The 72,089-nt window shown below is 41.8% G+C and overlaps 1 long non-coding RNA gene across 1 annotated transcript; it reads left to right on the top strand.

Moving 5' to 3' along the window:
* The first annotated feature begins 21,530 nt into the window (after positions 1 to 21,530).
* LOC108518579 (uncharacterized) lies at positions 21,531 to 63,460 on the top strand. Its single transcript, XR_001882405.1, has 4 exons — positions 21,531 to 21,812; positions 37,243 to 37,357; positions 62,291 to 62,440; positions 63,379 to 63,460. It is a non-coding gene; the product is annotated as an uncharacterized LOC108518579 (long non-coding RNA).
* The last annotated feature ends 8,629 nt before the right edge of the window (positions 63,461 to 72,089 follow it).

The raw sequence follows: 72,089 nt of genomic DNA, 5'->3' as shown, positions 1-72,089 counted from the left end.
TCAGAGCCGATGCCACATAATTTCCACTGTTATATGCCATGATGCTATTTATTTCTTTATTGTTTAAATGTGTGCCACCCTTGCCTTTCCTAACTTGATTGTAAGCTTTTGGAAGGCAACACACCAGCCACTTCTTTTTCTGTAGTGTTCAGCACATATTGGTGCTATACACCTCTGAGGTTTACAGATGTTCTGTGGATTTGTAACCCCACGGCTTAACACAGCTCAGGGATTTGGGCAGTAGCTGCCCATCTTTATTAGTGTGTTTTCAGGTTGCTGATAAAGACATACCCGAGACTGGATAATTCACAAAGAAAAAGAGATTTAGTGGACTCATAGTTGCATATGGCTGGGAGGCCTCACAATCATGGCGGAAGGGGAAAGGCATGTCTTACACGGTGGTGGCAAGAGAGAATGGGAACCAAGTGAAAGAGTTTTCCACTTATAAAACCATCAGATCTCATGAGACTTGTTCATTACCACCATAACAGTATGAGAGAAACTGCCCCCATGATTCAATTATCTCCCACAGGGCCCCTCCCACAACACATGGGATTATGGGAGCTATAATTCAAGATGAGATTTAGGTGGGGACACAGTGAAACCATATCACCATCCTAGGGAGGAGGATGTGGTGAGGGGAGAGGGAGGTCAGGTTTGATTCTCTGGATGCATTTTCCTCTTTCCCCTCTTTTCCTGGAAAGCATTTGGCCTATGGGATCCTTCCTCTCCCTGGAAGTTTGGATGGTTTGGCACTGGATAAAGTGTCCATAAGGACTAGCTAGGCTCTGAGAGTGGCATGGAGGAAGGCAGGGATGAAAATGAAATATACAAGTCATTGGGATCCCTAATGTAGAGCCCGGGGAGACTGTTGTGGTTCCTACAGGGAGGGTGATGTGGGGAAGGGTGAGCTGGAGATGCTGAGGAGGTCCCCAGGTGAGGGAGGCAGCAAAATGCTGAGGCTCCAAGGACCCTCAGCCCTTGGGAAAAATTAGCCACATCGCTCCTGGATGCACAGGTTTTTGCTTAAATGTGCAACTTTGCAAGGTTACATCTTCTTTCTGCACATGGCAGAGAGAGAGAGAGAGAGAGAGGAGAGAAAGCACGCTAGAAGTTGTGTTAATTTCTTGGTGAGGGAGAAAAGCCCAGCTGGATGGAGTGAGTAAGAGACAGAGCTCTAGGGACAGTGATTGTAGGGTAGGGTGGCAGGCTGTGGGGTGGTGGTGGTGGCTCAGAAGCACTTTAGTGGCTGTGTCAAGGAGGGAACCAGTGGGAATGGGGGTCTCTAAGCCCCAGTGGCGGTGGCACTGGGGGAGATAACGGCTTAGCTCTGTGGCACTGGCTGGCTCCAGGAATTGGATCACTCAGCACCAGATGCTGACCCAGAGAGTAGATGAGAGAAAACCATGTGGGGAGTTCTAGGACAGTGGTTTATTTGGCCAGGCTGTGGCTGGCTGATGGGGAAAGCAGACCCTATCGGGAAAAGAGAGGGCAAACATCAGAGGTTTTGGAGCCAGAGGAGTCCGTCTTCTCTTCCTCTTCCCCTCCTCCTCCTCCTCCCCCTCCTCCTCCTCCTCCTCGTCCTTCTCTTCCTCCATGAGAGGAGATCTCACTATGTTGCCCAGGCTGCTCTCAAACTCCTGGGTTCAAGTGATCCTCCCACCTTGGCCTCCCAAAGTGTTGGAATTATAGGCATGAACCACTGCACCTGGCCAGTCCTCTACTTCTTACATGGCTACGCTCATCTGCAAAGTGAATTGCAGAATCCATCAACTTTTGTAGGACAACTTCTTTCAATGCTTTAGGATTATTTCAGGAAGATTGTGCATGAAGGAGAATTCATTTGTGCCCCAGCATAAGCTAAGAAAGGTAGTGCATTACAACCAGAGCATATGAACTGTGAAGCCTTGTAAGATGGCCATAATAGTCACTGCAGGTGCAAGGAATGAGAGAGTACAGGACTCCTCTAAGTTAGCCCCTCTACCCCCAAATTTTCTACTAAACCTCTAGCTCATATTATAATTAGTTGAAATCTTGAAACTGTATGAGACTAGTTATATGATACATATATTTAAGGAGTTTCAAGTTCTTTACTGCCGTTTGTTTTATCCTTCCTAACTCTAAAGGATGGCCAGAGGGCAGAAATAGGATTCCTATTTATGTAAACAGGAAACTATTGGTTAGAGGAGCCAGGAGACTTCTAAGGTACACAGCAAGCTGAGGGTAGAAATAGGAATCTACCTGTATGTGGTCCGTAGTTGTTGGGGATGACAGGAGTCCTCTCCCAGTCTGCAGCCATGGAAACTTCAGTCAAGGTGGGTTTGCTCTTCAGTTCTCAGATTTGCATCTTTTCTTGGTGTGCCTCACAGATAAAGCCTGATATCTGAGGCCACTGGGGGCAATTAACCAGGTACCAGCAACCCAAGATACTCAGAGAAGTTTTGCAGTGGTACAGTGATGTTTGCTTTTGACATTTGCTTCCATTCCCTTCTTTGCTCCTCTCCATCTCTTGGGAGCTTAAGACCTGCCTTCTCAAGGTCTCTGCCTCCTTCTTTATCTTGCTGTCTGGAAGACAGATGCTACCTCTTGGGCCTTGAGGCCAAGACTCCACCTCTGGGAGCAACAAGATAGAAGGAGCCTGGGCTCCTGTCAGTGTGGAGCAACCTGTGATGCTTGGGTCACTTCCCTGGATTTGTAGAAGCCACTGCCATTTTTTTTTTTTGGTTTGTTTGTTGATCACTCCAAGCTAACTCTTAACAAATAGAATGAAACATCACAGGAGCCTGTGTAGATTGATTCTAAACCAGGCCAACTGACATAGGACCCTGGGAGAGCTTCTCTCTGGCTGCCCACCCCTCTGCTTCCATCTCTCCTGCTGCTGTGGCCAGTGGCCAAGACAAGCTTTTCTTCTCAAAGATCAGTTCTTGGTCGAGTTTAGTCATTAAAATTAAAATATACATTGGACCAACCCTCTAATCATCAGTCTGGCACTGATGTTTGTAGAGTCAATAAATATGCTGCCATACTTGTATTTCCTGTTCTCCCTCTCTTGGGTCACTTCTCCGGATTTGTAGATGCCACCGCCATTTGTTTTCTTTTTTTTGCAAGGGTGGAGGTTGTATGTTGATTACCGCAAGCTAACTCCTAACAAATAAAGTGCAATCTCACAGGAGCTCGTGTAGATTGCTTCTAACCCAGGACAACTTACATGGGACCCTGGGAAGGTGCTCTTTCACTATTCCCCAGTGTGTGGTTTCTTCCAGTCTGTGATGCTGATGTGCATGCAAACCCAAAGTGTCTGAAACAGGTCTCAATCAATTTAGAAAGTTTATTTTGCCAAGGTTGAAGACACACCCATGACATAGCCTCAGGAGATCTTGAGAAACTGTGTCTAGGTGGTTGGGACACAGCTTACTTTTATACATTTTAGGGAGACATGAGACATCAATCAATATGTGTAATATGTACATTGATTCAGTCTGTTAAGGTGGCACAACTTGAAGCAGGGGCTTCCAGGTAAATAGAGACAAACAGTTGCATTCTTTTGAGTTTTTGATCGGCCTTTTTTTTTCTTTCTTTCTTTTTTTTTTTTTTTTGAGATGGAGTCTCACTCTGTCACCCAGGCTAGAGTGCAGTGGCACAATCTCGGGTCACTGCAACCTCTACCTCCCGGGTTCAAGTGATTGTCCTGCCTCATCCTCGTGAGTAGCTGGGATTATAGGCGCTTGCCACCACGACCAGCTAATTTTTGTATTTTTGGTAGAGATGGGGTTTCACCATGTTGGCCAGGCTCGACTTGAACTCTTGGCTTCAAGTAATCTACCTGCCTTGGCCTCCCAAAGTGCTGAGATTACAGGCGTGAGCCACTGCACCCGGCTGACCCGCCTTTCACTGAATGAACAATTTAAGTGTCAGGGGTACGTGTAGAGGAATAGTCACTTATGCTTTAGTCCAGCTCAGCGAATCTGCATTTTTACATGAACAATAGGGCAGAGGAGAGCAATCAGATATGCATTTGTCTCAGGTGAGCAGAGGGTTGACTTTCTGTCTGGCACCTGTGAAGATAAACTGTCAATTTACATTGCCAGGGTGAAATTCAGCAGAACTGTTTTAGGGTAAAGATCTTGAGGCCCACAAGGAATTTCCTTGCGGGCAAATTGTGAGCAAGGTATGTCGTTTTAAAAGAAGTCTTTGTAGCTATCTTATTTTGGAATGAAATGGGAGGCAGGTTTGCCTGACGCAGTTCCCAGGTTGACATTTCCCTGTGGCTTAGTGATTTTGGGGTCCCATGATTTATTTTCCTTTCACATGTAGAACCAAGAAAGGGTGTGTATGTGTCAGTTGCATGACTTTATTCCCTGGTTGACCAGTAGGAGAAGAAACAAGTCAACAGCCCCCACAAGTCCAACTCATTCCTTAAGTATCCAAATCAGATTCATCATGTTCGTTCTTCATCCAAAGCACAGATTCCTTGGAACTTTTCTTTTGACCTTCCTCCTCAAGGATGGAGCCAATTAGTCTGCATGTAGAGTGGACTTACACTGCAGTTTTCTTTCTTGGAATGTGCTTTTTTCTTACCCTAATGGAATTGCCAAAAGGAGGGCAGTGAGCTCCCAGGTCAGTTAGCAGTGGACATATGCAGTTCAGCCTTAGTTGGACCCCCTGCTGACTTTTGAGATGACAGATGCAAATTTTATTTATTTTTTATTTTTACTTATATTTTATTTTTGAGATGGAGTCTCGCTCTGTCGCCCAGGCTGAAGTGCAGTGGTGCGATCTCGGCTCCCTGCAAGCTCTGCCTCCCGGGTTCACGCCATTCTCCTGCCTCAGCCTCCTGAGTAGCTGGGACTACAGGCGCCCACCACCACGCCCAGCTAATTCTTTTGTGTTTTTAGTAGAGACTGGGTTTTACCATGTTAGCCAGGATGGTCTTGATCTCTTGACATCGTGATCCTCCCGCCTCGGCCTCCCAAAGTGCTGGGATTACAGGCGTGAGCCACTGCGCCCTGCCGACAGATGCAAATTATTCAATAGTTCTCCTTTTTGTCTTTCTCTTTTTCCCACTCCCTGTCTCTTACTACAAGGTCTGGCTGCTCTGTTTGGTTTCTTCTAAATTTACTAATTTAACCTAATTTATCTCTGCTGGCTATCTTGATGCCATTTTCTCTTCCTACAAAAAGGATTAACTTCTTTTTTTTTTTTTTTTTTTTTTTTTTTTTTTTTTTGGAGACTGAGTCTCGCTCTGTCGCCCAGGCTGCAGTGCAGTGGCCGGATCTCAGCTCACTGCAAGCTCCGCCTCCCGGGTTTACGCCATTCTTCCGCCTCAGCCTCCCGAGTAGCTGGGACTACAGGCGCCTGCCACCTCGCCCGGCTAGTTTTTTTTTTTTTTTTTTTTTTTTTTTGTGGAGACGGGGTTCACCGTGTTAGCCAGGATGGTCTCAATCTCCTGACCTTGTGATCCGCCCGTCTCGGCCTCCCAAAGTGCTGGGATTACAGGCTTGAGCCACCGCGCCCGGCCTAAAAAGGATTAACTTCTAAACTGTCTCTGATTAACACTCATTTTTGGTCTTGAGGCAAGATATGGTTTGGCTTTTGTTCCCATACAAATCTAATCTTGAATTGTTAACTCAGGTATTGAGGGAGGAACCCGGTGGGAGGTGTTGGATCATGGGGGCCGTTTTCCCCAGGCTGTTCTTGTGATAGTGAGTTCTCATGAGATCTGATGGTTTTATAAGCGTTTGGCAAGTTCCTCCTTTGCTTTTCTCTCTGTCTTTCCTGCTGCCTTGTGAAGAAGGTGACTTTTTCCCCTTTTCACCATGAATGTAAGTTTCCTGAGGCCTTCCCAGCCATGTGGAACTGTGAGTCAATTAACCTCATTTGTATATAAGTCACCCAGCCTTGGGTAGTATCTTTATAGCAGTGTGAGAATGGATTAATATAGGGCACCTGCTCTTCCATTTACCCCGCCTCACCCCATTGCTAGCCACCAACCAGAGTTAGGACACCAGTGAGCTTTCAATAGTGTCATTTAAGGGCAATAAAAACAACTTTGAAAAGATCCGTGTCCTTGTTTAAGACTGGGGAGTGCCCAGTAACAACCCTGTCTGTGATTCCTTTCTTTTAAAAGTTTGGGGCCAGGAGCAATGGCTCACACCTGTAATCCCAGCACTTTGGGAGGCTGAGGTGGGCTGATCCCGAGGTCAGGAGTTCAACACCAGCCTGGCCAAGATGGTGAAACCCCATCTCTACTAAAAATACAAAAATTAGCTGGGCGTGGTGGTGGGCACCCGCAATCCCAGCTACTCGGGGGACTGAGGCAGAGAATTGCTTTAACCCGGGAGGCGGAAGTTGCAGTGAGCCAAGATTGTGCCACTGCATTCCAGCCTGGGTGACAGAGCGAGACTCTGTCTCCAAAAAGAAAAAAAGAAAAAAAAGTTTGGATGTCAGAAGAGGAAAAGAGGACAAGGAGAGGGAGCTGCAACTGGAAGCTACAAGAGGCTACCCGGACTCTGAATACTGGTTCTGAAGTTGCATAATGGAATTCATTCCAGGCAAAAGAAAACAAAACTTTATTTTCTCCTCAGTATAACCCATATCCAACTTTATACCATGAAGCTAAGGGCAACTCCAGCTCAGATACTCGACTCACTCTGCAGTGAGTTTCATATTGTGCTTGCCAGGATCTTCATGTTTTTTGTTGGCAAGTGGAATGCATATCCTTACATGCTGAATTATGACTATTTCACCATGGGTTTATTTCTTTTATAATATGTTCAGCAATTTTTGTTGTTGTTGTTGAGATGGAGTCTTGCTCTGTCACCCAGGCTGGAGTGCAGTAGTGCGATAGCTCACTGCAACCTCTGCTGCTCCTGCTCAAGTGATTCTCCTGCCTCATCCTCCTGAGGAGCTGAGATTACAGGCACACGCCATCAGGCCCAGCTAATTTTTGTATTTTTAGTAGAGACAAGATTTTACCATGTTGGCCAGGCTGGTCTTGAACTTCTGACCTCAAGTGATTCACCCACCTCAGTCTCCCAAAATGCTGGGATTACAGGCGTGAGCCACCATGCCCAGCCAATATGTTCATCATTAGAAAGGCTGTTCGTTTACTTTGTGAATTTTTCCATTTTTCCTTATGTTTCTACTCTCAAATTGATTTGCATACAAATTTCAGTGAGGAAATCATTTATGAGAAGATTAATATTATTTGTCAAGATTGATTTATTTGTCCCTGACTGGCCTTTTTTAAGAACATACCTTACCTTCCTTTGTTCTGCCTTTGAATGGTTTGACTGTTTCTGAAACATTCTCTGGGCTGTATCTTTATCCTCATGTCATATATTTGGAGATATTCAGATAGTTGTGTCGTTAATTTTGAATCGTATAGCCATGAGTATGGTGTGATTTCAAATCTGTTCTGTGACTGTTCCAGTGGCTTAGACCAAATCTTCAGTTAAAGACCAAAACCTGGCTAGAATTTTAATCTTTGTCACAAGTCCTGAACTGGATGCTACAAACACTCTCTGAAAGCCCATTGTAAAGCTGCTTTTTAGACAATCACTTTGTTCTAGCTACTGCTTGCCTGGTTTTGAGAACACTTCTGGGTCACCTGCTAAATTGCTGAGACCACAGGAACTTCTTCTCCTGAGTACAAGAGGAGGGCTAAGCACAGGTCCACTTGACTCCAGACTTCTTAATCTCTAAGGTGAGCTGTCATAAAAAATTTTGAACCACGAGAACTTCACAGCAAAAGAAAAACTAACACTAACAATTTCATCAACATAAAGCACTTCAAACTTACTTCCAATCTATGTGATTAAACTGTTGCTAACAGGTGTGAATGTACTATTACATGTTCTGATATTTTTATTAAGACTCTTATTCCAAGTTATTTGTGTCAACATTACATTCATATCCTTGATATTCATATAATTCATCTAACATCATACAATTCATATAATGTGGTTTTACTGATAGGCCATGATGTTTCTTGTAATTCATTTGTTGTTGTGTATTCATTATGTCTTATTTCCAATTAATAGAATTCTTGGCTTTAGCAACAAAACCCACAAAATGATCATTTGGCCTCAAGCCACAAGCTGAGAATTACTTAATGGCTTAGCTTTGACTTGAGAAAGGGTCTTGTGGGCCTGAAATCCTTTTTCCAAGCTAGATACATGTTAGTAAGCAGTTTAAAGGCAGCCATAACAAAATTAAAAACAAAACAACAAAACAAAGAATATACAAATAACAAATAGAATCTCTTACTTTAACACAAAGTGACCAAATATTATTTGTATTTATTATTTTACATTCCAACCTAGTATTTGTACATATCCATACAATGTACACATTTTACAACTTGTAATTACATTGTACGTGCAATTTACAACCTGCTTTTTTTCATTTTACATGAAGCCACACATAGAGGCTGTAAAATCATTATTTTAAGTGGCCGAATAATATAACAGTAAGAAGCTATTGCAAATAAAGCTCTGGTCTACTTTCCTATTTGTATCATTTAAAAAATTCTGTTGCATTATTTCTTGGAGTCAGGATCAAACAGTAACGTATTTCGTGATACCTAAACAGATTATAATGTTGCTTCCCAATATATAATGATGAGTTTAGCAAATATCAATATACAAAGTATGATCGGGCAGGGTGGCTCACACCTGTAATCCCAGCACTTTGGGAGGCCGAGGCAGGTGGATCACTTGGGGTCAGGAGTTTGAGACTAGTCTGGCCAACGTGGTAAAACCCTGACTCACTAAAAGTACAAACATTAGCTGGGCTTGTTGGCAGGTGCCTGCAATTCCAATTATGTAGGAGGCTGAGGCAGGAGAATCGCTTGAACCTGGAAGGTGGACGTTGTAGTGAGCTGAGATACTGCACTCCAGCCTGGGTGACAGAGCGAGACTCCATCTCAAAAGAAAAAAAAAATGTGTATATATACACACATATATACATGTATACGTGTGTATGTGTGTGTACATATACGTGTGTATATACGTGTGTATATACGTGTGTATATACACACGTATATACGTGTGTATATACACACGTATATGTACACACACATACACACAAAGTATGAGTTTAATCAATTTTTTAACAATTTTGATAGCACTAGATGTTACCATCAAAACATATTCTGGAGCTTGCATGCTGGCAGGGGCCTGTAGTCCCAGCTACTGGGGAGCCTGAGGCAGGAGGATTGCTTGAGCCCAGGAGTTGGAAGCTACAGTGTGCTGTGATTGCACCTGTGAATAGCCACTGCACTCCAGCCTGGGCAACATAGAGCTCTCATCAGTAAAAAACAAACAATCCCCCAAACCCTCCAAAACTAAAACAACATTTTCTAGGGTTAGCTTAATAGTTGTAAAATAACCCTGCTCCATGATCAAACATGGATATTATTGCTATTGGATAGTGAATAAATGACCCATGGCTGCCTTAATCTTGTATTCAGTTGGAATAATTTGTGAAAAGAACAGCTTGCCTTTCTCTGTGTGGCCTAGACCGGTAATGGTAATCCGAAAAAACATTAAGATGCTACAAGATGAACAATCCACTGTTTAGCAGAGTATCTTCATATTATTTTTATTTGGCTTGTGGGGTTGTGGAGGGAGTCAAGGCCTCTGACTGAACACTAGAGGGTACTCCTGGCTACCGAATAGCTCTGCCCTTTCTTCCCATTCATGTTTCCTTAGTATTGTCTTGGGGAAACTGGCGGTGACACCAATGCACGTGGCTTAATACATGCTGCTTGATTGACTTTTTCGCATGATAGTTTCAGGCGATCTGAAATGCAAAGGGATGTTTAGCCGTTGGAGACTCATGTTCCCTTTCCTTTTCTTCCAGTGATGCACTACTTGGATGTTTTCAGCAACAAAAACATCAAAAGAGTTTTCAGTGGCGGATAGCCTGATGCTTACATAGAACCTCAGGCTGCTGTCTATGGAGGATTATGTGCAGCAAACCGAGGCAGCAAGGATTGCTTAAGGGCACAGGAGCTGAGCCGCAGGCCTTGGCATTTGGGGATCTTAATGCTTTTGTGGAATGGAATAGAGGCTGGGACGGGAAGGGATCAAAAGGAGGTCGAGGAGGCCAGGCAGGTATAGTCATATTGGCTTCTGGGAGAGATGGAAAGCAAAGGAGTAGGAAGCAGTCTTGATCCCCCAGAGCCAAGACTGACCATCGGAAGAGAGAAGGCAACGTGGCCCTGCTAAATAATTAGAACAAGAGTTTGTCCTAATTCTAGGTAGCCCGTTTTTCTGAGGAGCTCAGAAGATACTATCTCATTAGCCCTGAAAGTCAGGATAACTGACAGTTAACCTAACAGGATAACTTCCTCTGGTGCCATTTTGTCCCCTGAGTAGGACATCAAGTTCCCAACAGCGGAGGGTCATGAGGCTGCACAGTAGCAGGCACCGTGTTTATGTCTCATGCAGTGAGTTGACTGTGGTGGTGTGGGGTCTTTCTTGGTCTGTCTGTGGGCTGAGAGGCTCAAGAGCACCACCCTCCCATAAACTCAGGTCTTCCCCAGAGCCTTGAACCCCTTTCAGTGTTCGGTCTGAATTTCGCTTGCATCTATCTTAAAACAAATTCAGGTTTTTCCGACATTAAAAACAAACAAAATCCCTTCAATCGCTCTCCCCTCCACCTCCCATACCCTGGAGCTAACTTTCTGTCTTTATCGTTCTCCCCAACATCAAGGAAGATGGAGCTTTATAACATTAAGAGATTTGAAACAATGATTGCCCTAGCTGTTGACATGAACTGTGGTTTAGTTTTGCAAAAGTTGTGCTCAAAACATTGAAAACAGCATTTGAAAACTGTTTAATTACATATAAAAATTCTCTAGATAAAAGTTCAGTGAAACAATCAGGAATAAACCTGCATATAAAGTGTGATTCCAATTAAAAAACCTAAACCTCCCTAATATATGCAGAGAAAAAATGTCTGGAGGGAACTATCCCAACATGTTCATAGTGTTTATCTCTGGGGGTGGGAGGATGGGAAATGTAAGGTTTCTTTATACTTCCTTAAAACATTTTGCAATAAATTGCTATGAGTTTTTGTAATCAGAAAAAGACTGTATTGTTATGAAGCTGTCTTATCTTGTCCACTTCCTCCCATTGACTACGTCCTTAACTAACCCTTGCATTTCACTTCCCATTGCCACGTCTCTGCAGAAATGGTTCTCTCCAGGGTCACAAATGGTCACCTGCTTATTTAATGTAGTGTGTGTGTGTGTGTGTTTTTTTTTCCTCCCTCAACTTCACCCTATCCCATTGAAGATCATTTCTACCTTCTTTACTGTCTTCTAAACATTCCCAGCCGGGTGGCACATGGAGCTAATTTTCACAATGTTCAAAATAGAACAAATACTCTTTATTTACCTATCTCAGTCTCTCCTGTTCTCCTTCTCAACCCAAATATCCTTCTCATTTTAAACTTTCTGGCCTGGCGTGGTGGCTCATGCCTGTAATGCCAGCACTTTGGGAGGCAGAGGTGGGCAGTTCACCTGAGATCAGGAGTTTGAGACCAGCCTGGCCAACATAGTGAAACCCTGTCCCTACCAAAAATACAAAGGAATTAGCCAGCCATGGTGGCGCGTACCTGTAATCCCAGCTACTCGGGAGGCTGAGGCAGGAGAATCACTTGAACCCGGGAGGTGGAGGTTGCAGTGAGCTGAGATTGCGCCACTGCCCTCCAGCCTGGGTGACAGAGCGAGACTCCCTCTCAAAGAAAATAAATAAAATAAAATAAATAAAATTTCTTTTTTTTTTTTTTGAGACGGAGTCTCAGCTCTGTCGCCGGGCCTGGAGTGCAGTGGCCGGATCTCAGCTCACTGCAAGCTTCCGCCTCCGGGTTTACGCGCCATTCTCCTGCCTCAGCCTCCGGCAGTAGAGCTGGACTACAGGCGCCCGCCACTCGCCCAGCTAGTTTTTTGTATTTTTTTAGTAGAGACCAGGCGTTTCACCGTGTTAGCCCAGGGATGGGGTCTCGACTCTCTGACCTCGTGACCTCGCGCGCCCGGTGCTCGGCCGTCCCAAAGTGCCGCGGATTAACAAACTTGACGGGATTACAGGCTTGAGCCACCGCGCCCGACCATAAAATTTCTAATGATGTCATTACCTTGTATCCATAGACCTGGACCTGAAGTAGCAGGCCGAGTCTGACACCTCCCTCTTCCCTGTTTTCTTCCCCATCCACTCATTTGCCAAGTCCTCTGAATTCTACTTCTGTACTTTCTCTTTCATCCAACCCCCCGTTGTTTGTTCTCACTGTGTCTCTTCTAGCTCAGAAACTTCCTGTCTGATCTCTGGATCGTGCTGAGTATCCTAACAGTTTTCTTTGCCTTTAGTCTTTTGCTTGCACCAATCATCACTCCACCCACTACAGAGGACCACAGCCCGGCTCTGAGTGGGCTTCTACTCTGTGCAGACATCTCCATGGTCCTCATGGCCTGCTAAACCCCGAACAGGTTTCTTACGTTTTCCTAGGCCTAACTATCTCTTTCAGTTTTGTTTCCTGCTATCTCCAATCCAAGCCTGTCGGCCTAAGCAGAGTACACACTGTTACCCTGAGAACAAATGTGAACCTGAAACAGCCGTTTCTTCAAGATGGATCCTGAGTGGCTAACTGGATCTATTTGTTTATGTGTTTATTTATTTATTTATTTAAAGGAGTTTTGCTACACTGCCTAAGCTGGTCTTGAACTCCTGAGCTGAGGGGGTCTTCCCACCTCGGTCTTCCAAAGTGCTGGGAGTTCAAGCATGAGCCACTTTGCCCATGCCTATTTTAAAAAGAGTCAGGCAGCCATTTGCTGACTACAGGTCATATGTGTACACTGAGTTCCTCAAAAACCCACATCCCTACTTAACTTTAGGACTTTCAGAGTTCACTTGAATCAATCAATCAGAGCTCACCTGCCTTGGCCATTCGGGGCTTAGCTTTATCAACCTATCAGGATTCAGCTGTATCTACCAATCAGAACTCATGTGTTGACCAATCAGAACTAAGCAAGTTTGAATCCTTCATTTGCATAAGTAGACCTGATTGGGAACCTGGGTGAGAAATTTGGCTGTAAAACCTGAACTCTCTGCAGGGTGTTGTGGCTCCCGCCTGTAATCCCAGGACTTTGGGAGGCCGAGGTGGGTGGATTACCTGAGGTCAGGAGTTCGAGACCAACCTGGCCAACATGGTGAAACCCAGTCTCTACCAATAACACAAAAATTAGCTGGGTGCGGTGGTGGGTGCCTGTAATCCCAGCTACTCGGGAGGCTGAGGCAGGAGAATTGCTGGAGTCTGGGAGGCAGAGGTCGCGGTGAACCTGGGTGACAGAGTGAGACTATGTCTCAAAAAACAAAACAAAACAAAAACAAAAACAAAAAAACCCAAAAACAAAAACAAAACAAAACAAAACCCTCAACTCTCCCTTTGTTCTCTGGGTCACACCTTCACTTTAAATGGAAGGCTATGTCTCTCCTTTGCACACTATTCAATGGAATAAAATCTTTTTCCTTCAAATTCCTTTTCAGAGAACTTCTGTTAAAAATCCAAACATTCTCTACCAAATGCTTGCTTTCTTGTGCCATTCAGAGAATCACAGATTCAGAGGGGACCAGGCTTAACATGTTTAATTCCTTCTATCATTCTTTCTTGTCCAATGTCTTTTGAGTAAACTCCAGCTTGTTCATGACCCTTTAAAATCTGGTTCCTAGAACTAATTTCAGCATTCTGAGTTCAACATACTTTTGTCTGGGAAGGGCATTGGAGATGAAGAGTTGATGCTGGAAAGGGAGACTGTTTATTCACAGACACTTCCATTTGGCACCGAAGTAGCTCCCCTGACAGACAGTATGGGACTCTGACCCCCCATAGAGGCACAAGGATATAAAAACACGTCTAATAGTCTGATGTGGCTCAGACGAGAATAAGGTCTCTGAGAGGAACTCACTGTACGGACAAGAAGAGATGACCTCAAGCCACCCTCAGCATTGGGTCCACAGGCTTGGAGGGGTAGATAATACTGGTTATAGAATTCATCAGGACCTAGCCAGGCTGGGGTAGGTGGAGATGGTGGTGTGAGGCTGGTGATTCTGATTATGTGGATGTGAATTACATGAAGGTTAACATTTGAAGACATTGGCATCTTTGCTGTAGGATATCGCATGCATAGGGAGGGAGTATTTTCTGTTATATTTCGTTAAACAGGTCACAGCACCATAAAAATGAGAGACTGGCTGTGGTGGAAATTTCCTTTGCAATTAGTACTGAAGTCATTGGTTATAGAATCTTGGCTCTTGGATTGAGTATAAAATTTCCCATCCTCTCTTCAAGAAGTGAGAAGAGGCCAGGTGTGGTGGCTCATGCCTGTAATCCCAGCACTTTGAGTGGCTGAAACAGGAGGATCACTTGAGCCCAAGAGTTCAAGACCAGCTTGGGCGACATGATGAGACTCAGTCTCTACAAAAAATTAAAAAATTAGGCCAGGTGCAGTGGTTCACACCTGTAACCCCAGTACTTTGGAAGGCTGAGGTGGGCGGATCACTTGAGGTCAGGCGTTCAAGACCAGCCTGGCCAACATGGTGAAATCCCGTCTCTACTAAAAATACAAATATAAAAATTAGCAGAGTGTTGTGGCACATGCCTGTAATTCCAGCTACTCGTGAGTCTGAGGCGGGAGAATTGCCGAACCCAGGAGGCGGAGGTTGCAGTGAGCCAAGACTGTGCTGGTGCACTCCAGCCTGGGCAACAGAGCAAGACTCTGTCTCTTTAAAAAAAAAAAAAAAAAGTAGCTGGGTGTGGTGGCACGCATCTGTAGTCTCAACTACTACTCAGGAGGCTGAGGTGGGAGGATCACTTGAGCCCAGGAGTTTGAGGCTGCAGTGAGCTATGATGGTGCCACTGCACTCCAGCCTGAGTGACAGAGCAAGGCCCTGTCTCTAAATTAAAAAAAAAAAAGTTAGAAGAAATCCAGAGTGAATTCTGGACACTTTTAAGCTCACCTGCAGACTCTTGAAGATATCTAGGGAGAGAAATTCTAGGAACAGGCTGGACTTCTTGCGATGCAAACCTATGGAGATAAGGAACATTGAGACCTGGAGTGATACTGCAAGGTGGTCCTCATGTTCGCTTACAGGCTGGTGAAGCCAGAGATACCAGTTACGTGAGTAACATTCTCCCAAAAGATTGTGAGCTCTGTGAGTACAGGGTTGTGTCTGACTTCTCATTATAGCAAACCTAATGCCTAACTCTTAATAGGCACTTCATCGAAGTTATGAATGGATGAGTGAATCAGTAATTAAACGAATAAGGAGGTTGGTTGACATAGAACAGGAAATATGGTCACCTTTTAAAAATAATAATTTGAGAGGGGTCTCACTGTGTTGTCCAGGCTGGTCTCAAGCTCCTTGCTCAAGTGATCCTTCCACTTCAGCCTCCCGAGTAGCTGGGATGACAGGCCTGCACCACTGTGCCTGGCTGATCATCTGTATTTTAGAGTCTGTCTTTCTATTCATGCAGCCCAAGACCACATGGGTGTTTGTGGGTGGTATGTTACATTCATTCATGACTGACCCTGATCTTGCTGTAGACTGGGGTTTTTAAACTGAAGTGTATTTGTGAAGCACTTTAAAAAACATATGGTTGTCTGTCTACTGAGTCGGAATCCCCAGTGCATGGGGCCCAGGATTGTATATTGCATTGGGCTCCTCCAGTTAAACCTCTGCTATGGCCTGAAGAGCACTGATGTAGTTTTCACAAGCATAGCTGCTACATCCTATTTCCTTCCTTTCTATGTTTTTGTAGTTAAATTTTTGAACTCCTGCTAAATTTTGTCTTGTCAGTTTTAGCTCATTGCACTAGCTCATCAACCTCTTTTTGATCATGCTTCTGTCATTTATTATATTAGCTATTTCCCCTTGGATTTGTGTCACATGCAAATTAGATAAGCTTGCCTTTTTTTATCTTTATGCAAGTCATCGAAAAACATGGGGAACATAAAAAGGTTAGGATTGCAATGGATTCATCAATTAATACCCAGAAAGAAAATGAGCTTAAACTTTTTTTTTTTTTTTTTTTAAACAACAATTTCTTCCCCCTTGCAAATGCAGTTTAGAGGGAAATAATGCTGGGACATAGTGTGGAGATTTAATCTGCATGCCCAGTTTTCCCAATATGTATTTCTATGACCTTGGGAAAGTCACTTACTCTTTCTGGGTATTACTTTCTGTCTGAGGAAAACAATGAGGAGGAGAGATTAGTGCTTTGGGCTGACCCAAGTCCTGTCATTCTATGGTTTCCTCTCTGAACCTGCCTCAGGTCCATTTATTCCTTTTAATACCTCAGCCTGACATCACCCCTGCTATCACTATGGCTGGCCATCAGGACATAATTTCCCTGCTGTCAAGTCTGGTATAGACATACCACCTGTTCCTTCGCACTAGCCTGGATAGGGTAGACATTTTTCAAAAGAACTTTTTTGATGGGGCGTGAGAAGGGAAGAACCCTAAGGAAATAGACAGGAAACTCTATGAATAGAGAAACGGGGGATATTATTCATGTGGTGAGGACTTGTGGAGTTTCTGTGATGTCAATCACAGTGTCAATCACTGTTTTGGGTCCTGAGAATACAGCAGTGAAACAAAGTTCCCGCCCCGATGGAGCTGACATTCTGTAGTTGGGAGAGAAAGCTAACACATCATCAGATACACCAGGTGGTGTAACTGCTCCTGAGAAAACAAAGTCTGGTAAAGGAGTTGGGAGTGTGGGTGGGCAGTGCTATTTTATGTACGGTGTTGAAGGAAGTCCTCTTTAATTAGCTGACATGGGTGCAGCGATCTGGAGGATGTATGTGAAGGGGTGCTGGGGACAGAGTGTGATGGGCAGAGAGTGGGAACCTTGAGGACAGAGCACACCTGTGCGGTCTATGAGCAGCAAGGAGGTAGGGACAAGGGGAAGATGAAACCTGGAGGGAGGAGATGGAAGAGGTGGCAGAGGACTGGGTTGCTTGTAGGGCTTTGGATTTCACACTGAGTAAACTGAGATGCCATTGGAGAGTTTTTGAATAAATAAGTATCATCTGACTTAGGCCTTTAAGGGAGACCAGTTAGGGGGCCAGGAGACAGAGTGGAGGTGGAAAGACGGTAAAATGGTTCAGATTGGGAATGAATTTGAATTTGGAAGGTCCGCCAGTGGGATGCGCTGGTGGGTTTCATGTAGGAGATATATGTACACGTGTCTGTGGGAGGCAGGAAGGCAGAGAGAGAGAGAGAGAAAAAGAGAGAGGGAAACTTCAAGACTTTTTATCTGAGCAACTGGAATGATGGAGTTGCCATTTGTAGGAAAGTTTGGGAGTGAGCATGAATTTGATCTTAGACACATTAAGTTTGAGATGATTTTTCAACATCTGAATGAGTCAGGGTTTGGTCTGGAAAACAGAAACCACTATGACTGTGTCAAGGAGGATCAGTATCTCCAAGGGGAGTGTTCTAAAATGAAACCTACAAATGTCCTATCTCCTGAAATCTGTCCTAATCTCCACGTATTCATTCTCATTACTTTTGCACAAAACATCCTTATTTACCATGTATTTACCACCCACCAAAGACCGATTTTCCCTTCAGAGAAGCCTGACTTTGTTCAGCTGTGATTTTTTTTTTTTTTTTTTTAATGAACTGGTCTCTATCACAAGCATTCCTGACTGAGGTAGGACCAATGTGATGGCTGATTGAAGACTTCTGGGCTTTTTCCTAATTCAAAACCAAAGTCTCTGCTGCCTGTTAAACTCTCATTTTCTCTTAGAGGATTACTGCTATCGCTACCTCATTTGCAGAGTAGAGGTGACTAAGATACCATGAGCCTGAGCCGAGTATCTTTGCAGAGGTAATCACCTCTCCAGGTGTCCTGTGGTGACTCAGAAGAGTGCTCCCATTTACCTGGGCATGGTGGCTCATGCCGGTAGTCCCAGGAGGCTGAGGAGTGAGAATCCCTAAGCCCCAGAGATGGAGGTTGCTGTGAGCCGTGATAATGCCACTACATGACCATAATCGAAATTCTGATTATGTGGATGTGAATTACACAAATGGTAATTACACTGGTAATTACACTGCACTCCAGCCTGGGTGACAGAGTGAGACTCCATCTCAAAATAAAATGAAAATAAAATAAAATAAAATAAAATGCTCCTTCATCCCTTTCCCCTCCCATTGTCACCAGAATCTGGACACCACATGTTTCCAATAGAAAACTATTTTGAACAAGGTCTCAATAAGATAAGAATAGTGCCAGACATGGTGGCTCATGCCTGTAATCCCAGCACTTTGGGAGGCTGAGGTGGGCAGTTCACTTGAGGTCAGGAATTCAAGATCGGCCTTGCCAACATGGTAAAACTCTGTCTCCACCAAAAAAATACAAAAACGTAGGTGGGCGCGCCTTAGTCCCAACTACTTGCAAGGCTGAGGTGGGAGAATTGCTTGAACCTGAGAGGTAGAGGTTGCAGTGAGCTGAAATTGTTCCACTTTACTCCAACCTGGGTGATAGAGTAAGACTCTGTCTCAAAAAAAAAAAAAAAAGGAATCAGCGGATTCATATTTCATTCTATAAATGGTGGAGGGAATGAGCTGTCATTAGATTAGATAGTATCCCAGGATTTGAGTATCAAGGGTCATATAATCACACAAGCATTTAAGAAAAAAAGAGAAGGAAAAGAAAAATGCAAAAAAATAGAGAATATGATTTCTTACCTTGATTCTAAGGAGGACTCTGTAATTAGAATAAGATTCTTATTTTAGATGATGCCTAAGACATCAATTGAACCATTTCTCTCTCTCAGGTGAGGTTGGGATTCATAACATTTTACCCCCTACCCCTTTTGAGTTTTATTCCTTTAATTCTCTCTGAAGGTGTTAATGAACAGTGAATTGCTTAAGGCTACGCTTGCTGACAAGGAAGAATAAAGGCAGGAAACCAATGACAACAGGGAGTTTCAAAAACTGTTAGGAGCAAATTATAAATGAAATCTTCTATAGAATCTCAGATTAAATAGATTAAAGTGGGGCTGTTTGTCTCCGGCTCCTACTAACTCTCCCACTCCTGGCTTATCCCATTTGTCTATTTTTGTAATGGTTGTTGGCCTTTTCCTTGAAGGCCTCCAGAGAATAAAGTTCTACGTCCTCTTAAGCCATGGATTATTAAGGGCGAAGAGATACTGGGTAATCTTGGAGGTGTTTTTCTTCCTCTAGAAGGGTTTCCTCCAAGCCTAGGGCCTTTCACTGAGAAATCAAGAGCCAGGTAGAAAGAACCTGGACTGAAGCTAAACATGGGTTTAGGATCTGTGGACCCAAGCCATACGTTGCCAGTACCAACTTGAGAGTGAGCGTTTGAGGTTCCATTCACCTTGTGACTGAGAAGGCAGTGTAGGAGCATGTAAGTAACAGAAGGAAACAGAGGGGATATTTACACTACACCCCTGACCTTTGCAGAAAGCCTAGTCTTTTTCTTCCCCTAATTCTCTAGAGTTCTCTGTCTTCGCACCCACCCCACCGTAGACTCATCATTCTATTAATAATTGTTTTTTACTATGAAAGTGTGCACATGGCCCCCAGATCGTGGTTTAAGCCTCACATCAACAGAGTGGCCTGACAGTGACAGCTTCAGTTTTGAGTGGAGAGGAGGGTGATGGGCTGTGACTCACTCTAGGAGTTTCCATCATCTGCGCTGGCCAGTCAGCCCATCCATTATCTGTGGTTTGTCTCATCCTGCCTAAGCCTATTAGCTCATCTCTTTTTGCCAACTTGACATTCGGTTCTCTTCCTTTGTTCGAGCCCCTGGGACTGTCTGCCGCATTACCTTCTTATGTGCTCATTGTCCCATACGGTGTCATTTGCAGATAATAGTAACATGCCATTTACAAGCTCCTGGATCACTAACAAAAATGTTAAATGAGTCAGAAGGTGACACCTTGCTTTTGCCATCTGCAGCATGTTGACATTTGTCATTACCTTTTAAGGCAGAAACCAGAGCCTACAATCCTAGCAGTCTAAACTAGACCCACCCGAACTTGACTGTCAGCATTCACAGTGACAACACCCTCATTAGCCATCATCGTCAGTCTCATTCACCCACAGTGGTGGCCTCTGGAGCACTCACGGAGCAGACCAGGGTGAAGAGGAGGGGAGTAAAGGGGGTTACGAGATCTGAGTGGATGGTGCCAGATCTGAGATTCAGTGGGTTTGGCTCTCTGGATACTTGGAGTCTGCAAGTAAATATCAGTGACATGTTGTCATGTTGTCACCGGGACAGCTTGGTGGAGGATGCACTGGCACAGGGCTAGCTCTGCTGGGTCATTTGAGATGCAAAGCAGATTATTTTTGGTTAGAATTATCTGGCTGCCCTGTCTACTGTGATGAATTGATACTTTAGCATATACATAATCCAGAGACTTACGGGATATTAGTTATCTTATTTTCAGGGCTGAACTATTAAATACTGATTTAAACATCCTTATTTTTCAACTTTGTGGTTTGACTTTTCTTTCTCTTTTTTTTTTAGACAAGATCTCACTCTGTCTCCTAGGCTGGAGTGCAGTGGTGTGATCACAGCTCACTGCAGCTTTCACCTCCTGGGCCTGAGCAATCCTCCTACCTCAGCCTCCCTAGTAGCTGGGACCACAGGCATGTGCCATCACACCCAGCTAAGTTTTAATTTTTTTGAAAAATAGAGATGGGATCTTACTATGTTACCTAGGCTTATCTCAAACTCCTGGGCTCAAGTGATTCTCCCACTTCGGCTTCCCAAAGTGATGGGATTACAGATGTGAGTCACTATGCCCAGCCTCATTGACTTTTCTCTTTTTTATAAGTTATTCTGATTTTTTAAAAAATTGATTTTTGGTCTGGGTGCAGTGGCTCACACCTGTAATTCCAGTAGTTTGGAAGGCTGAGGTGGGAGGATCTCTGGAACCCAGGAGATCGAGGCTGCGGTGAGCTGAGATTGTACCACTGCACTCCAGCCTGGGTGACAAAGCAGACCCAGTCTCAAAAAAATATGTATTTTTGGATCTTCTCGTTAATTCACTACTTTCCTTAATTATTAGCTTGACTTTATTTCTCAATAGGAAATTCTCTCTCTTTCTCTTTTTTTTTCTGGAAAATTGAACTTACTCCCCCGTGTGTTTAACTCTGAACTGTATACATTGGTAGAACACAATCTTACACGTTTCCATGTACCGTTCATTTTTGGTGTGTATTATTCTTTCCTCTATATGGGCTTGAGCAACTTTGAAAGTTCATGCTGCGGGTGTTATTTCTCGGGACAATTTAAATTTCACTTTGAAATTTTCTAGTTTGGTTTCTGCACTTTTGATAGATTCCGGGGTGGGCTGTGAGTCTTTTCCTTCTTTTCACCAGAGAAGGAAATGAGACATTGACATAATGACAGAAATGTTTGAGGTGACATAACGGTGACATCATAATGACAACGGCTGTGACAATGATGCAGTCCCCGTCATGGAGAATTCTGGCAAGCCACGGTCGTCAGGTGGTGTTGCACTGGGAAAGTGAAGCTAGAGAAATTCTGAAATCAAGGACTGGTTTACGTGGAGCACTAGAACTTGGAATGTCTGTGCTGGGAATCTGAAAGCACGAAAAGAGAATTTTGGAGTCAGCAGCCATACACATCACACTTACCATTTCTTGGATCAGTTTCTTGGAAAAGACAGTAACACAGGCAGGAAGAGGGTGAAAAATCAGCCTCCGTGAACTTTTAACCATTTATTTAACTACAATTGATTGTGCCAGGTATGGAATTAAATGCTGTCCCTGCATTAATAATAAATAATTTATTAAAAAGTGATGGTAATAATAATATTATTATTATGGAGAATAATAATTCTCAACAATCCTCCATCAGCTCATTCAGCTTAGAGAGGTTAAGTAATGAAAGCTTTCCAAGGTCACACATAAGAGGAAGAGCTTGAATATGATCCTATTTGACTGCAGAGTTCAAGCTGTTACCATTAATCTAAATGTTAGAGATGCAGAGATGAATTAGATGATGGCGGTCCTCAAAGACCTTATCATCAAATGAGAAGGCAACGGAGTTCATGCAAGCACATTTTAAGAATGGTGTGATGAGAATTATGATAGAAGTATGCACGGGGATTATTGGGGTACAAAGGGGTGCATATACAATTCTACGTAACAGGGGCATTGAGTCAAGGTATTAGGTTGGTGCAAAAGTAATTGTGGTTTTTGCCACTGAGGCAATGGCAAAAACCACAATTACTTTTGCACCAATGTTAATAGAAGGAAGGGGTGATGAGCCAGGTCTTTAGAGTTGGCTTGGCCGGAAATTGCCCTCAGACCACCTTTCTACACTTTCCTTTGACTCCCAAGTCAACAGGCAATCCTGAATTCGATCGCATTTTCAGGACAGTGTGTTTAATTCAACAAGTGTTTATCCAACACCTGCTCCATGAAACATTCTTTGCTGGAAGCATAGTGGGAATACATAGGAAAGAGAAGACTCGGCCTTAGCTCTGCAGTAGACAGCATCAGAGAAGGAGGAATGCAGATATGCAAAGCTGCTGGTAATGGAGGATGTCAGTGTGAGTAGGAGGGGAGAAGCCTGCTTATGGAACTCCTTCCTGGTGTCGGGCACAGGACATTGTCCCTTCTCAACTGTGCTGTCTGCCAGCTGCCTGTGCTGCTGCAGAGCAAGCTTTCTGCCCCAGTGGGGCTCTCACTTCTCCCCCAGTCTCTGCCTGTGATTGACTGACCTTCCCCGACCCACCCCACTGCCAGGTGGGGAGAGTCAGCTCCCTTTCACTCAGGTTGCCTAGTCACTGTCTTCTTAGCTAATTCCAGAGTGGTTTCAACGTCTTCTGGACTTGGTCCTTCTTATTCTTTTTTAGAGACAGGGGTCTTGGCCGGGCGCAGTGGCTCATGCCTGTAATCCCAGCACTTTGGGAGGCTGAGGCAGGTGGATCACAAGGTCAGGAGATCGAGACCATCATGACCAACACGATGAAACCCAATCTCTACTAAAAATACAAAAAATTAGCTGGGCGTAGTGGCACGTGCCTGTAGTCCCAGCTACTTGGGAGGCTGAGGCAGGAGAATCACTTGAACCTGACAGGTGAAGGTTGCAGTGAGCTGAGATCATGCCACTGCACTCCAGCCTGGGTGACAGAGCGAGACTCTATCTCAAAAAAAAAAAAAAAGAAAAAAAGAAAAAGAGACAGTGTCTCACTCTGTTACCCAGGCTTTGTAATGACTTTTGAAGAAAAGAAATGGGAGGCAATCTTGCTAGCAGCGTTGTGGGAAGTGGTTTTGTCTTCCTGATTGTCCAATCTTAGACGTTTAAGTCAACTTTCTAAGCACAAATTGAGTGCCCGTTATGGGTAACATCCTGTGCTGGCCACTCGGGGCAAGGCCCAGGTATATTAGTCAAGCTTCTGCTTTAACCTGCTGTAACACAACAAATTAATCATGTTAATATGGCAGTATAGCGAATAAGGGTGACATTCCAAAAGAAATGCGCATGCCCTAATCCCTGGAACTTGTGAATGTGACCATGTTTGGAAAAAAAGAAATTTACTGCCGGAGTGCAGTGGCGTGATCTCAGCTCAATGCAACCTCTGCCTCCCAGGTTCAAGCGATTCTCCTGCCTCAGCCTCCCGAGTAGCTGGGATTACAGGTGTGTGCCACACACCTGGCTAATTTTTGTATTTTTAGTAGAGATGGGGTTTCACCATGTTGGCCAGGCTGGTCTCGAACTGCTGGCCTCAACTGATCCATCCACCTTGGCCTCCCAAAGTACTGGGATTACAGGTATGAGCTAAGGTGCCTGGCTATAAAAAAATCATTTAACATTTTAAATTGTCATAATTTGTCAGGTGTGGTCATGTGCCCCTGTAGTCATAGCTACTCAAGAGGCTTAGGTGGGAGGACTGCTTGAGCCTAGGAGTTTGAGGCCAGACTGGGCAACCTAGTGAGATCCTGTCTCTAAAAAATATTGTCAGAATTTAAAATTGTTTATTTACAGAATTGCAAGCATGTGGTGTATTCAAGAAAGATCTATTCCCGTCCCAGCCTTAGCCTTGCTGTTATCTCTGGTTCACCTTCCATCCTTAGGGACAGAAGGCACATTTTGCTTTCCTAGGTGCCAGGATCATTTTAAAGCTGACCCAGGCTCAGATCTTTGTCTATGAGTATCTTTTCTCTGAGAGGAACTAGCCTTCCCTTCCCTTCCTTTTTTTTTTTTTTTTTTTTTTTGAGACGGAGTCTCACTCTGCTACCCAGGCTGGAGTGCCGTGGTGTGATCTCGGCTCACGGCAACCTCTGACTCCTGGGTTCAAATGATTCTCCTGCCCTAGCCTCCTGAGTATCTGGGACTACAGGTGCACACCACCATACTCCGCTAATTTTTGTATTTTTAGTAGAGACGGGGTTTCACCATGTTGGCCAGGCTGGTCTCGAACTTCTGACCTTAGGTGATTCACCCACCTTGGCCTCCCAAAGTGCTGAGGTTACAGGCATGAGCCACTGTGTCCAGACTCTTTCTTTTCTTTTTTTTGATTGTCATTTTTACATTATTGGGAATTTATATTTTTAATTTTTAATTTTAATGGGTACATAGTAGGTATATATATTTATGGGGTATATGAGATGTTTTGATCCAAGTGTGCAATATGTAATAATCACATTAGGGTAAATGGGGTATCCATCACCTTAGGGCAGCAAACATTTTCTTGTTCGTGTTGTCTCTAGGTCAAGGCTGACTTCCTAGTCCAGAGGTGAATCTAAGAGCGGGTTCTTCCTTCTGACATAGAGAGCCAAGATTCCAAGCACATCACTCCTTTGTGCCACCCAAGGTCCAGTGGGAGAGGGGAGGGATCCCTGCCCACAGAGGGGAAGGGTCATGACTTTTACTGCTGAGGCTGGGTACAGGCGGCAGAGAGGAGGGGAGTGAGTGCTGCCCCTTGGTCTTTGTTGGGCCCTGACTGATGGGCCAGCTTCCTCTGGTCAGGAAGGAACCACATTCAGAGATGGGTACAAGTGTAATAGCAAGGGCACCAGCAGAGTGGCCCTCCCACAACAGCCTGGCGGGGAGGCGAGCAGGCTCGTATGGGGTTAGCCCAGGAGTGCCCAAGATCATATGCGGTGCATCAGGCTCTGTGTGCACTACCACAGGCCAGTCCTTCCAGTGTGAGTCATCAAATCAACTGGACTCATACTTTACACTCAACTTGGGCTGGGCACCGTGGCTCGTGCCTATAATCCCAGCACTTTGGAAGGCTGAGGCGGGCGGATCACCTTATGTCGGGAGTTCAAGACCAACTTGGCCAACATGGTGAAACCCTGTCTCTGCTAAAAATACAAAAATTAGCTGGGTGTGGTGGCAGTCACCTGTAATCCCAGCTACTTGGAAGGCTGAGGCAGGAGAATTGCTTGAACCTGGGAGGCAGAGGTTGCAGTCAGCCGAGACTGCCGTTGCACTCCAGCCTGGGCAACAAGAGCAAAACTCTGTCTCAAAAAAAAAAAAAAAAAAAATTCACACTCAGCATCTGTGCCCAAACTCCATCAATTACTTTATGATAAAATCACATCATGCTGTTTATTAATTAGTGCCTGTGGTCTCCAGTAGTTTAGGGGATAGGCGGGTGGCCAAAGGGAGACACCTCAGAACATGGTAGCTATGGTTTTGTTCCTGGACAGAAACACCAATACGTCAAGGTAAATTCAGCCAGGAAAGAAAAACGAGTCTACTGGCAAGTTCAAAGAGGCATGAATTGGTAGAGGATGATGTGGTGATGTTATCGCATGGTCTTTGAGCTTGTGGTCTGAACTTTCTCAGTAGACCATTTTATATTCTCTTGTCTAAAAAAAAAAAAAGAAAAAAAGTCAACATTTCCCAGGTGTTTGGCACTCTGCTAAATGCTTCATATGCATTGTCTCCTTTAATCCTCTCATGAACCGTATCAGTACTGTTCTCACTTGACAGATGAAGAAATTCCATGCTTACCCTGTACCTATGCATTCTTCATGCACCCGTTCCGCTTGATGAAGGCCCAAAGGCAACATCTTTGTGTTTGTACTTCCCATGTGGACAGCCAGAAGGTCTGGCTGCTGGACCTCTGGGCTGTCGTGGTGAAGTGAGTACAGACAGCGAAGCAAGTCACAGGGCAGCACAGGCTGCCACAATCCAATCCCGCCGCAGGGTCCTGGAGCTTCGGTTATATTGAGCTGTGAGCACTTGCGGACACATGTGGCTGTCAGTCCCCCTCTCCTCCCAAGCTCTGAGGGAACCCATGCTGTCTTCAGGGCCTGACATCTCAAGGATCTCCTGTCTGGGAAATAACAAAGTGGCTGCTCCTGGCCAAGCACTGTGGCCCACACCTGTAATCCTAGCACTTTGGGATACTGAGGTGGGAGGATTGCTTGAGGCCAGGTGTTTGAGACCAGTCTGGGTGACATAGTGAGACCCCATCTCTATGAAATTTAAACAATTAGCCGGGCATGGTGGCATGTGCCTGCAGTCATAGCAACTTAGAAGGCTGAGGCAGGAGGATCACTTGAGCCCAGGAGTTCAAGTCTGCAGTGAGCTATGGTGGTGCCACTGCATTCCAGCCTGAGAGACAGAGTGAGACCTGTCTCCAAACAAACAAACAAGCAAACAAACAAAAACAAAGTGACGGTTCCTCCATCAAGGAGTCATGGTTAGTGGTTAGTATGAATATCTTGTATTCTCATCTCACTGCCACAAGTCACAATTTAAGCATGATCACATATTCCCCATATGGGAAGAAGGGCAGACAAGGCTGCTGAGCCTCACAAATAAAAGGATCTGCCCTATAGTTTACTGGGGAAGGAAGGAGTTTCTTCTCAGGTTTGACCTCTTTTCACTCTACAAGTTCAATGTTTCTTGGTCAACTTGGTTCAGATCAATATGTGATGATTCAAGGTACCGTTGCAGTAAGATGCCATTTGTGTGCTCTTGGGAGTGGGAGGATGGGGTACAGGACATTGGGTGGAAAACAGGTTGAGAAAGACCCCTAGACAACTGGCAGCCATCATCACCAAGAGAGATAGCAGAAAAACAAGTGGAAGCTTCAGTTGGGATTATGCAAGAGAGAGGTCAGCATCGGCACCGACTGGACCAGCGACACTCCTTCCGTCTGCACACCCAGCTGTTAGCACAGAGATTTAGAATCAGGACTCCGAGATGAAAAGAAGTTTGGGTGCTTCTTAAGAGATGAGCCAAGGACCTGGGCAGAGGGCGAGTCCAGGTTCAGAGTCCACTCAGACCCAACATCCAGGTAAACCCCACTCGCCCAGGCCAAGTGTATTAGTCAGGGTTCTCCAGAGGGACAGAACTAATAGGATATATGTATATATGACAGGAGTTTAAGGGGAATTGACTCACACAATCACAAGGTAAAATACCACAACAGGCCGTCTGCAAGTTGAAGAACAAGGAAGCCAGTGGTGGATCTGTCTGAGTCCCAAAACCTCAAAAGTAGGGAAGCCAACAGTGCAGCCTTCAGTCTGTGACCAAAGGCCTGAGAGTCCCTGGCAAACCACTGATGTAAGTCTGAGAGTTCAAAGCTGGGGAACTTGGAGTCTGATGTTTGAGGGCAGGAAGCATCCAGCACAAGAGGAAGATGAGGGCCAGAAGACTCAGTAAGTCTGCTTTTCCATCTTCTCCCGCCTGCTTTATTCTAGCAGTGCTGGCAGCTGATTAGATGGTGCTCACTGAGATTGAGGGTGGGTCTGCCTCTCATAGCCCACTGTCTCAAATGTTAATCTTCTTTGGCGATACCCTCACAGACACACCCAGGAACAATACTTTGCCTCCTTCAATCCAATCAAGTTGACACTCAGTATTAACCATCACACCGAGTGTCTTGGAGACAAATACTCTAAGTTCAGTAAATCTCTCTCTTTCTGCTTCTTTCCTTTTCTCCCCCTTGTCCTCTTTTTTCTTCTCTGGTACTTCTGTTGTAGTATTTTTTAAAAAAATGTATTTAGTTTTTGGATAAACCTTTCAGAAAAGAAACTGTGCCATGGATACCTGGACTAATTCATTTCCACACCTAACAGTGTGAACATCTGTGGTCTACGAAGAACGTGGGTCTTCAACTCACCCGTGTGCAAAGTAAAAATCAAAGCAACCCTCTCACCTTACTTCCGCTCCCCCCCTCCACTAATAATGTTTAAAAAATCTCAGATGGGCCGAGGTGGGGGAATCTCTTGAGCCCAGGAGTTTGAGACCAGCCTGGGCAACATGCTGAAACCCTGTCTGTACAAAAAATACAAAAATTAGTTTGGTGTGGTGGCACCTGCCTATAGTCCCAGCTACTTGGGAGGCTGAGGTGGGAGGATCTCTTGAGTCAAGGAGGTTGAGGCTGTAGTGAGTCATGATCACACCACTGCACTCCATCCTGGGTGACAGAGCGAGACCCTGTCTCAAAACAAAACAAAACAAAACAAAACCCAACCTCAAACCCTTTCATTAAAATTCATGAGAAAGTAGACATTGTATCAATGTTTCAGGAGTCATATGTATGATTGGCTGCTGGCCATTGATCAAGGACCAAAGAAGTCTTTCTGCATAAATCTGGGGAAATCTGGGGAAGAGGGTGAGGACAAATTTTCATCTCATTTGGCTCAAAGTAAGAACCAGTCCCTGCTTCCATTGCAAATGGGGAAGAGGAGCCCCTGTCTGGGTGTAATCAGACCCTCAGGATGAACTGGGACTTGCTATGCTGGAACACCAAATAGAAACATGGCCAGAGAAAACAGATTGTCTGAAAGCATCATATGGAAGGTGCTATGAAACTGAGAGAGCCCTGTCTGAAATGTAGGAGCAGGGTTTGCACATAGGCTTATATATTAGAATATGTGAGCTGCTATTACAAACCGCCAAATATATAATGACTCTAACACAGTAGAAGCTAATTTCTCCGTCACTGTCATCTCAAACAGGTGTTCCTGGTCAGTAGGCAGCTCTCTTCTAGATAGTGACTAAGGGATGTGGGCTCCTCCATCAAGGTTGCATCAGCTTGACATGCAACTCCTATGGTTTCCATTTTAGGCTGCCTGAAGCCAGGAGAAGAGGAAGGAAAAGGTGAAGAAGGTGTACTAGCTTGCTAATGAGCTCAGTGCAAAGGTCACATACGAATTCTGCTCCTGCTCCTCATTGTGGAGTGGGACACTGTACCCCACTACAAACCAGGAAGCAGGCAGTATAGTTTAGGCTGAGCAGTCACTTCCCCTCATAACGCCATGCCCTGGAACGGGAAGCGTCAGTTGGGGCGGATGCTTAACCTCCCTCCCAGATGTTTGCAGTGAGATTTTCTCAGGGATCACATTGCCCATTTACTGTAGCATTAGTTTAAACTGGCTGTTCTATGGAGCAGAGCTGGTGGCCAGTGGGACTCATACAAAGGCAGTCAGTGGGACACACGGATTATGCTTCTCAGTGGTTTGGCAGCTAGGGTTGTAGAGATTGGAGGGCGTGGGAGTGACAGGTGCAGCAATCTCCCACTGATGCCATCCCTGAACCTTCCATCTCTATCCCTTGGTTTAGCAGCCCAAACTAATCTGGTTTGAGGTCTAGCTTTCCCAAATACATGGGACCATTTCCCTCGGGTGTCTCTGGCACTTGCAATCTCTGAGTGTGTAGGCCCATGGAGGTCATTTTGCTCTCTGCTTCCTCTGCCCCTCAACCCAACCCCCTACCTGCCAGTGTCCTGAGAAGGGAGCAGACAGGATGTGCTCTTCCACATCAGAAAAGTGGTTTTCCTCTCCCTCAACCAAATGCAAGAGAGGAAAGGATCAACATTAACATGGGCATCTGAACATGAACAGCAGTTGAAGAGATGTCAACTATGAATATTGTGAACACATTTTCAATGACTGTATAGAAGTACGGGAAATGGCTTTAAGTTTTAGAAAAAAAATTGTTTATTTTCCATTTACTGAGTATCATTTTGTATTGTACAAATAATCTATGGATGATGGTTTAATGCTGCTCCATGCAGTGCTAATTTGTTAGAGCACTATTTGTCTCTGGAGCATTTTCCTAAAATAGATGTGTGTGTATGTAAAATAATCAGTTACAAAAAACACCATATAACTTGTGTTTTTTAATAGAAAACTTCCATTCTCTGAATGTTTTTGAAGCTAGGAGCAACATTACAAGCTCTGAAAGAAACACCAAACTACAACTTTGAATCAATTCCTTGGACAAAATTAGAAATGATGGGTTCCAATTCTAACTTAAAGCAATGCAAGAATGACTTGCATTCTTGGTAGGCTCTATCTTGAGGTGAGTCCTTTGAAAATTTCAGTGCAGGTTGCTCTACTGCGTGTCTCAGCTAGGTAAACATGAGACAGGTACCATCACTGTCACCAAAGATGACAGTGAATTAAGATCCCCCTTATAGACCAGCCTGGTGGGGCCAAGGTCCCATTTAAAATTAAAATTAAAACTAAACATGCTTTGTTTCTTGTCATCATGATTGCAGTTTCTTTCTTCATGTTTGCTGACATACAAGAAGCAGCAGCAAAATGTTTTCTAAGTAATTCCATTTTTAAATTATATAGTTTTAATTTTACTTCCTGGGAAAGCAATTCTTTAACTGAAAAGCTCATAATAACCAAAATACTAAAACTGTGTTTGTTGTAGGAAACCATAGTCATTTACTTTTCATTTTTTTGAGATGGAGTCTCATTCTGTTGCCCAGGTTGGAGTGCAGTGGCGTGATCTTGGCTCACTGCAACCTCCACCTCCCGGGTTGAAGTAATTCTTCTGCCTCAGCCTCCAAAGTAGCGGGGATTACTGGCGCCCACCACCATGCCTGGCTAATTTTGGTATTTCTAGTAGAGACAGGGTTTCATTATGTTGGCCAGGCTGGTCTCGAACTCCTGACCTCAAGTGATCTGCCTGCCTCGGCCTCCCAAGGTGCTGGGATTATAGACGTGAGCCACTGCGCCTGGCCTGTGGTCATTTACTTAAACCACAAATTGTTTGTATAGAAAATTGAATTTGCTTACTTAAGCTGTGTGTGAACTCCCCAGTCTCATGTTAATTAACCCACCACTCTCATAAATGAATTCACTAACTTTATGTTAATTGACTTTATACTGGATATACTGTGTGTATTCTCTTGGTAGTCAGAAAGCAGCCAATTCTAATCTAGTTTTCTCCCTGTAGGACTGTTTGAAATAATGGGTGGCTCATGCAGATTTTGACCCAAACATAGTGCAGAGCTTCACTCTTCAACAATATGCTCTGGGACAGTAAAAGCTAACTCTTCAGATTATACTTTTTTTCTCTATATACATTGATTTTTCTATTTCAGGGCAATGGTCATTAATGTACCACACTGCAAATATTTTCAAACAATGACTGCTTTATCATTCTGTCCTGAGTTGAGTGTATTTTGCAATGCATGTTGTTTACTCTGCCAATTATTTTGTGTTCTGATGAATTGTCTTAACCTATAATAGTTCCCAAAGGTGCGTGGTGTGAGTGATAGTGCTGGACCACCAAGAGCCACATGAGAACATCCGTGGTGTCTGGAGTTTATTCAAGAACATCGTGGAGGAAGCAGAGGATAAAGTTCAGGAAGCAGTCATGACTTCGTGGATGTCCTTTGACATGATCAACAACACCATAAAAACAATTGCAACCTGGGAATGATTGGTTAATAACAGAACAAATGGAGGTCAAAAGAAACTGGGCAGACAGTCTCGTTTTGACTTCAGGGAATTAGAAGAGAAAGCGCCATTATTTCCAGTGTACAATTCCAGGGCCGCATCTTTACTAGTGTTACAACCACCTTGAAGGTCTGACAAAGTCAATGCTCTATTTCCAGTAATGTGTACCGCTCCCCAATACCTCCTCCAAGACAAAGTGGTATTTATTTACGTTATTGAATATAGTTAAAAAAAATTAAGCATCGAGAGAGAAGACAATGAAAAATGCAAGTCTCTATCCTCTCTTTTCCAGTTCCATTCTCTAGGAGTGACCATTGTTAGAGTTTCAGAAATTTCTAATACCTATATTTGCATATAGATGATTCTAAACAGGGGCAAACTTCAGGCCATACATTCAGGTGGCAGGAAGTAGAATTATTAATAGTATTTTTTCCTATAACATAAATTACTTCTATTTTCAAGCTGCCATTGGGAAGTGTGAACTTAAGCACAGACATTTCAGGGTTTACCCCCTCCCCTTCCTGGAGCTGTGACTGAGGGGTGGTGACTGAGGGGTGTGACTGAGGGGTGGTGGATGAAGGGTGATAGGGTGCAAGGTGCGAAGTGGATGAGGCAGGAGCTCCTTGGTGTCGCCTGCCACCCAGCATTTTGGGGCTCTTTCCCCTTTCAGTATCCAGCCAGTGGTTCGTGCAGGGAGCTGTTGCAGACTTTCTCATTCTGGCTTCAAGGTCTCTGAGATGTGGCTGCTCAGCTACTTCTGGGACCCTTCTGGGTGCCTCAGGAAACACTTGATTCTCCCCATTCCTGAGTGGGTGTTGCACAGGGGAAGTGTGCGATGTCTCGATGTCTCAGGGCCACCCCACTCAGTTGTCTCTGCTCTTCTGCTGCCATGTCCTGCAGCACATGAGGAACTCTGGGATGTTTGCCACCTCCCTGTAGTGAGGCTGTATCTTCTCTGCTCTCGGATTTCCCAGTGCGTCTGGGGTTTCTACCATATCCTTCCCTGATGCATGGTTGGGGAGGGCCCTTTCTTCGGGACCCAATTGTAGTTAACTTACTTCCCTTTCTTGGTCCATGGAATCTCCAATTAGTCTGAGAGTGAGCATATATGGGTTCAACTGAGCACACGTTCTTTCAATATGATGGCTTGTGGCATAAATGATGTGATTTCAAAAGCCAGCTTCTTATAACTCAAAAACATTAGCTTTTGAACCTCTCAAGGCTATCATGCCTGCAGAATCAATAGCCTATTTAAAAATTCCAAAGCCAGGAAATGACATCTTTGTTCTCTGCGTAGTGCTTCTCTGAGGCAGTACATGTAGAATATTCTGACTGTAGCTGGAATGGCAGAAAGGTCACAGAGAAACAGGAAATATCAAGAACAAAGATTACATCACTATTCAAATAGTTCACCATTGTAGATGTTTATCCTTTGAAAAAATACTCACGGGATCAATATTTACCCTTCTATACCTTGTCGTTTCTGTTTGTTGGTTAAATTGTATATTTTGGAGACATTCCCATATCATTGTATATGGACCAAACTTATTCTTTCAAACATTTGCTTGCAATTATTTTATATGGCTGCATCATAGTTTATTCAAATGGTGTTTTCTTGTTTCTTTCTTTCTTTCTTTCTTTTTTTTTTTTTTTGAGTCAGGGTCCTGCTTTGTCACCTAGGCCAGAGTGCAAAGTTGAGATCATGACTCACTGCACCCTGAGCTCAAGTGATCTTCCCACCCAGCCTCCCTAGTAACTGAGACTACAGACACATGCCACTGGACCCAGCTAATTTTTAAATATTTGTTGAGATGGGGTTTTACTGTGTTGCCCAGGCTGATCTCAAACATGTGGCCTCAAGTGATTCTACTGCCTCAGCTTCCCAAAGCACTGGGATTAGATTACAGGTGTGAGCCACTGCACCCAGCCTGGTTTATTTGTTATTCCAAAAAATGCTCTAGCTGGGCACAGTGGCTTAAACCTATAATCCCAGCACTTTGGGAGGCTGAGGTGGGTGGATCACCTGAGGTCAGGAGTTCGAGACCAGCCTGGCCAAATGGCAAAACCCCCGTCTGTACTAAAAATACAAAAATTAACCAGGTGTGGTGGTGGATGTCTCTAATCCCAGCTACTTGGGAGTCTGAGGCAGGAGAATCACTTGAACTGGGGAAGTGGAGGTTGCAGTGAGCTGAGATTGCGCCACTGCACTCTAGCCTGGGCGACAGAGCGAAACTTCTCAACAAAAAAATAAAAATAAAAAAAGCTCCAATGGGAGATGGCCTGCTGCAACATTACACCTTCAGAGCTTCCCTGGAAGGGGTTAATCCCTTTGAGTAAACAGTTTTCTACAAATAGTAAATTTTTGCCTAGCATTTCTGAGTGTGGTTATTTCTTTGAGTTAAATAGAGAAAGGTCTGTCTGCCCAGGATGAATTTGGCCAGTGGTGTGTTAGGACCTCCCCACCGGAGGTCACCTGACAACCATCCCAGGACCTGAGCCCACGGAAAAGGCTTGTATAGGTGGCAGCGCCTCAAGGCTTCCCGTTGGACATTAAGTTTCCTTTAACCATCAATGAGACATGGTGATCATCTGCTGGTGGTCTTCTCTAAGACGGCCCCCACGTTAGTCAAGAGTCAAGAGAACAACCCTGTAATTGTTCTACTTAGGATCTTTGAATTATTCCATGGGGTCCTCTGGGGAAAAAAAAATAATTGGCCTGATTGAATCTTAGTACATAGCAGATGCTCTTAATACCAAACATAGGTAGCTATAACCAGCATTTACAAATTCCAGCTTATAAAGTCAGGAATATATAATGGAAACAGTTATATGGCTATTTTTAATATTAAAATATGCTATTTAAATAGCTTTAAAAAATTAAAATTCCTTCAGTAAATACCACTTCTGGGCTATAGTACTAAAATTTTTGTGCTAGTGACTCTGACTGTGTAGCAAGTAGAGAGAGTATCAGCTTATGCTGGAAAATTAAAAAATTTTTAAATTTGTTCATGCATGCATGTAAACGATGTTTATTGGAGATAAATGTCTACTGGGTAAGTGCTGTGTGAGACACCCTATGTTAGACTTCCATTATCATTGATCTCATCCATACTCCCATCAGCATCCTCACAAAATACTAATATTCCTTTTTCTTTCTAGCATTTCATTTCCTATCCTCCTCTCTTCCAAGCTGCTATTAAACATTAGTATGACACTGTGGGGTCAGGAGTGGGCAAAGCACACAGCACATTTCCCAATCCACCCCCCACAGCTATCTGTTGTTCACATCAGGGCCAACCGAGAACCACCTACCTGGAAACAGAGGTGACACATTCTGGCCTCAAGCACAGGAGGGGAGATGTTGATATCAGTGAGGGGAGGATTTTCACTAAGACAGGAGAGACTAATATGTGTAAAATCCTTAGCATGGTGCCTGATCAATGATATGCACTCAACAAATGCTTCTGCTATGACTGCTGACCTCGTCTTTAGGTTGGCTGCCTTCTGCAGTGTCCTTACGGCCCTTCCACATGTGTTCTTGCTGAGAGAGCAATATCTTTCTCTACTTACAGGGACACAGTCCTATTGAATTAGGGTTCCATCTTATAACCAACCTCATTTAACCTCAGTTACCTTCTTAAAGACCCTGTCTCCAAATACAGTCACAATTAAAGAAGAAATTATTATTTGATAATTAAAGAAGAAATTATTCAATGATATTTGTTAAAGCATGATAAGGAAGACTTTATTCAGGACCATTGTGATAGCTATAGAGACCACCACAATGGGTCTTGCAGCGAAGGAGAGAGATTGGGATCAACTTTGAATACAGCATGGGCACGTGGGACTTTATAGTCAAGGAGCAGGATGGGTGTCAGTGGATGGAAAATTACTAAGAGGAAACATCAGAGGTAAGGGGGATTGTGGCTAAACCCACTTAACAAAATTCCAGCTGAAGACAGGCCAGGATGATCATACATCACCTGGGGGATGAGAAAGCTGATCAGATGTCAACAATGATCTGATGTTGAAGATAGGGGGATGGGGTTCTTGCTAAACTGACTGATGTGGTTAGGCTTTGTGTCCCCACCCAGATCTCATCTTGAATTGTAATCCCCATAATCTCCGTAATCCCCACATGTCAAGGGAGAGACCAGGTGGAGGTAACTGAATGGTGGGGGTGGGTTTCCCTTATGCTGTTCTCATGATAGTGAGTGAGCTCTCCCGAGACCTGATGGTTTGATAAGGGCTCTTCCCACTTTGCTTGGCACCTCCTTCCTGCTGCCTTGTGAAGGAAGTGTCTTGCTTCCCCTTTGCCTTCTGCCATGATTGTAAGATTCCTGAGGCCTCCCCAGTCATGTGGACCTGTGAGTCAATTAAACCTCTTTTCTTTATAAATTACCCAGTCTCCGGCAGTTATTAATAGCAGTGTGAGGCCAGACTAATACACTGACTTAGCAGGATTCTTTGCTGAAACTGGGTTTTACAAGGGAGTGCACAGATGGACTTAGGAGAAAGTTTAAAAGCTTGATTAAGTTTTGGGTCAACAGAGAATCTTTTTAAGGGGGTTAGGGCTTCAACATATCAATTTTGGGGGGCACAGTTTAGCTTATAATGTTACATAAGGCTTTTGTGCAAAATTTTTCCAAGTATATCGGTTTGCCATTGTTGCATAATAACTACTTCACAACGCAGTGGCTTAAGACAACAGTGATTTATTAGCCTTCATGAACCTGTGAGTCAGTTGGGGCTCAGCTGATGTAGGCTGGCTTGCTATTCTACTTCAGGCTTAGGCAGCCGGGACAGCTCTACTCCAGATGTCTCTCATCCTTCTCTGAGGTCCAGTGGGTTAGCCCAGGCATGTTCTTCTCATGGTGAAGGCAGAGTCACCACTGCGCAGGGGCAAGCCCTTGCCTGTGACTTACCTACCAACATCCCATTGGCCAAAGCAAACCACACAGCCAAGCCCCAAGTCAAGGGGTGGAGAAATGCTTTATTTATTTAGAGATAAGGTCTTGCTCTGTTGCTCAGACTGCAATGCAGTAGTGCTATCATAGCTCACTGCAGCCTCAAACTCCTCGGCTCAAGGGGTCCTCCCACCTCAGCCTCCTAAATAACTGTGACTCGAAGCAAGCACCATGCCTGGCTAAGAATTTTTTTTTGGTAGAGAAGTTTTACTGTGTTGCCCAGGTTTGTCTCAAATTCCTAGCCTTAAGCAATCTTCCTGCCTGGGCCTCCCATAATATTGGGATTACAGGTGTCAGCCACCATGCTCGGCCTACTAGACTGCAAAGTCACATAGTTAAAAGTCTGTGTGCAGAGAGGGATGAAGAATTGAGGTGATAATGAAATCTACCAGACTGTCTTCTTGGCCACAGTGATTTGCATTTTTCCCACATGCAAAATATGGTCACCTCACCCAAACTTTCCACAGACAAGAAACAGGCTGTGAAATTTGCTAAGCTACTAAAATGTACATATTTTCTAATGTCCTCTTCAGATGCATCCACAGAAGTGATGAGACAAAAAAAGGACATTGCAGAGGGCAAAGCCAAGAGGTTTGGAGAGTGGTGGATAAGGAGCTACTCCAGGAAGCATAACAAGGACTAAGTCAGGTAACATTGCCTACCCTCAGAATGGGGAAGACCTCACAACATTTGACTAGGGGATTTCAATTTTTTCGGACTAGTGGCAGCTGTATGCCTGCAATTCTTCACTATCTCAAAAGGAAAGGCTTATTGCAATTACACTATTTCTCCATTGTGTCTCGGGAATATGGAGGTAGATAATTTATAAGTCTCCAAGTTAAGAAGAGTCACACCCAAATCTAATACAGATCACAAGATCCTGGACTTCAAGTCTGAAGTTATGGTGGAATGAGACTTTGGGGTTCTTGGGATGGCGGAAAGGAGTTGGGGTGAAAAGTATCGTTCAATGCTGCAGGGACCTGGGTTTGAGTGTGTTTTTTCTGCTACGTAAAAGCACAAGGGATCCTTCCCCTAGGAACCCATCCTTCCATTATCTGTGCTGGGAAAATTGTAAGCAATGGTAATACTATCCCCAATCTATACTCACCTGATGCCAAACAGGTGATTTGCTAATATTTATTTATTTATTTATTTATTTATTTATTTATTTATTTATTTTTGAGACAGGGTCTCACTTTATTGCCCAGGCTAGAGTGCAGTGGCGTGATCACAGCTCACTGCAGCTTTGATCTCCTGAGCTCAAGTGATCCTCCCACCTTAGCCTCCCGAGTAGCTAGGACTACAGGCAGGCACCACCATGTGCATGGGCTGATTTTTTTGATTTTTAGTAGAGATGGTGTCTTGCTGTATTGCTCAGGCTGGTTTGGAATTTCTGAGCTCAAGTGATACTCCCACCTCAGCATCCCAAAGTGCTGGGATTATAGGTGTGAGCTATGGCTCCTGGCATAAGTTTTAAAAAATTATATTTCATTCTATAAAAATCTTAGTCTTAACCAGGGAGAGATGCAACTTTGGCTTTTAACCATTTCTTAGGATAGGGCCTCATACCAGTCTGTTACTGAGCCCAGGGGAAACTCGGCATCTTGATTTTCCTTCTATACCAGGACTGTGAGAAGATGAGTAAAGAGAGAAGAATCTAGTGGGAGGTGGGTAGGGTGGTATGATCACATTCTGCAGCACAAGTTGGCCATTGTCTTGATAATAATGACTAATATTTTTGAGCACATGCACATATGTTGAAGTGGTTCTAAGCACTTTGCATGTTTTAGCTTAGTGACTCTAGGAGGCAGGTACTACTCTTACCCCAATTTTTCATATAGGAAACTGAAACACAGAGTTTAAGGAGCTTTTCCAAGGTCCTAGAGCTGATAGGTGACAAGGTTGGGATATGAACCTGGGCAGAATGATTCCTAATCTGTAGGCTTAACTGTATTAGTCTGTTTCACGCTGCTGATAAAGACATGCTGAGACTGGGTAATTTATAAAGAAAAAGAGGTTTAATGGACTCACAGTTTAAAGGCCTCAGAATCATGGCAGGAGGCAAAAGGCACGTCTTACATGGCAGAGGCAAGAGAGAAGTGAGAGCCAGTGAAAGGGGAAATGCCTTGTAAAACCATCAGATCTTGTGAGACTTATTCACTACCAGGAGAACAACAAGGGGGGAACTGCTCCATAATTCGATTATCTCCCACTGGGTCCCTCCAACAACATGCGGGAATTACAGGAGCTACAATTCAAGATGAGATTTGGATTTGGGTGGGGACACAGCCAAACAATATCCACCACTATGCTATTTTGTCCTGATGATTCAGGAAAATGGCCTGCACCTGAAATAGATTTGCTACAAGAAACAGAGACCAATTTTAGAAAAATATCTGCTGCAATTGTTAAAAAATATGTAAGGGGACATTTCCTCCGAGAAACAAGAGTTGGCTATTACAAAAAAAATGTGAAAAATCCAAGACAAGAAAAGACTGTAATAAAGCTAAATATAACAGTATAATGATACCAAGCTGCAGGCAGCAAATAGCAAACTTGAAACCATGGCAAGGGGAATTCATATAGTAGAGGACAAATTGAAGGAGGGTTTCAAAAGTGTAAGAATAAAAGACTTAAACTGATGAGCTAATAGTTGGATGACGGGTCTTGGAGATCCCAATTCTTTGGGAATAACAGTTTCTGAAGGAAAAAACAACAAAGAGAACAACATGTTCAAAGGAACAAAGGGAAAAAAAAAATCTTCATTTAAAGAAAGTTTTCTGCTTGAAAATGAATGACCATTGGTTAGAGGTAAAACTTATGAAAAGAGATTGTGTTGGTTGTCTATTGCTACATGATATACTTCCCTAAAATTTAGCAGCGTTAAAACAACAAAGCTGCATTTATCTCAGTTTCTGAGGGTCAGGAACCTGGGAGTGATTTATCGGGATGAGATAAGTCAGGCTGTCAGTTGGGGCTGCCGTTATCTGCAGGTAAAGTTCTAAATTTGGTTGTTAAAATATCCAACAATTATACTGGCAAAAATTTCAGAGAGAACACAAAAAAATACATAGACAATAAACACATGCAATAATTCAAAAAGAACTTTGAAAGAAATACTCTACATAGGTTAAAATAGAAAAATAATGAGAAAATAAGCAATAAAAACACATGCTAACTAAACAGTGTAGGAAGAAAGAGAGAATGATGTATTGATAGTATAATAGCAGATTTATATTGCTCTAACTGCACTTTAGGAACTAACTCATTTATTAGCCAGGATGTTTGAATTGCTAGTGACAGAAACGTAAATTAATTTATGTAAAACGTTTATTTACAGAAAAGTTAAGTGTGAATCTGTTTAGTTGTGGCTGGGTTCAAGGACTTCAATGTTGTCTTCAGGACTCAGTTTGTCTCTCTCTCTCTCTTTATCTTTCTCTCTCTCTCCTCTCATCTCCCTCTGAGTTAATTTTATTTCCATTTGTGGTTCCAAAGATGTTCATTGCCTAGGCTCTAACTTACATCTTTGGAGCTGGTTATGTCAGAGAAAAGATGGCAACTGTTTTCAGTAACTCCATCTAAAGTTTTAGCATTGAGCCTTGTTACCATGGCTTGAGGTATGGGCTCCTATCAAGATGATGGCTCAATTCCAGAACCAGAGAAGGTGCCCCAAAATAAATGCGGTAAAGGTGAATAAAGGGAGTCAATGGTCACTAGAAGTAACTATAACAAATTTGTTGACTTACTACAAGCTAGATGCTCTGCTACTAATACAAATTATCTCATTAAAACCTCACAGCACTTTCCTGAGGCTCTATTATCCTCATTTTACATGGGAAGAATTTAAAGCTCAGAGAGATTAAGCAAATTTTCTAAGGTCTCATGACCAGTGAATTATGCATGCTCAATTCAAGGTCATGTCTGTTTAACTCCAGAATCTGTCTGTAATGTTAAAAAGTAAGGGAGGAAATCACTCACAGTCCTGCCATCACCATCACAACCCTGCCATTTCGGTATGAGAAAACATTTTGGTGTATCTCTTTCCAGTGCTGCTCTTGCTCTCACTCTCTCTGTCTGTCTTTCATTTAATTATGGGTTTCTGTTGCTGGTCTATTTATAATTGTAAGCCTTTCATACTAGATTGAACTGGACAATAAAGTAGAATTCTTCTTTTATATATATAACAATATTTCGGTCAATTCAAAGTATTTCTCTCCTTTTGTTATGGTTTTTTCTTGTTTAGCTTTCTAATAAACTATTTTTCACTTTGTAATAAACTCTCTTTAGTTGAAATAAGCTCACTTGTACCTTTTAATCTTTGCTTATGCCAATACATTTCTTTTTTAATAATTGTCATTATGAAATATATCATACACAAAAAGAGTATATAACACATATGCTTAAAGAATAGTAACAAAAGAACACTTACGTACCCATGTGATATGGTGTGCACCTTGTCTCTGCCCAAATCTCATGTCGAATTGTAATCCCCCATGCTGCAGGTGGGGCCTGGAGGGAGATGACTGGATCATGGGGGCAGATTTCCCCGCTTGCTCTTCTCATGATAGTGAGGGAGTTCTCATGAGATCTGGTTGTTTAAAAGTGTGTGGCACTTCTCCCCACACCCCAGCTCTTCCTCCTGCTCCAGCCATGTGACACGTACCTATTTCCCCTTGGCCTTCCACCATGATTGTAAGTTTCCTGAGGCCTCCTCAGCCATGCTTCCTGTACAGCCTGTGGAACCATGAGCCAGTTAAACCTCTTTTCTTTATAAATTACTCTATCTCAGGTATTTTCTTTTTCTTTTCTTTTTTTTTTTTTGAGACATAGTTTTTCTGTGTCATGCAGGCTGGAGCACAGCTGTGCGATCTTGGCTTACTGCAACCTCTGCCTCTGAGGTCCAAGCAATTTTTATGCCTCAGCCTTGCTGTGACTACAGGCGCCTGCCACCATGCCCAGCTTTTTTTTTTTTTTTTTTTTTTTTGTATTTTTAGTAAAGATGGGGTTTTGCTAAGTTGGCCAGGCTGGTCTTGAATTCCTGGCCTCAAGTGATCTGCCTGCTTTGGCCTCCCAAAGTGCTGGGATTATAGGTGTGAGCCACCATAGCAGCCCTCAGGTATTACCTTATGGCAGTGTGAAGCAGACTAATACACCATGATACACATAAAGGAGGAGGATGTTTCCAGAACTCTTGATGCACCTCTAGTTTTATCCCCCTCTTCAAAGATAAACATAAACATGACTTTGGGCTAATATTTCTGTTGCATTTCTTTCTATTTTTACTGCACACATTATGTTAATTGTGTGACTGTGGGAAAGTCACTTAACCTCTCTGTGTTTCAATGCAGTCATCTGTAAACTGGGAATAAGAAGAGTACTTACCTCACAGAGTTGTTATAAGGATTAAATGAGTGCAACTAATTAAATATGTACAATGTTCAGACTAGTGTCTGGCATAGAGTAAGTACTATATAATAATTTGTTATTTTAATTAAGTCCTAAACAATATATTATTTATTTTGCCTATTTTTAAGCTTTATATAAATGAAATTAAACTGTACGTATTCTTCTGCGACTTGCTTTTTTGGTTCAGTATTGTCTATGAGGGATTTATTCCTATGATATGTGTGAACAATTCTTCATTTTTACTGCTTTGTAGAATTCTATTGTAAAAATATACCCCAGTGTATCCATCCTACACTTGATAGACATATTTTTAAAATTTCTTGCTTTTATGAACTGTGCTGCTGTGCAAAGTCTTATATATACTTCCTAGTGTTCATGTGTTAGAGTTTCTCTAGGTAAAATACCTGGGGTGGAATTGCAAGATCACACAATATGCACATTCTCTATCGTCTATGAATCTTAATCTTTCTTTTACATTTTCCAATTCTTTGTCTCCCTGTGCTGCATTCTGGGTAATTTCTTCAAAATCACTATAGTGGATGGAGTCAGTGGTCCGTCTGTATGTATCCCTCTGTCTTTACCACATCAGTATATCTGCCTAGCTTTTAACTGCCAACATCTGAATTTCTTTGCTCTGGTTTTCAGAGCCCACTTTGCCACTCCTGTGAAGGTCAGAAGTGCCTGGCAATTAAAGGCTTAGTGGAAACAGCCCTCAACCAGTGACTGATGGGTGAATGAGTACAGCAACTCAGGTGGGACAACCTTGAGGTATGTGTTCTAGATGGGCTTCTAGAGTGCCTCCAGCGTGATGAAGCTCCGGTTTCCCACAGTGGTAAAAAGCTCAGTATCACCTTAATTGGCTACTTTGCCTTCTCTGTGCCATTTACTCACTTCACTGGTGTTTCTTTCCCCTCCAAAATTAACCACTTACACTCAAATCCTTGTCTTTCAGGGCTGGCTTTAAGAGAAACTCTGAGATAGCTGTATATCTGTTTTTCTAGTCCACTAATTCTCTCTTTAGCTGGGTCTAATCTACTGTTCTTTTTTTCCCCACAATAACATGCAATTTTTATTTAAACTTTTATATCATTTCTTTTTTTTTATTATTATACTTTAAGTTCTAGGGTACACGTGCATAACGTGCAGGTTTGTTACATATGTCATATAAACTTGTGCCATGTCTGGGCGTTGTGCTGCACCGCAATCATAATCAGCACCGATTCAAACTCGTTCATTTACATCAGGTATAACTCCCAATGCAATCCCCTTCCACCGCTCCCCCCATCCCCATAATAGGCCCCGTGTGTGGATGTTCCCCTTTCCCGAGGTCCAAGTGATGCATTGTTGCAGTTCCACCTCATTGAGTGAGAACATGCGGTGGTTGGTTTTCTGTTCTTGCGATAAGTTGGCCTGAGATATGGATGGGTTTCAGCTTGCATCCATGTCCCTATCAAAGGGACACAAACTCATCCCTTTTTTTATTGGCTGCATGTCTTCCATGGTGTTATGTGCCACGTGTTCTTAATCCAGTCTGTCACTGATGGAACATTTTGGGTTGATTCCGACAGTTCTTTGCTTACTGTTAAAACAGTGGCCCAATGAAACATATGTGTGCTGTGTCCGTCTTTATAGCCAGCATGTGATTTATAATCCTTTGAGGTATATACCCCGTAATTGTGGATGGCTGGTCTTCATTATGGTAATTTCTAGTTCCTAGATCCTTTGAGAATCGCCATACTGTTTTTCCATTATGGTTGAAATTAGGTTTACAATCCCACCAACAGTGTAAAGGCTGTTCTATTTCTCCACATCCTCTCCAGCACCTGTTGTTTCCTGGTGTTTAATGATTGCCATTCTAACTGGTATGAAGACCTGGTATCTGCATTGGTTGGTTTTTGATTTGCATTTCTCTGGATGACCAGTGATGTCGAGCATTCTTTTCCATGTGGGTTCTGTAGGTTGTATGCATTGGCTCTTCTTTTAGGACAATGTCTGTTCATATCCTTGTACCCACTTTTTGATGGGGTTGTTGTTTTTTTCTTGAAATTTGTTTGAGTGTCTTTGTAGGTTCTGGGATATTAGCCTTTGTCGATGAGTGATTGCAAAAATTTTCTCCCATGTCTGTAGGTTACCTGTTCACCTCTGATGGTAGTTTCTTTTGCTGTCAGAAGCTCTTTAGTTTAATTAGACCCCCATTTGGTCAGTTTGGCTTTTGTTGCGTTGCTTTTGGTGTTTTAGACATGAAGTCCTTGGCCCATGCCTACGTCCTTGAATGGTTTACCTGAGGTTTTCTTCATAGGATTTTTATGGTATTAGGTCTAAACATTTAGTCTCAATCCATCTTGAATTATTTTCATATAAGGAGGTAAGGAAAGGACTCCAGTTTAAGCTTTTAGCTTATGGCTAGCAATTTTCCCAGCGTCTTTTATTAAATAGGGAATTCCTTTCCCCATTTCTTGTTTGTTTTCTCAGGTGTTGTCAGAAGATTTCAGATGGCTGTATATGTGTGGTATTATTTCTGAGGACCTCTGTTCTGTTCCATTCGGTCTATATCTCTGTTTGGTACCAGTAACCATGCTGTTTTTGGTTACTGTAGCCTTGTAGTATAGTTTGAATCAGATAGTGTGATGCCTCCAGCTTTGTTCTTTTGACTTACGATTGTCTTGGCAATGTGGGGTCTTTTTTGGTTCCATATGAACTTTAAAGCAGTTTTTTTCCAATTCTGTGAAGAAACTCATTGGTAGCTTGATGGGGATGGCATTGAATCTATAAATAACCTTGGGCAGTATGGCCATTTTCACGATATTAATTCTTCCTATCCATGAGCATAATATGTTCTTTCATTTGTTTGTGTCCTCTTTTATTTCACTGAGCAGTGGTTTGTAGTTCTCCTTGAAGAGGTCCTTTACATCCTTTGTAAGTTGGATTCCTAGGTATTTTATTCTCTTTGAAGCAATTGTGAATGGAAGTTCATTCATGATTTGGCTCTCTGTTTGTCTGTTACTGGTGTATAAGAATGCTTGTGATTTTTGCACATTAATTTTGTATCCTGAGACTTTGCTGAAGTTGCTTATCAGCTTAAGGAGATTTTGGGCTGAGATGATGGGGTTTTCTAAATATACAATCATGTCATCTAATCTACTGTTTAACTTTTCATGAAGTTTCTAATTTCAGTTATTTTATTTTCAGTTTTAGAATTTCTATTTGGTTTCTTAGTATATCTGCTTGGTCACCTTCCATAGTCCCTATTTCTATATCAATCTTTTAATTTATATTTTTAAAAACAGTATTATGCATTCTTATTTTATAGTCTATCTTTGATAATTCCAACATCTGCTGTCTTTGCCATTCTGATTCTGTGGTTTGTTGTTTCTCCCTCCTCTTCCTCATGGCAGTTTCTTTCCTGTTGTTTTAGTGATTTTTGATTGTGAGCTTTGTCTGTGAGATTTATTTGAGGCCTGGTTTAAAAATTTGTTTTTTTCAAGTAGGATGCTCATTTGGTTTTCTAGGTGCCTGGGGCATTTATCTACCTGGGACACTTTAAATTCCATTTTTGGCTTGAGGTTTCTTTTTCGTTATATAGGTGATTTGAGTTCTTATTCTAAATCCTTTAAGTGTACATTTGTGGTTAGGAATTCTTAGGGTAGGATTTTTTCTTTCTTTCTCTTTTTTAGCTTCATCAAGAGCCAAGATGAGATAATAATGTATCCTACTAACTCCCTCTGTGGGATATGTTTTCCCCTTAGGTCATCCACTTAGAAAAGGATGTTTACCCTCTTGGGATCTCTGCTTTAAAAAGTGAATATCTTCAATTTAATCTCATATCCACTTAAGGCCACAGGCTTTATCTTGTTAGACCCCCCAAAGCAATTTCCAGCTTAAACACCACTTATTTCTTTCGATTTGAGCTTTCTTATCTTTTCTGGCCTTCAGAGAATACCTTTACTTTCTTGAGAGCTCATTCATGTGTTTAAAAAGTTTTTATTTTGGAACGTATCCAGCCTTTATCAGTGTACTGTACTGGGAGAGTTTTCTCTAAACATCCGATCCACAATATTGCCATTTAAGGATCCAATGTGCTTTGTAATAGTGATGTATCTTGCTGGCTTCTTAATATTGAACATTCTTATTTTCTCCCATATATTTGATAATTCCAGTATCATTTCCTTCAACCAATATTGAATGTACCCAATTATGTGCCAGGTATTCTTCTATAACTTTCTTGTGAACGAATCAGGCAAGGCCATGGTCTTGTGGAGCTCACATTCCAGAAAGCATGTAAGCCCAGAATTTCACTGCTATTATGCCGTTGGGGCAGCTTTGAAATGTATAATGTTAACAGTTATGCAAAGCTGAGAAAGATAGTGAGCAGTATTTCGTGTTTGGTTGCTGATATCTGCAAGTCAAAATAGGAAGAAATTATGGCATATTAATTTTTCTGCTTGGAAAGGTTAATGAATTGTATCTAGGTCTGAAGATGCAAGATAGACAAGAGATACATGTGAATAAGCTTATTTTTGTGCATACAGAGGAGAAGAAGGAATGAGATTCTCATTCATGCAGCATTATGCAAGGTGCTTTGCCTGTGTGTTCCCATTTAATTCTGACCCCTTCCCAAGTAAATTCCATGCAGTGGATACTATTTCTTTCTTTCTTTTCATTTTTTTTTTTTTTTGTTTTATTGAGACGGAGTCTTGCTCTGTCGCCCAGGCTGGAGTGCAGTGGCGCGATCTCGGCTCACTGCAAGCTCCGCCTCCCGGGTTTACGCCATTCTCCTGCCTCAGCCTCCCGAGTAGCTGGGACTACAGACGCCCGCCACATCGCCCGGCTAATTTTTTGTATATTTAGTAGAGACGGGGTTTCACCGAGTTGGCCAGGATGGTCTCGATCTCCTGACCTCGTGATCCGCCCGTCTCGGCCTCCCAAAGTGCTGGGATTACAGGCTTGAGCCACCGCACCCGGCCAAGTGGATACTATTTCTATTTTTAGGTAAACTGTAGTTGAAACCGTTAGTTGTCCCTTAATATTTTTTTCCATTCATCAATACCAACAGGTATTTTTAGCTGGTTATATAACTGTCCAGCTTAAAGATGATATTTTCCATTATCCCTTGCAGTTAAGTGTGGCCATATCACTTAGTCTGGCCAGTGGGATTTAGAGTGTAGTAGGCAGTTGCTTATGAAAATTTCTCTAAGAGACAGTTTATATATGCCTTTTATTCCTTCTTTCATCCTGCTGCCTAGAATTGGATACTGCTTAGGGCTGTGATGATGAGGCCACATTCCAGGACAAGAAGATTGATAATGGAAGGAGTTAAGTCCCTGAGGACTTTGGTCAGCTAGATCTTCATACCAGTCTTAGACTGCATATCTCTGAACTTTTATACTAGAGATAAATAATCTTCTATCCCATTTAAGGTACTGCTATTTATTTTTATTTTTCCCCTGAAATCTGTCATTGAACCTATTCCTAACTAATATATTGATTATGTAACTTGCCCACTAATATGTCTGGGAAGAGATAGAATAAAGATTTGAATCTTGTGCCTTGTATTTAAGTACAGTCATCCCCCTGGTACCTGTGGGGGATTGGACCTCCCAAGGATACCAAAATCCGTGGATGTTCAAGTGTCTGATATAAAATGGTCTAGTATTTTAATTTAACCTATGCACATTCTCCTGTGTACTTTAAATCATCTCTAGATTACTTGTAATACCTAATACTGTGTGAATGCTATGTGAGTAGTTGTTATACAGTATTATTTAGGCAATAATGACAAGAAAAAAAGTCTGTCCATGTTAGTACAGATGCAATTTTTTTTCCAAATATTTTTGATCCATGGTTTGTTGAATCCACAGATGCTGAACGCACAGATAGGGAAAACCAGGGATCTGGAAGGCCAACTCTAATAATGGCTAAATAAATGACTAGTATTTGGTAAAAGGTAAATACTGTTTTATTTACACCAAGCTCAATTACTTGGTTGTTTTTTAGGCCTCCTTTGATTTTTCCTTCATTTTACCCACCTATCCAAACTTTCCCTGCAGCCTGTAACATACACTTCTTCATTGAGACTGTCCTCCTATGGCCCCTCATTTATACTGGTCTAGTCACAGTCTGTAGCATATGTAATTCCAATTTTGAAAGACCGAGGAAGAATATTTCAAGCAAGGAGAGTTAGAGTTGGACTTAAAGCCGGTCATGATGACTTGCACCTGTAATCTCAGCACCTTGGGAGGCTGAGGGAGGAGAATTGCTTGAGCCCAGGAGTTCAAGAGCAGCCTGGGGCAACATGGCGAAATCCTGTCTCTATAAAAAATACAAAATTAGGGCGTGGTGGTGTGTGCCTGTAGTCTCAGTTACTTGGGAGTCTGAGGTGGGCGGATTGCTTGAGCCCAGGAGGTCAAGGCTGCAGTGAGCTGTGATTGAGCCTCTGCACTCTAGCATGGGCAACAGGATAAGACCCTGTCTCCAAAAAAAAAAAAAAAAAAAAAAAAAAAAGAGTTGGACTTAAAGATAAACTTGATTTGAATGGATGCAGAGTGGGCAACAGGAATAAAGACATGGATGTACTATCAATTTTCCATGCAAGGTGGGTCCTTGGATAATATATTATGTCTCCCAGTAATTAAATTTTATGCGCTAGGAAAATCACATTAACATTATGAAAGAGAACAGTAAATGGGCCACTCCTTTAATGGTAATGAAACCTCTCAAGACTTAACTTTGCCTTCATTAAGTCATTTTAAAGGTTATGAGGACAGTGTAGATTATTGCTGTAGGATATCCTGGAGTTCACCCTTATAATTAATTTCATGCTAAAATGAACAACAGAGCAGTGCTAATATGAATTTTTCTGATTTAAAAAATCCTTTTTTCATACCTTATTTTAGTTGTATCTATCATTCTTGTTTCTGGCTTTCAATACTGCCACACACGTTGATAACTGAGGCTTTTGACTGGTATAAAAATATTTAGAAATGTAAGGAATACTTTTGGAAAGAGATTTTAAAAATAATCCCCTGTTTCTTCTCTCTTGATACAGTTTCTTAAAGGACTGATTTTTAGAGACCTAGATCCTGAGAATAATGTATATGTCAGGTAGTGCTGAATCCTGAAACCTGACTCTAGTAATGTGTGCACATGGTTGCAGTTCTAAGTGGGTAGATGCCCCTGGCTCTCCAGGATTGTCGGTGGTGATGGGATGATTCTGAAAGGCTCACTTTCTTTACAAGCAAGCATAAACCAAGCCTATGGCTGTCTGATGGCTACGAATCTTTGCTGATGGTGTGTTGGGGCTCATAGAGAAGAAAGCAAGACTGTAGGGTATAAAGTAACTGATTATCATTAATCCAAGTTATTGCTTCACAAAGTGTGACTGTTGACTGATATTTAGCACAAGGGATTATGATAAGTTTAAAAAATGTTTATCTGAACAGAGTTATACTGGTTTCTGGGTTGTTGGACATTTCAGGGTCCTTCACATGCTAAGGTGCTAATATGCATTGTGAATCTCTAAGAGCAGAATGGAACAGGAAGCATTCCCAAACTCTCATTCCAAGACCCATTTTTTTTTTTTTTCTTTGAGACAGGGTTTGGCTCTGGCTCTGTCACCCAGGTTGGATTGCAGTGGTGTGATCTCTGCTCATTGCAATCTTTGTCTTCTGGGCTCAACTGATTCTCTCGCCTTAGCCTCCTGAGTACCTGGGATGACAGGCACGAGCCACCATGTTTGGCTAATTTTTTTTTTTTTTTTAATAGAGGTGGAGTTTCCCCATGATGCCCAGGCTGATCTTGAACTCTTGGGCTGAAGTGATCTGCCCACCTTGGCCTTCCAAAGCACTGGGATTACAGGTGTGAACCACCACACTTGGCCTTAAGACCCATTCTTTACTAATAATGTGACAAAAATGATGCTACATGGAAATCCCACTGATCTAGGCAATGTAGAAGTTTCAGGCTGTGTTGTAATGAGGACCAGGAGGTCAAGAGTGTGACCAGTGCTCTCAATAATCTGATCTGTGAGAGTGAGACTGGGCCATTTCTGAACACAGAATTGTTTCCGTTTTCAGCCCAAAGACTCCACAGAGATCTAAGTCCAACCTCAACATTTTATATATCAAAAAACTGAGGCCCAGAGAGGTTCACAAGTATGTTCAGGGTTGCATCCTGGTTAGTGGGAGCAGATGCTAGCACCACGGTCCTTTGACTCTCAGAGCCCACTGAACTGCCTCCTTGGGTGTGGCAGGCTGCAGGGCATACTGAGTTCAGTTAGTGGAACAGACATTGGTGGTAGAGTGAAAGGTCCAAATGGGCTGGATCAGTGTTTTGTTGGGGATGTCGCTGTTCCTTCAATCATGCCTTGGTGACATAGTCCAGATGCTTCAGCAACCTGGTGACTCTGGACAAAGTCTAGTTTGTCAGTTTCCTCATAAAACTTGGAGCCCACATCTAGTTTTGACTTTCCGGCTGTGCTTTGACCAATGCAGCACGCATGGGGATATTCTCTTCTTGCATCACTATTAGTATACTATCTTTGAATCAATGAAGACCAAGAAAAAGATAATTTTTTTTCTAGGAACCATGTATCACTTTTGGCTCATTTTAAGCTGATTGTTGACCCTAGCTCTGTTTTATATAAGTTAGTATCTAGTCAAGTTTCTCCTAAGCTTACTTGATTAATTTTTCAAACCTAAATGTAAGTCTTCACATTAACCCTGTTTCATTTCATTTTAGTAATTTTGGCTGCGAACTCTTGAGTGTTAGGATTAATTTTGAATGTTGACTCATCATTTATTCTTGCAGTCCTCTCTTCTAGTACTGCAATAATCATAGAGGTCATATGCAAGCCTCTAATTTCTCTGTTTTTCAACCAGGCTGTTTCTCTGTAAGGAGAAGGAAGGGAAACTGAGGAAGATTTATTTAGCACCTATTATTTGCCAAGTACTATGTCAGGTGCTTTATATATATATTTTGTTATTTAATCCTCATAGCAACCGTATGAAACTGTAACTTCTTCTGTAAAAGGAGAATAAAAGTTCTTATCTTACAGTTTTGGAGAAGAATAAATGAGATAATTTAAATTATGTACTTATTAATGTGCTGGGACACAGTAGGCACTTGATAAATGTAAATTATAATTATCTCTATTCCTCTTCCTTCATCTTCTCTTTGGACAGAATAGGGACAGGGACAGAAAGGCATCTGATACAGTTTGGCTCTGTGTCCTTACCCAAATCTTATCTCAAATTGTAATCCCCAGATGTTGAGGGAGGGACCTTGTGGGAGGTGATTGGATCATGGAGGTGGTCTCCCTCATGCTGTTTTCATGATAGTGAGTTCTCCTGAGGTATAATGGTTATATAAGTGTTTGACAGTTCCTTCTTCATGTACTCCCTCTCACCTGTCACCATGTTAGATGCACCTGCTTCCCCTCCTGTCATGATTATATAAGTTTCTTGAGGCCTCCCCAGCCATGCAGAACTGTGAGTCAATTAAACCTCTTTTCTTTATAAATTACATGGTCTTGGGCAGTTATTTATAGCAGTGTGAGAATGAACTAATACAACAGCCCATTAAAGAACCCATCTCTCAGCTGCCACAGAAACACCAGTCAGCTCCTACCAGCATGGTCAGACAAATTCACAACATGAATTATTTATTATGCATTACAAATTACCCCAAAACTTAGCAGCTTCAAATAATACACATCTATTTGCTCAGTTTCTGTGGGTCAGAATTCAGGCACAACTTTGGGATCTCTCATAAGGAGGCAACAGAAGTGCTGACCAGGGCTACATTCTCATCTGAAAGCTCAACTGGGATGGATCTTCTTTCAGTCTCACTTATGTAGTTATGGACCCAGGCCAGTTCCTGGATGGGTGTTGAATTGAGGGCTTCAGTTTCTTGCTGGCAGTCAGGTGGAGGTCACCCTCAGTTCCCCACCATGTGAACCTTTTCAACTTGCCTCATCAGAGCAAACATGGAGAGAGTGAGAGCATGGATAAAACAGAAGTCAGTTTTTTGTAACCTAATACCAGAAGTGACATCCCATTACTCTTGCTGTACTCTATTCTTTGGAAGTGAGTCATTAGGTTCAGTTCATATACAAGAGAAGGGAGTTACACAAAAGAGTGGATACCAGGAGGGAGGGGTCATGAGGGCCCCATCAGCAGCTTCCAACCACATGTAATTATCTTCATCAGCTCACCCAATGCATTCATTACTGGCATTTCCAGGATGTAAATCCAGGTTTCTAGGCCCTTGCTCTTTCCCCAAGAGTCTACCCTGGGAAGAATACTGATTGATAGTTGTAGATGGAATTGTAAGCTGATTATGTAACCATTTTCTACATTTTTTCCCTTGGCTTTGTTTTGGGGCAAGTGCAATTTAGTTGTGAACATATTGGAATGAGGGGACTTTCCTCATATTTACTTATCCTTGATCCCCTCTTTCTCATTCTCTCAAGTAGTGTTTCAACCTCTTCAAGGCTTCAAATCTTTAACATTCTCACTCTCAGCAAATAGCTTTGTTTCCAGCTGCATAGAGAAAGTAGACAATATCAACTGTGAACGCTTTCAACTCCTGTCTCCCATGCACATCCTTCTCTCCTACTTTTTGGTCTGAGAAGCTGGGAAGTCATTTCTTCTGTTTGCTCCTTCTTTGTTAAAATTTCCTTGCCTTTCCTTCATATCTTGATTAATCAATTATCTACAATGTTGAGTCCATTGAGGACCAGTAAGCAGCCTTTTGTCTTTTCTACCTGAGTGCTGCAAAATTCAGGAAGTAAATCAAAGAATAAAGACAGAAGCCACAGCAATATTATGGATAGAGCTGAGTTGGAAGATGTGGCTTTGTGTCTCTGTCAAATGGACCTGAGCTCTGAACCCCAGAACTGGTCAGTTCTCAGCAGTGTTGTATGGGAGTCTTTACAGGTAAAAATTACATCATGGAGGAGCAGAGGCAAATTTGTGCCTTCTATGGGCAGGTTCACTTCTGGTAGGGCAAAGGGAAGACTTGAGCCAAGGTTGCCATTTTCTTCCTAAATTTGCCAATCAAATAAGATAGAAAAAGCAACGTTAATTGAAGTCTTCCCACAAGAAGGCAATGTGTGGAATGGAGAAGCCTGCTTCAGAAACATCTGCCTGCTTCAGAAACATCCTCTCCCATGCACCTTTAACCTCTCTTTCTTTCTCAGTTCCTTTCTGGAGTTAAGATGGAGAAAACTGATGTATGCTTACTGATGTGGCCAACAAGCACACATCAAGTTTTTCCAACTCAACTCCAGTATTTTCCCCAATTCATCCTGAAACTGCTGCCCTATCCATTCTCCCACCTACACAGCCAAGATTTTTAAAAAACCAATCCAATTTTGCAGAATCTCCTCACTCATTTCTAACACATTTCTCAAGCCAATGAATTTTGACTTCTACTCTCACTAGTGCATAGCAGTTGCCTTGGCAAAGGCCCCCAATGACTTCCTGTTTGTCAAAGCCAATGGACCTCTGGTGGTTTAAACTTGACCTAACTTCTCTTTAATATTTAACCCCCTTGGCCACTTCATTCCTCCAGAAAGGATTACTTATTTCCAGGCTTCATTGTTGATTCCTCTTGCCACATTTCACTATCAATGCTTTCCAGGGCTCCTCTCAAATTTGATTAGTTTTATTCTGTTTACTCTTGGGTGAATTTTTTTTTTCTTTGAACTTTAACTGTCACCTCTTGCTAGTAACTCCTGAATATTCAGCTGGAGTCCAGACCTCTGTCTTGAATTCTAGACTCATATGGTACATTGCACAATCTGGCCAATGCCAACCTTTCTACTCTTGTATTTTCTACCTATCTCCCCTTTACCCACCCTGACCTAGCTATACTTTCCTCCATTATTCTTTGATCATTCTAAGCTTATTCCCACCCCAGGGCCTTTGCACTTACTGTGACTTCTGCCTGGAATGCTCTTCCCCTAGAGGTGTACAAAGCTCATTTCATTCATGTCTCTGCTTAAGTATCACAGATTCAGAGTTCTTCACTCACCACTCCCACCTCTGTTTACATTTTATCATAGAATTTATCACTATTCAAGTGTGTGTGTGAAGTGTGTGTGGTGTGTGAGCGCATGTGTATGTGCTGATCCTAAAAGAATTAAATTCCTCAAGGGCAAGAACTTTGAATTATTCACTGACATATTACTAGTACCTATAATATAGATGCTAATGATGCTTGTTTAATGGACAAATGTTTGCTTGAAATTTGTTTTTATGACTCATCATCTCTCACTAACTCCTACAAAGTGGTTTGTTACTAATATACCTGTTTATGAATTTAATCTTGAATTTCTCTATTTAGTTTTCTCCTAAATAAAAATTTCAACAGTTGAGGCTGGAATTTTATTTTCTTGTAAGATTAGCTCAGAAAGCTAAATAAAACTCTTTGGGTTTTCTCATCAGAAAAAAGAAAGCTCAGGTGCACTGAGACTGGCCCCACAGTGTTTGCAATCACTGTCATGCTTGGGTTTTTGCAAGCTGGCCCCATAGGACAACTTCATCTTTCTTTTTCTGCCTGATGTCTTGCAATTGGTATTCCCACTAGTACTGCCCTAAATCCTGGCAAGAAGACCACTTGCTTTGAGCCCCACGCTTTAGAGAGCTCCACTCTCATCCTTCTTTGTTCCTTTCCATCTCCATTAAGAGAGAAGTCCTTGGGATAAGAGCACAAAACCATCTGGACCCCATATATCTTCCTTCTGGAACACGTTCCTGATACTTGAGACCTCAGAATTCTCTGCTCAAATGGTCACAATTAAAATTCCAAGGCCTGTGGCCCTCTTTCTGAGGTCTTTCCTCTCTAGAGTGAAGTATGCTGACTGTGTGTGCCCACTTGAGCCAAGTGATGGCCAAATCATTGACTGTTTCAAGGACCATGGGTGAAGCTTTAACTTACGTTCTTGGTTGTACACTGGACTACTTGTGGTAGGAACTGGAGGTGGGAAGAGACCATTTTTCAGGAGTAGATTTCTGGAAGTCTACGGATTCTGAATTCGGGTATATTTGTCAAGGTAGAAGTAGCAATGTTTTAACTAGTGATGCTAGCTTGATATATAACTCATACATTGGATGTATAATCTACATGGGCCTCCATTTGTACTCTTGGCCAAGGCAATGCCAATATTAGGGGTGAACCTGGATCCACAACTGTCTTCATAGAACTGCTGCCTTAGACTTACGTCTACGTGGATGCACTGATTCTAGATGAGGTGTTTGCACTTTTTTTTTTTTTTTTTAAAAGAGCTGAGTTTTTAGATAACCAAAATCTTACCTGGAAACCCAGCATATAAATATAGATATAAAATGAATATATAAATATAAAGATGTGAAATGAATAGATAAATATAGATGTAAAAGGAATCTGGCTAACCACAGGAATGAAAGGCTCAGAGCTCTGTTGGCTCAGGGACTCCCCATTTTCATCTCCTTCCTCCCTTTCTTGAGTAGCCTTGAGGCACAGCCATGGAACTTCAGGACTTCACGGGCAGACACAGTTCAAAAATTGGGGCTTTGATCAGCTTCTCACATTGGCATTTAGTACACTTATGTTCCATGGAATGTCCTTGGAATAGTGCTATTTAAACAAGCTTGGCAGAAGCAGGGCACTCTTAGACCCCATCGGCAATCTCCACGTCCAGCAAAGTGAAATTCCTGCAGAAGAGAGACTGGTTTACTTTGTATAACCCAGAGTTTCTCAAGCATGTCTTACCACGAAATGCTCTGCTCACAGAAGTCCTTTCAATAACTTGGTGAAATGTTGTCTAAGACAATTCCCTAATGTGAAACAGAGCTACATTCCCATAAAATCTACTCACTTAATTTTTCCCCTATAAAAGCTTAATGAGTAATTATAAATGATTAATATAAAATTTAGATTTAAAGGAATATAGCCCTTATAGAAATATTGTGATAAATATCTCTATACATTAAAACCATTTATTTTTACTACCTTAATTTTGTGTTATGTATTTTAATGCTGTATTTAAAAATGCCTTTCAGCCAGGAGTGGTGGCTCATTTCTGTAAACTCAGTGCTTTGGGAAGCTGAGGTGGGAGGGTCACTTGAGGCCAAGAGTTCAAGACCAGTCTGGGCAACATAGCAAGACCCCTTCTCTACAAAAAAATTTTAAAAACATTACCCAGGTATGGTGGCATGTACCTGTAGTCCCAGCTACTTGGGATGCTGAGATGGGAGGGTCACTTGAGTCCAGAAGTTTGAGATTACAGTAAGCAATGATTGTGCTACTGCAATCCAGCCTGGGCAACAGAACGAATCTGTCTGTTAAAAAAAAAAAAAGTGTTTTTTTGCTCTATGGAGAAAGGTCTAGCTTTCACTCATTTATTAAAAAATTCTGTAAGCCCTATTCATAGCTCCTGGCTTATTCTTGTAACTACCTCTATAGCTGGAATTCTATGTCTTTGTTGCAAACTCTGATGTAATAGCAAAAGATCTATTATGTTCCGATAATCTCAGGCTGCTAAAGTTCCTGGATATTGTTTGGATGTATGAGAACTAATTCTCCACTTAAATAACTACTGTCTGCTATCTTCAACTTGGTGTTCAGCTGGAAGATAGAGACTAAACACTATATTAAGTCCATGCAGCATTTAGATTGGCAGTGGGATGGGCGGCCCTTCCCCACTGTCTCTTTCAGATTAGAAGACTCTTAGTCACTTGCCTTCTTGTCATACCTGTATTGATATCTTCATTAATTTCATTTAATACTTAAATCAGACACAATGGGATATTTACCCTCCAGCTCTTCTCAGATGCTAATGGTAACTTCAGTATTTGGTTTTTCATCTGACCCATGTTTTTTACACAGGAGGCCATGAAATAAAAGGCTTTTATTTCCTTTTGAGTTTTAAAAGGATTATAGACAATCAAGAAAAAAGTACAGTTTATTTTGCTTGCTTTTAATAAGTTCTCAGAATATGACAAGATGCTGCAGATCATTAGTTCCTTCCTGCAGATACTTCTGGCCCTTACTATGCCCTCTAAAAATCCCACCCTGGGCTTCTCTGCCATTGCAGCATGGGTGCCAGATGCCCGGAAACCCACTGGGGCTCACACATGCATAAGCTGGAAGGCATTGGGGGTGTTAACACTTGGGGCATGACCTTTGATCAATGGGTTTTGGGAACTGGTGAATGTTTCTTCCTCTATTCACAGTTCTAAAACATATTTCATATGGCTTGTCAAATAGTCCTTCAGGACTGAGAAGCCAATTACCCACAGTGCAGGCCAACTTGCCAACACCCATTTCTATAATTTTTTCACCCAAAAGCCTGAAACAGCACTACAGAGTTTAAGCTTTTATCACATGAGGAGATGCATATTTAATTGATATTGTGTCTAATAAGACTTAAGGTGTAGTCCCAGAACATACTCCAGGCTAGCCCAATTCTCATCAAAAGTCCACAAGGAACAAATAAAATTGTGGAATATTGCCTCAAAAAGTAGCTGTTTGCTGGGCATGGTGGCTCACACCTGTAGCCCCAGTGCTTTGAGAGGCCAAGGCAGGAGGAGCGCTTGAGATCAGGAGTTTGAGACCAGCTAGAGCAACATAGCAAGATCCTGTTTCTACCAAAAATTTTTAAAAGAGGAGTTGTCCATCCCTTGTTCAATCAATGAGACCATCAGGGAGCTACCTAAGCAACACTGAGGGATACTAAAAGAAACAGGCCTATTACATCCTCTGCCTGTGCAGCAGGGATGTCATGGAGGGTGTTAATTGGCCAGGCATATAATACGTCTCTGTGGAACCTCCTAAGAAACTCTTCTCAGATCTGGGTATAAGACAAGCTCTGAATCTCCTGGGAAGCAGGTAAATTTTTATTTCTTGGAAACTGTGACTACTGTACTAATTTTTCCCTTTGTTTTGGCTGCCAGGAAGCACACATCCAGTTGTAATGCTCTTGTAGTCATTACACAGAGCCTATGACATGTATTTGGGTATTATTTTTTTTACCCTCCCTTTTCCTTCACCCTGACTGAGTGTCAATTTTGTCCATCCTGTTTTATGATAAATAAACGGGCAGATATGTATGTGGAAGAAGAGTTCTGCAGTCAAACTTCTCATTGAGGAATTTTTAAAACTGATTTTTAAGTGACAAATAATTGTGTATGTTTATGGGGCACAGTGGGATGTTTTGATCTATATCTGCATTACAGAAAGATTAAATCAAGCTAATTAATATAGCCATCACCTCACCAATTTATCATTTTCTTTTGTGGTGGGAATTTTAAAAATGAACTGTGGCAATTTTGAAATATACCATACATTGTTATTAACTGTGGTCAACATTCAGTGCAATAGATCACTAAAACATTCCATTGAGGATTAAAAATTTTTTTTCCAAGATGGTTCTTTTCTTGACTTTGATCTATTGTTTTAATTCTTTCAAAACTAACTCTAATTTCAAATTTTCTGTAAGGCTTTCCCTGACCTCTTCTGATTGAGTACAAATGTTCTTCCTCCAGGTTCCAGTGGAGCTTTATGCAAACCTTTATTTTATAATTTATTATAGTTTCCTGCTATCATTCAATACTTGAGGTCAGAGACCAATCGTCTTCCATCTCTGTTCGCCTGTTGGTTTGCACAATATTTGAAAATAGGCCTGATAGAGCTCTTTAATGTGACCTGCCTGTAGTGATCAATTTATTCTGGAACTTTTCTTTTCTTGTAAGGGATTACCTTATATATAAGATCCTATTATAGAAACCAACAGTTATCTTTTGATAGACAATGAAAACCCCATTTGACCTTTCTCAACCTTCCAAGAAACCAAGAAATGTTCTGCTCATTTGAGAACCATACAGCAATAATAATGAAGTCATGTGTTTGTAATGGGATAGATGATTCCATATTACTCTTGTCTCTCCCGAATGATACCTTAAAAGCAGATATTAATAGGATGCAAGTATTGTGTTTCCAAGTAGCATTGCATTATTGTGCTGGATTGTTGTGTTGACAGTTGGAAACTCACGAAAAGCTACAGTCACTGCAAAGTAGCCCCTCAGCTGTGCAGATGCTAAATGGACCTTGCCATAGGTGCATTCCAGCTATCAAGTGGCCTATGCCAAGTAGTAAAGATGCCATCTGTTGACAAGTAAAGCCATTGACCCTAAGTCTTTGTTCTGGAGTAGCTGTGTCCATCTTCTTCCTCTACTAACCTCTACTAACCGAGCTGTATCTATCTTCTTCCACTACTAACCGATAGCACAGAACTATAACCACCTGAGAGTTAACAGTAGGCTTAGAGGGGTGAATGATTATGATCTTTCAGACTGAGAAATTTGGGTGGATTAAGTGGCTAGTCATTGTCAGAAAATGAAAGGCTGGGGTTAGAGAGGCAATTTCAATAAAGGAAAATTGAAAAAGACATTATGCCTAGGTGGAACCAAGCCTTAGTCTGTTACTTTTAGGGTTGAGACAGCTGAAAATAATGTAAGACATTCTCAAAATCAGAGCCATGTTTTTTTTTGTTTCATGTTTGCATCACTAAGACTAGCGGAGATTATCAAGCAGATGGTAGACAATGTGAAAGATGTATAGAATAGTACGGTGGAAAGTCATGCATTTTGCGTCAAATATATCCATGTCCATAACTTGGCTCTACCACTTGTCATCTCTGTGTCCTTGGGAAAATTACTTAACCTTTCTGATCTTCAGTAACCTGGTATGTAGAAATGAGAGTGACACATATTGCGTAGGTTTTTGTGAAGATTAAATGAGATTTTTTGTGTAATGTGTTGACATAGAAAAGATGCTCAATGATTATTTGAATAAATTTTGATGAGTAAATACTGATTAATGCCTCAGTTTTCCTTCTGTGAAATGCTTTTGTTAACTTTTTTGAAGGATAGAGTAAAAATAGAAATATCTGCACAGAATCTAGAATAGCTAAAACAATTCCGAAGAAGAATAAAGTGGGAGAAATCATTTTACTTGATTTGAATACATTAAATATCTACTCTAGATCAAAGCAGTGTGATATTGACAAAGAGATAGATGCATAGATCAATGGAACAGAATAGAGAATCCAGAATGAGACCCACGCAAGTATGCCCAAGTAATTTTTAAATTAAAAAATTTCAATGGTATTAAAAACACAACATAAAATGTGTCATCTTAACTATGTTTAAGGGCATCAGTAAACATAGTTAAGCACAGTTTGCTAGTGTTAAGTATATTCATGTGGTTGTGCAACAGATTTCTAGAACCTTTTCTGCCCAGCTAGTTTTGGCAAAGATGCAAAAGCAATTCAGTGTAGGGAAGACAGTCTTTTAATAAACAGGACTATAGCAATTGGACATCTATAGGCAAAAAAAAAAAAAAAAAAAAAAAAAAAAAGAACCTTACCTAAACCTCATACTTTACACAAACATTAACTCAAAATAGAACATGGACTTAGACATAAAATGCAAAACTATACAACTTTTAGGAAAAAAAAGGCCCCAGGAGTTGGTGAGGAGTTCATAGACTTGACACTAATAACATGATCCAGAAAAAGAAAAATTGGTAAATTGGACATCATTAGAATTGAAAACTTTGCTCTGTGGAAGACCCTGTGAGGAGGACAAAGAGACAAGCTAGTGGATAGGAGGAAATATTTGCAAACCACATATCTCATAAAGTACTAGCATCTAGATTAATAAAGACTCTCAAAAGTCAGCAGTGAAATAACACACAATCCAATTAGAAAATGGGCAAAAGGTGTGAGCAGACATTTCACAGATGAGGCTGTACAGATGGTAAACAAGCACATGCAAAAGATGACTGTTAGCCATTAGGAAATGCAAATCAAAACCACAAAAATACATCAGTACACACCTATTAGAATGGCAAAATAAGAAGTAGTGACAACACCAAATGCTGATGAAGAGACGGAGAAACTGGATCACTCATACATTGCAGGTTGGCATGTAAACTGGCCAGCCATTCTGGGAAAGCACATGGCAGTTTCTTTAAAAACTAAATATGCTTTTACCATATGATCCAGCAATTGCATTTTGGGCATTTATCTCAGAGAAATGAAAACTGTGTTAACACACAGACATGTACACAACTGCTCATAGCAGCTTTACTTGTAATAGTTAAAACTGGAAACGCAATGGCTCAGGCCTGTAATCCCAGCACTTTGGGAGGCTGAGGCAGGAGGATTGCTTGAGCTCAGGAGTTTGAGACCAGCCTGGACAACACAATGATACCTTATCTCTACAAAAAATACAAAAATTAGCCAGGCATGGTGGTGCACATCTGTGTTCCCAGCTACTCTGGAGGCTGAGGTGGGAGGATTGCTTGAGCCCAGGATGTTGAGGCTGCAGTGAGCTATGGTCATGTCACTCTACACTGGTCAGCAAAGTGATCTCAAAAAAACAAAAACAAAAACAAAAAAACCCCAAAACAAAAAACTGGAAACAACCCAAATGTCCATAAAGGGGCTAATGATTAAAGAAATGGTGGTAGGTCCATACCATAGAATAACACTTAGCAATAAAAGTAATAAACTATTGAAACACTTAACAGCTTGAATGTATTTCAGGGGAATTATGTGAGTGAAAAAAGTTAGTCTCAGATGTTAAATACGGTATGATTCCATTCATATACCAGTCTTAAAATGACAAAATTACGGAGATAGTAGCAGATTAGTGGTTTCTAGGGGTTAGGGAGAGGAGAGGGAGGGTGGTGGTTGTGACTACAAAGTGGTGGCAAGAGAGATTCATGTGAATCTTGATTGTGATGGTGGTTCCTGAACCTGCACATGTAATAAAATTTCATGGAACTAAATAATACACATGTACACACAGAGACATATACCCACTTGAATGAGTGTATATAAAATTGGTGAGATCTCAATAAAGTAGGTGGATAATAGCAATGTCGATTTCCTGGTTTTGATGTTGTATTATATTTATAGAAGATGGAACCAGTAGAGGAAACTGGGGAAAGGGGAGATGAAATCCTTCTGTATATTTTTTTTAACAATTGCATCACAATTTGCAATTATCTCAAAATAAAAGGTGAAAAAAATGCTGGCCTAGGATGCAAAGTCCTCTGCTACAAATAAAATTTAGTGCAATCCCATTTTAGCTGGGGCCTAATAATCAATAATCAATTGTGTTTCAGAGTTGCGGTGTTTGAGAAGATGAAGGAATTCACAGTCTGGCTGGGAGGAAATCTGCAGCTTCTAGAGCCACATTGTCCACTAGACACTTCTGTGACAATGAAAATGTTCTCCATCTGTGCTGTCCAGTACTATAGCCACCATCAACATGTGTGGGTCATGAACACTTGACATGTGGTTAATGCAACTTAGAAACTGAATTTTCAATTTCATTTAATTTAAAATAATGAATATTTAAATTTATGTAGCACATGTGGCTGGTGCTACCATATTGAATGGTGTCATTTTAAAGAAACAGTGGGTTCAGAAAGTGGGAAGGAGCTTTTTGAACATAGGTAGCTCAAAGGGGTTGACTCAAACCATGTTTTCTCATTGAAGGGGAAGTTTAGAATAGGAGAAAACTTTTGGTTAGGATTTTGGAAGTTACTAAGTCAAGTGACTTAAAAAGACAAAACAGACTTGGAGACTGAGTGTGGTGGCTCATGCCTATAATCCCAGTGCTTTGGGAGGCTGAGGCAGGAGGATCGCTTGGACCGAGGAGTTCGAGTCTGCAGTGAGCTATAATTGGGCCAGTGCACCCCAACCTGGATGCCAGAGTGAGACCCTGTCTCTAAAAACAAACACCCCCACCCCTAAATAGACTTGCAAGGGAGAGGTGAACCTAAGAGATATGACTTTCCCTGTGGCCTAGGGTAATAACAGCTTTGCGCTGGGATTGGTGAGCATAATAGTAGACTCTGAAGGAGAACTACACCAGACTTCATCAACATAGTGTATAATATGGTTGGTGCAAAAGTGGTTGCGGTTTTTGTCATTAAAAGCAATGACAAAAACCACAACCACTTTCGTACCAACCTAATAAATCAGACTGGTCCAAGCTGCATGGCATGTAACTCTGAATCCCCCCAATTGGTATAGCATATGTATCCTGCCGTCCTTTACTCTTACCAGTGTCAGAAGTATGGAGCATAGAAAGGCTCAGGCTTGTGGCCCCAGAGAGAGGTGGGGCCTCTCTCTGGGCCTCAATAGAGGATTGGACTTTCGATTCTTTCCAATTCTCAGGTTTTGTTTGCTTGTTTATCTGTTTCAGCATGTATACTTCAATTCAGCACATCTGAGGATATTCTATTGGCAGAGGGCTTCCGTGGGCAAAGTGCCACAGGATGACAGTGACCTTTAGATGCAGAGACTCTTCTTCCATCTCAGAAACCTTGAAAGTGGAATGCTATGCTTTCAAGAAATCAGATGAGAAATCTTCTGTTTGGTATATGATCCATATTGTGATACTATGAATGCAATATTTGATTAATTAAAAAAATTACAAGAAAACCCAGACTGAATCCAGGGATGATTTACTCTAAAAGACATTTTTTTTCCTAGAGTCCTTTGGAGGGTCTTAGCTTAACAGAGAAGTGTGATGCTTATTAGACAGTTTGTATATGGGGGCATATTTAGTTTTTTTTCTTTTTCTTTTTTTTTTGACTAAGAAGCTCTGCTCTGTCCCTCTGAATGCCTGCAGCACAGCTCTAAACAAGATACTCCCTCAGGGTCTCTCACACTGACAGAACTAGGAGACATCTTGTAATTTCTTCTGGCTTCTGGAGTGACATTTCTAGGACTGGTATTCAAAGGAGAATGCTTGCAAAAGAGAATGCATGCATAGACCTCTTTTTCGCAGGGAGCTCAGAGCACCTGTCACTTTTCTGTGAGTGGCATAAGTGGCGCTGAGGCTCCTGTCTCCCTATTGTGTACTAAAGGCTCCGATCCGCTATATAGACTTGTTGAACGTCCCTCTGCTTTCTCTATGAATTAGATCTCCTCTCTTGAGTTCCAGGTCTCACATGTACAAATAGAATGGTGTGCAGATGGAGAAGACAGAACTCTTTGAAGGAATTAAGTCCTGGAGGTCCCCAAGGAAAGGTTGGTGAGATAGCTTTTGGCTGTTATTCAGGAGTTAGCAGACTTCAGTTGGAAAGTTTCATGGCTAAAAATCCTTACTTGATGGGTGGCTGCAAGCATGGTACCTGCATACACAGACTAGGGAACGAATGGATTTCACATGTACTGCTCGATTTGTGTTTAGCTTTTCTACAGGTGAGCTGGGACCATCTCAAGAGCAGAGTACCGGGATGGCTGAGGGACCTGGCGTAGCTGGCTTCATATTCATGTAATATCATGTATATTACACGATGTCGTTTAGAATTTAAAATTTTATTTTAGCTTCTGGCCAAACAACTGTTAGGTCAAATTCTTATCCACAAACATGTATGCCTTTAAGTAAAGGAAATTAACTACAAGGATTAATGTGGGACTTGACCTCATCTCTAGCCACGTTTTTTAATGAGGTGCATGCTACCTAAACCCATGTCCCAATCAGCTGAGACAGCTGCTGCTGCTGCTTTGTCATTTCTGCTCTTGGGCTTTGAAGGTCTCTCTTGGTTTGAAGAGAAAGAGAGAGAGAGTGCATGTGTGTGTGTGTGTGTGTGTGTGTGTTTAGTGTTTTGGGGAAAGGTAGAGGAGAATAAGAGGAAACCACTTTGGGTTCTGGGTTTGCTGGTTTGTGTCTCCTGATTTATTAATTTCTTCAGACCAATTTCCTTCTTGGCCAGTATATTATATCTTCTCAGCAATGAATCTTTTTTATGATATGGGGAATATAGCAGTGGGATGAAGGAATCCAGTTATTTTAATGGTGCAGACAGCTTTTTAAAGATTTGACTTGCTTTCATTAAGTCATTTTAGAGGTGATGAAGAAAGTGTAGATTATTGCTTAAGATACTCTCAACTTGTGTCCTAAAAATGACTTTTATGCTGAAATGGACAGCAGTGATGTGCCATTAAGAATTGTAGATTGTAACATTGAAAAAAAAAAAAAAAACCCAGTAGAAAATATGCATATTTCTACTGGTTATTCTTTTATGTTACCATCATGCATTCTTTATTGTGTCACTAGAATAAAGCTGAGTGATTGTAGGGATCACTTATCAAGGTGTTAATTTTCATTGCCCTTTACCTTCATTAATTACCTTTTTCAGAAATGAATTTTCTCATGTCCGTTTTTAATCTTACAGAGAATTATAGATGAAGTTTTAGGAAAATTTGCTCAGTTGTTTGGGAGATATCCAAATGCAAAAACAGAAAAAGTATTTGTCAGCTATTCAAAAAATTATTCAGATCTTCTGTTGTACTCAGAAACCTTGAAAATAGATCAATTTACATATGACATTTATTATAGTTATTTATAGCTTGATTTACAAAATATGCTCAGCATGCAAACTTGCTGCATGCATACTGAAAGAAAATAAAAGCATTTTAAGCTAAAGATAAAGTTTAAGCTGAACTCATGCACATGTTGGTGGAATGTGCATGTTCTAGAATGGGATATGTTTTGTCTATAAAAAAGACAAATGAATATGCCTTTATTAAAGTAAATGATTACAGGTTGAAGGCTCCAAATGAAGGCTTTTATCTTTAATTCTATTATTCATCTGTTTAAATTCTAGTTTAGATTGAGTAATACCAGACACTGCAGGAAATGTAAGATATAAGACATGATTTCTTTTAGGTTCTTGCAGTTTAGTTAGGAAGATATAAATAGCATGTGTGAAACCTTCATTGCTGTATACGAGGCAGCATGTAATCAGGAGGTGCATTGTGAGGTATGGGTTCTAATTACCAATGAACTTTAGAAAAGGAAGAGAAGAATGTGGACTGGAATAATCAGATGGAAGAGCTGGTATACCAGTTGTGTCAACTTGAGTGATTTAAAATTCAAGCTTTAGATTCATTTGGGCCCTCCAATGAATGAATGAATGAATGACCAATCCTTTCTTCTCTTTGGTTGGATCTCCTTCTAGAACTCTTTTTTTTTTTTTTTTTTTTTTTTTTGAGGCGGAGTCTCGCTCTGTTGCCCGGACTGGAGTGCAGTGGCCGGATCTCAGCTCACTGCAAACTCCGCCTCCCGGGTTTACGCCATTCTCCTGGCTCAGCCTCCCGAGGAGCTGGGACTACAGGCGCCCGCCACCTCGCCCGGCTAGTTTTCGTATTTTTTTTTAGTAGAGACGGGGTTTCACCGTGTTAGCCAGGATGGTCTCGATCTCCTGACCTCGTGATCCGCCCGTCTCGGCCTCCCAAAGTGCTGGGATTACAGGCTTTAGCCACCGCGCCCGGCCTAGAACTCTTTTCCATTTTATCCTTTCTGTTTCTTAACCTCTTCCTGATAGTTTCATCTTTTTATCTCTTTGAGATTCAATTGGGCAATTTCCTTAAATCTAGCTTATTGTACACCAAATCTCTCTTTTCCTATGTTGACCTTGCCGTTTGATGCATTTGCTGAATTTTATAATTTTGGTGGCTACATCTATTCTTTATTCTTAGAAATTTTACTTATTTTCTTATTTTCCTTTTTTTGAGATGGAGTCTCACTGTGTCATCCAGGTTGGAGTGTAGTGGTGCAATCTCAGCTCACTGCAACCTCCGCCTCCCTGGTTCAAGCGATTCTCCTGCCTCAGCCTCCCAAGTAGCTGGGATTATAGGCACCCACCACCAGGGCTGGCTAACTTTTTGTATTTTTAGTAAAGATGGGGTTTCACCATCTTGGCCAGGCTGATCTTAAACTCCTGACCTCGTGATCCACCCGCCTTGGCCTCCCGAAGTGCTGTGATTACAGGTGTGAGCCACAGCATCTGGCCCACTTATTTTCAGTGTATCTTTCTTCTCAGCTTTCTCTTTCCTGATTTTAATATTTAAACAGTGTATTACTCTGAAGTTTTTTTCCCATATCTTCTTTTAGGTCCTTAATAGTTTTAAACATATTATTTTATGATTTAATTTAAATTGTTTAATTATCTGAATTTAATGAAGATTTAGCTCTGCAGTTTATTGTGCCTTGGGTGGATAGATTCCTGGTATACTTATAAACTATTACTTGTGATTTACAGTTATTGAGCTCGAAGTTCATCTTCCTTGGCACTTTATTCCTGGGACTTCTATGTGGCTTGCATTGGGGCATAGCCAATACAGAGTTGTTTTGCATTCACATTCCGAGGTATTAACAACCCAGGACAAAATTTTATGTTGGTTTCTTTTTTTCCTTTGTTTTTGAGGTGGAGTTTCACTCTGTCGCCTAGGCTGCAGTGCAGTGATGCGATCTCGGCTCACTGCAACCTCCACCTCCCGGGTTCAAGCAACTCTCTTACCTCAGCCTCCCAGGCAGCTAGGGATTACAGGCGTCCACGACCATGCCTGGGTAATTTTTGCATTTTTTCAGTGGAGACAGGGTTTCACCATGTCAGCCAGCCTGGGCTCGAACTCCTGACCTCAGGTGATCTGCTTGCCTCAGCCTCCCAAAGTGCTGGGATTACAGGCATGAGCTACCACGCCTGGCCTATGGTGGTTTCTTAGATTGAGAGTTAGTACATTACATGGCAGCCCAGACCCAGGTACATGAGTTCCTTGGGGAGATTGTTTTTTCTACCCAAGGCTAGGCCTGAGACAGACCATTTTTTAATTTTATTTTGTTTTTTTAATGTCTGCCAGGGCTGATTGTTGTTTTTTCCCCCCTTTTTTCACCTTTTTATAAGGATGGATTTTAAAGGGTCCTAGCTTTACACAGAGGCCTGAATTCTAATCTTCATGTGGACAAAAACCAAAAATCCCCAGGGTACCAATAACAAGGCCCATCCCCTTCCCTGCCTTGGGAAGTGACATTAGCTTGAAGGCTTACCTTTTTGGTTTTCGGCTCTTTTTTTGTATCTGGAATTTGAGAATTTTTCTTTCTTGCACATTCACCTATACTTTCAAAAAATGGTTTTATATTTTATCCAGGATCTTTAGATTATACTGTAGAAGAACTGATTTCTTACTATTCTCCCCAGAAGAAGTTTTTAAAACTTTCTTTCCCTGTTGCACTTCAGATGTGAAACGATCCCTTTACTTTCCAAAATTATCAATGAATCGCTCTTTTTGGGGCATCTTTCTGTCTGCCTAATCCAAGTACAGATCTCTTTTATTTGGAAAAAGTTTTCACTTGACTCTCTGCCTTTTCTTCTTTCTGACCTTATTCTTTTCTGCCTTTCACAATCGAAGCCACTGATAGTGTGCCAGTAAGACATTGCTAGCTGTATTGTCTGATGATCAGCTCATTTCTGAATGTCTTATGACTTTCCTCTCTAGCACTCACCCAAAACCATTCTCTCCACTGTCACCAATGACAACATATATGCTATATCCAAAAGGCTTTTCTCCTCCCCCAGATCTCATATATTACTTTGCTTCTCCGAGGCTTCTGTGTTGATTGTCTCCTATTTTAAATCTTATTTCTCTGAGGCTTATGATGTAAGACTTTCCGAATTCTCCTCTGGTTCTCCTTCTACATATGTAGGTCTACTCTCCTCTGACTTCTTCCTTAAATTCTTTTCTTTTCCTCATCCGTTAAATAGGAGTGTCATTTCTCTTTTTGATCTCATGTTCTTCTTTCTCTATGTTGCCTTTAATTCTATATCACTTTTTTTTTAAACAGATGATTCACAAATCTCTATCTTGCATCTCTTGAGCTAAAATCCCTGTTTTTCAGTTGTCTGTCATATACTTTATCCTGGATGTCCTGTTGGCGTGTCAAAATTGTTGGATTTCATACCAAACTTATGCTTTTCTTTTCCAAAATAGCTCATTCTTCTGATTTACTTAATTCTGTCTGTGTTATGACTACTCTTCTCATGGGCTTAAAAGTGATCCGAGAACTCTCATTTTTGTTAAATTGCTCTTTCCAATTTATCTCTGATTTGTCCCTTGTTTTCCAATTTTATTGTTTCTCTCTCTGTTTGAACCATAGGCACATTATTTGTCTGGTTTATCTATCCATAGATTCACTTTTTTATAACCCATCCTGCCCATCATCTTTAGATTAGCCTATGTAATTCATCAATGGCCCCCTCATTACCTGGCTCAAAAACCTTAAATGATTACCAAATAATGACAGTATTAATGCCAAATCCCTAACCTGATGGTTGCAAAATCCTGGAGAATTCAGTGCTATTGTTCTAGGTCTGACTTCTTTGTTCTATGACTAATTTGTTTTGTGAACAGTGTGATATCACTAGTCACCAGGAAATAGTTCTTTTTGCTCTAAAATGAAGTGCTAGCAAAGGAAAAAATGGCCAAAAGAGATTTTTCCAAAAAAGCAGAACAAAATGGCCAACAAAAGATGACTAGATGCTTAACCACCATGAAATATCACCATATACCACCAGAACAGATCATATAAAAAAGATAGGCAATACCACATTTTGGCCAGGATGTACAGCACCAGGAATTTTTATATACGGAACAGACAACTCCAGATCAAGGTGTATTGCCACCAGAAATGTGTACATATATTCACCAAAGGGCACATACAAGAACGTTCACCACAGCACTACTCAAATTAGCCAAAAACTTGAAACTACCTCCATTACCATAGAAGGGTTAAATAAATGGTGGTGTATTCACAAGTGGATAGCAGTGTTTAGCAGTGAGAATGGACCAACTACACGGTATGGATGAATCTCACCAACATGATGAAACAGGCCAGGCACATACAAGTACATGCCATATGACATCATCTCTATAACATACAAAAATGGGCACAACAAATCCATGCCATGGTTACCCTTGGTGAGGGGCAGGGGTGGCAACTGAGAGGGAACACAGGAGGGTTCCATGGTGCTAGAAAGCTCTTTTCCCTGGCTTTTGGACTGGACACAACGGTGCTTGCAGTTTGTGAATATTTACTGGGATCTGCATCTGTGACACGTACACTTTTTGTATGGATATTATACTTTAATGAGCCATTTAAAAGTGGGGTTTCGAGGACAGAGCAAGACTCTTTCTCAAAACAAAACAAAACAAAACAAAACAAAACAAAACAAAACAAAACTGGGGACTCAGGGTGCTATAGACAAATGGTAGAGTGTAGTAAATTATTCACCTAGTCCCCTTCCCAAATGAGATAACTTTACATCTGTGAAAATGCTCCCTCTGGCCTGGCACGGTGACTCATGCCTGCAATCCCAGCACTCTAGGAGGCCAAGGTGGGTGGATTGCTTGAGGTCAGGAGTTTGAGACCAACGTGGCCAACATAGCGAAACCCCATCTCTTAGAAAATACAAAAGTTTGCCAGGTGTGGCGGTGCATGCCTGTAGTCCCAGCTACCCAAGAGGCTGAGGCAGGAGAATTTCTTGAACCCAGGAGGCAGAAGTTGCGGAGATTGCACCATTGCACTCCAGCCTGGGTGACAGAGTGAGTCTTCATAAAAAAAAAAAAAAAAAAAAAAAAAAAGAAGAAGAACGAAAAAGAAAATGTTCTGACAACCATCTCTCAACATTAAAGTCGATGAATGCTGAAACTGTACAGTAACTGTGAGTAAAAAGAGAAAAGTCAACAAACACCAGAGCCGTGGTCCCACATGCTCCTGTATCATATGGTGGGGTTTGAAGCAGGCAAAGGCAGATGAAACAAGCTCAGGGAAAGATGCAAAATGGACGCCAGTGAAGGAAAGGGCCTGAGTGTGGAGTGACCCCTAGCAGGATGAAATCCACCTGAAATCTGAAAATATTCAGAGTGTGACAGCAGAGAAGGGATCCAAAGTATTTAGCCCTCTTGCTTTTTGAGTTTTTAATAATAACCATTCTGGCTGGGGTGAGATGATATCTCATTGTGGTTTTAATTTGCATTTTCTTGATGATTTATGATGTTGAACATTTTTCCATGTGTTTGTTGGCCATTTGTATATCTTCTTTGGACTAGACTTACAGTTTAAAGGGATAGACGTTCTTTAAATGGGAAAATCTGATTTAAAAGGATGGTCTTTTGGGGAGAAAAGCTTCTGGGAGAGAAAAAGGCAAAAGGGAAGGAAGGAAGAAGCATGCTTTGAAACTTGGGTGGTGAAGAGGAAAAGAAAAAAGGGGAATTTTAGTGTCCTACAAGACAAAAGAGAACTAAAAACTGGCAGCCTCCTAACCTGCCCACTGCCACCAAAATAAACAAACAGATGAAACCCCATTGAAGTACTTGGACTTTTCTAGACAGAAAATAAATTAAACGAGAAATCTTCTAAAACACTGCAGGATCGTAAAAACGAATAAAAGGAAAGTTTTTAGAGAAATAGTTCAGAAAATTAGGGAATGCATTTGCATGCGAATCAACTGAGAAAAAGTCCCTTCCTGAAAAACAACCATGAAGCAGAAGAAAATTGTAGGTCTGCGTTCCAAAATGAATTAACTATACAGTCATGCTTCGCTTCACGATGGGGATAAGTTCTGAGAAATGCGTCATTGGGCGATTTTGTAATCGTGTTGTGTGACCATCATAGAGTTTATTTACACAAATCCACATGGTATACTTACTACCCACCTGGGCTGTGTGGTCTAGCCTATTACTCCTAGGTTACAAACCTATCCAGCAGGTTACTGTACTCAATACTGTAGGCAACTGGAACATAATGGGAAATATTTCTGTATCTGAACATAACTAAATATAGAAAAGGTACAGTAAGAATACGGTATAACAGGGGTGTACCTGTGTAGGGCACTTCCTATGAATGGAGTTCGCAGGACAGGATGTTGTTTGGGTGGGTCAGTGAGTGAGTGATGAGGGAATGTGAAGGCCTAGGACGTTATTGCACCTTTAGACTAAGCTAACTTTATAAAACAATGTTTCTTTCTTCAATCACAAAGTAACTTTAGCTTACTGTAACTTTTTTTACTTTACAAACTTTTAATTTTTTAAAGCTTTTTGACTCTTTTGTAATAATATTTAGCTTAA

The sequence above is a fragment of the Rhinopithecus bieti genome, unplaced genomic scaffold, assembly GCF_001698545.2.
Source record: "Rhinopithecus bieti isolate Rb0 unplaced genomic scaffold, ASM169854v2 scaffold_2077, whole genome shotgun sequence".
Taxonomy (NCBI): domain Eukaryota; kingdom Metazoa; phylum Chordata; class Mammalia; order Primates; family Cercopithecidae; genus Rhinopithecus; species Rhinopithecus bieti.
The sequence above is the reverse complement of the archived record's forward strand: the minus strand, read 5'-3'. Positions and strand labels throughout refer to the sequence as shown.